At 37.1% G+C, this 72,089-nt stretch overlaps 2 protein-coding genes and 2 long non-coding RNA genes across 4 annotated transcripts in view; all 4 read left to right on the top strand.

The window, feature by feature from the left end:
* The first annotated feature begins 10,364 nt into the window (after window positions 1-10,364).
* LOC110905639 lies at window positions 10,365-11,736 on the top strand. The gene is made up of 3 exons (XR_002573304.2): window positions 10,365-10,502; window positions 10,969-11,022; window positions 11,492-11,736. It is a non-coding gene; the product is annotated as an uncharacterized LOC110905639 (long non-coding RNA).
* A 4,567-nt stretch (window positions 11,737-16,303) lies between these two features.
* On the top strand, window positions 16,304-17,633 carry LOC110905630. Its single transcript, XR_002573295.2, has 3 exons — window positions 16,304-16,441; window positions 16,909-16,962; window positions 17,432-17,633. It is a non-coding gene; the product is annotated as an uncharacterized LOC110905630 (long non-coding RNA).
* A 5,356-nt stretch (window positions 17,634-22,989) lies between these two features.
* Window positions 22,990-24,029, top strand: LOC118487164. Its single transcript, XM_035983732.1, has 2 exons — window positions 22,990-23,371; window positions 23,958-24,029. The coding sequence occupies exons 1-2, from the start codon at window positions 23,024-23,026 to the stop codon at window positions 23,973-23,975; spliced, it is 366 nt and encodes a 121-aa protein (XP_035839625.1). The 5' UTR covers window positions 22,990-23,023; the 3' UTR covers window positions 23,976-24,029.
* Window positions 24,030-66,781: 42,752 nt separating this feature from the next.
* The window catches only part of LOC110895822 (valine N-monooxygenase 1), an 11,730-nt gene continuing 6,422 nt past the window's right edge, over window positions 66,782-72,089 (top strand). The window contains exons 1-2 of the mRNA XM_022143188.2: window positions 66,782-67,203; window positions 70,776-71,220. Coding sequence (XP_021998880.1) covers window positions 66,782-67,203; window positions 70,776-71,220 — 867 coding nt within the window. The remainder of the gene's footprint in view (window positions 67,204-70,775; window positions 71,221-72,089) is intronic.

Here is a 72,089-nt window from a genome sequence, read left to right on the forward strand (position 1 = left end):
GGACCGTTAGGATCGTTCCATGAAAACGAGCTTCGATCTCATCCGTACACATGTGCCCATGGTTTTGTGAAACCATGGGAGCCCCTAGTTTCATTAAAACCATGTGCAAATGAGGGGAACAGCTGGAACAAGCTGGAAATTATATTTTTCATTTTGGTCCCTTTCTAAGATAACTACGGCAGATTGTCAATTTTGGTCCCTGAATTTGCAAAACATGGTTTTTGATGCATTTTTGACACGTTTAAGCCCCGTTAATCACATTTCAAGGATCTAAAATGAAGTTGAAGTATAGGGAACATGAAACATGCTTAAAAATATCTCGGATGTCGGTTCGTTTGGTCGTACGGTTGCGTTGTTCGGCTAATTACGACGAAACACGAACGGACGCGAAAAACGATCCAAATTACGCGACGAATGGAATTTTATCAATCGAAACACTAAAATAAATTATTTTAGTGCTTACATAAATTTTTGGGTGTCCGGGTGTATTCAGAATGCGAGATATGCGCGAAAGTGCAAACTTGTGCACTTTTTGACACTGTTAGTCCTTGCATGACATAAAAGTTTATTTTTTCGCACCAAACACCTCTAAGCCTATATCTAAGCTATATAAAGGATAAATAGGGTATGATTAACTCATGATCATATTCCGGAAGGTCCGATACCTTATGAATTGACATACTTTTGTAGTTTGACGCGATTAGTCCTTTAATTGCGCAAAGTAGCGTGGAATGTCGTTTAATGACATCCAAGCCTTCCATGTCCCATAATAGGCATTCCCAAGCATACGTTTAAATATTACCACGCTCCCGTTCACTTAAATGGTCACCGAAAGGCGTAGATTCAAAAGTTGACGCTTTAGGTCCCTCTATTGCGCAAACTTGCGCATCTCATCATTGAATAGCATTGAAGCCTCATTAATCCATAATAGGCATTCTTGAAAGTATTATTAAACATCACGATGCTTCGGGTTTGCTAAAAGGTCATTCAGAGGTATAATTAAACATATTGACACTTTTAGCCCCTTTAACTTGCAAAGTTGCGCGTAACTTTACTTATAGGCATAAAAACCTTAGACGGCCATTATTTGGCATTCCCGAGAGTATAATTAAATATTATGAAGCTCCCGGGTTGTTAAAAGGTCACTAAGAGGTAAGAATTAACATGTTGACACTTTTAACCCTTTATTGCACAAACTTTTAATTAATTACGCAAACGGCTACCCTTATTCATCAAGTGGCACATTTGTGAATATAAACATCATAAGAGGTTATTTAGAAGCTTATTTTAAGTATGCTAACACTTCCAATCCTTTCATATACAAAGTTTTCGATTTTTCGAAAAATTAGTCCCTTAAATTCATGGTATGACTTTATTAGGGTTTATTACACGTGTCAATACATCATTGGTCGTGATTTTACGAGGTGTTACATCCTCACCCCCTTAATAGAAATCTCGACCTCAAGATTTGCTAAAATGATGGAAGTACTTTTTGTCGCATAATGGACTTAACTTCTATAGCATATCTGGAGCCTCTCCAAGCTCCCAAGTTGACCTCTATAATAGGTACATGTATCCTTTTTGGAGCTTCTTAACCTGTCGATCCTCAATCAATACAGGTTTCTCATCATATCATAAATTTGCATATCATTATGTGATAATGCTCCTCGACCTATTGGTGAAACACATCCTTAAATCATTAGTGTGTAATGCATCGCGAGCTCCGCTAAGCTCCTTAAATTGATTTTAGCTTATAAGCTATTTGATCTTGATACATTCGATTCCCTCAAATGATTCTATATATTCAGAGCTTAACTAGCCTGATCATTTAACAAATTGGCACACCCTTCCAGGGTAATATCCTTTGTTGAACCTTAATAGAACAACCCTAATGTAAACCGACACCCTTATAAATTTTTCAATACCCTAATATATCTTAAAATATCTCAATATGTCTTTATATGCACCCCGTATGTGAAAACCGAGCCCTAAAATAGAGTATAGTATATAAAAATAAATAAAAACAATAAAAATTAAGTTGAGGCGGGCCGCATGGGACCTCACCTCAACTTAACGTGGGTCGCGCAAGGATATAACCAGACTTCGCTTAAATCATAAGTTCATGCGGGCCGCGTATGATCTCGCTTAAGTTGATGCGGGCCGCGCGGACTCATGAAACGCGGATACATCCGGTGATGACACGTGTCATCATCGTGGCGGACCTACGTATCGAATCAGCTAAGCTATAGGTTGACCGCACATTGACGCGGGCCGCGTAAGGCCAGCCTTACCTTCACGCGGGCCGCGAGAAAACCCAGATCAGGCCCTATAAAGGGAAGCCTCGGGCTTTCACTTTCGGTCGTCCAAAATTTCTTTCTCTCTTAAGTTTCTGTAGTAGTATCACTATACCCGGGCGTTATACCCCCTAAAATAGCGAGGTTCTGCTCTGTTGTAAGTATTATAACCCCTGGATACGTATTAGATACTCTGCCCGATTGATCTAGGGTTCCGTAACGGCTGTCGTGGTTCTGCCCGACGTAGTCGTTGGAATGCCGTCTCGGGGAGGGTATTACTAATGTTAAAATGGGTTATTATACTAACACACGTGCATTTGTGTAATTTATATATTATCTCCAGGAAATCCTTACGAAAAACCTAAAACAACAATGTGAGTAATCTCCTTTTTGTTAACAGTTTTTACAAAACCTTAACCTTTTTACAATGCAATTTAGCAGTGATTGAGTCTTTGTAATTCTACAATTACTGCCGGTATGTTGGGGTTTTGTATACAAAATTTGAGTAATGTTACCATTGGACGACGAGTTAGCCAATGCGTAATATGACCCTCTAGTCAGACTTGACACTACTGAATGAGTAATTGGGTAGATATAAACATTGTAATCGTCCTCAATACTGTTTAAATTGAATTAATATTTCTTGATTAAACTGAGATTCATTCACCAGTATTTTCCACTGACAAAACCTTTTTAAAACGCGTTTCAGGTAACACAATGTGAAAGCCAATTAGAAGCCAGCTGGACAGCACTGAAGGCTTGGAAAAGTGGCTATAAAAGTTACCTAAATAAAAGAAAGCGTTTATTTCAATAAAGTGGGATTTATCCCTGTAATTCAGTTTGTAATGAAAACTTGGGATTTACCCATGTGTTTAATATTATAAAAATATGGTGGTTTACTCTGATTTCATATTTCCTAACTACGGTCCTGATGAAAATTTCCGCTGCCAAATAAGTAATAACGTGATACCACCGCAACTGGTTCGCGGCCGCCCGTTCCTGGGAAATAGGGATCGGGGGTTGTGACAGAAGGTGGTATCAGAGCTATGCCACTGATTCAGCCACAGAAGTGTTCTGCTGACATCAAAATTCAATTTGTTAGGAAATAAATTATGGGAAATACGTGCATAGTTGTATTTTCTTGTTATGTGTTATCTGACTATCTGTTAGTTTACAGTATGAGCGACCAAGGACCCTCTGACGCGTATCGTCAATTGTCTGGTTCGCCTAGAAGCGAAGGCACCTCCTCTTCTCAGCCTGCCCTCTCAGGGTACTCTGCTGATACGGAAGAAGGAATCTTTGTGTTTAAGGCTCAGTCTGAAGAGCCATTTGCTCAGAAAAAGAGGGGATGGTTCAGTAGGGGAGCACACGAGCGTAGGAAACGTATGAAAAAGTTACAGGATCAGCGAGTGTTAGCTGCAGCTAAAAGAGAAACTGATGCTTATGCCCAGGATATGCTCAATAGAGGTATAGCCAATATCCACATTTTAGCAACCACTGCAGCTGACCCAAACCTAGAACAAATGCTTGCACCCCAACCACAATTACCAAATCCTGAACAACCCATGGAAGTAGAAAATCCTGAAAATCAACCAGAAATGCATAATTTCAATCCAGAAGAGATACCTAGGGTACCTGCACCCAATCCCCTAGACCCAAACAATTATGATCCCTGGTGGAACGAGGTTAGGGACTATGTGCAACAAAACCCGATTCAGGAAAACGTGCCAATGCCCAATCTAGGAGCCTACCCAGGGTTAGATCCTCAAGATCCCTATCACATTAATGATGCATACATTAGGGAGATCTTAGAAAATCCTTACCCTTACCAGGCCCCGTACCAGGAACCCGCACCTCAGATTCCGAACCCAGTCCTAGAACCTGCACCCCCAATGAGTGCAGAAAATGTCCAAGAACTTAGGACTTTTGGGGAGGAAATTCTAGAAAGTAGTGAAAGAATGCGACAGGTGGGAGAGCGCCTCGTCTGGAAGTACGACGAGCGCAATATGGATTTCTGGATGAATCCATATCCCTGAACAGAATGGTGGAGACGGTAGTAATAATAATATATTATAATATAATAATATATGTGTGTATGTGTTAGAAAAAAAACTACGGATGCATACTATAAGTATTGTAGCTTTACATTTCAGTCAGTATTGTAATTTTAATTTCAGTACTGGTGTGTATTGATGCATACTATATGAATAGAGTAAAAGTCGCAATGCTCGACGCTTTTGACCAAAAAAGTGCGTGTCATGTGATTAGCTATATTCAAATATTATTTGTGACATTAATATTTGGTAAATGTTTAAAATTCAGATGGCCGACGAGGGAAATCAAGAAAATCTGAATAACGATAACCAGAGTAACAATAACGTGGTTAACGAGAATCCGAACAACAATAACAACGGAAACCAAATGGATAATAGTGCTGTTCAACATATTGTGGCACAGGGAATTATAGATGCAATGCCATTTATTATTCAAACGGTTCAAGAAGCGAATAATAAAAGTAAGCATAGCAGTAAGCGATCAACTGAACCAGAACACAGCGTGAACAATGGACTCATACTTCAAGCGCCCATTCCCAAAAGAAGAAGAACCATGCCACATGGTTGTTCTTACAAAGAATTCTGGTCCTGCAAACCAATAGAATTCTCGGGCAATGAAGGACCCATTGCAGCTTTACGCTGGATAGAGAAAACTGAGGCAATTCTGAAAAAGCAAGTGTGCGGAGGAAGATAAAATAATGTTTGCTTCAAATCTGTTTAAGAATGCAGCTCTAGAATGGTGGAACACTATCCTCCAGTCAAGAGGGAGTGATAGGGTTTATAGCATGGAATGGGAAGAATTTAAGAACATGGTAGAAATGAAATTCTGCCCTCCCAATGAAAAAGAACAGATAGCAAATAAATTTTTGAATCTTAGAATGACAGGGGTAGACAGTAAAGGTTACACTACCACATTCTTTGAATGTGTTAGGATAGTACCAAATCTTGCGTCACCTGAACCAGTATTAATCTCTCGTTACATCTGGGGATTAATTGGAGAGATTAGGCATGTAGTCAAGGCAGCTAGACCTCAAACCATAGAAGAAGCTGTAGAACTAGCCAATACCTTGACAGACAAGCTAATCCGTACTAGGGAAGAAGATCAAAGGAGAAACTTATCCCAAAGGCTTACCCAAGAATTCCGTTCTGGGAATTCCAACCGTAGAAATGTCGGTTCTACATCAGCATCTTATTGCAAGCATTGCAAAAGGAAGCATTCTGGAAAATACTCCATATACTGCAATTTCTGCAAAATATCAGGTCACAAGGAAGAAGATTGCAGGAAGAAAGCCAATAGCAGGGTATGCTTCAACTGTGGGGAACCAGGACACATCAAGCCAAACTGCCCAAAATTGACTCCAGTTGTGAACAACAAGAACCCTAAAAATGCTAGAGCATTCGTCTTGACTGCAGACGAAGCCAAGATGATTCCAGATGTCATTGCTGGTACGTTTTTAGTTAATGATAGTTTTGCTAAAGTATTATTTGACTCTGGTGCAAACCAAAGTTTTATAAATACTTCGTTTTGCAAACTCCTAAATAAATCATTAACTAAACTACCACAAGAATGTCTAGTAGAAACCGCAAATGGAGAAACCATTAGAATTTCTGAAATCTTGCAGGGGGCAAGAATAGAAATTTTTAATCAAAAGTTTATTGCAAATCTTTACCCAATGAATTTGGCTGGATTTGATGTTGTGTTAGGTATGGATTGGTTAATAGCCAATAAAGCCAGTATTTTATGTGATCAAAAGACAATTCAGTTAAAATCACCAAGAGGTGAAAAGATCACAATTAAAGGAGATAAACTCTTTAGATCCACTAAATTCATTTCTGTAATGAAAACTGCAAGTTATATAAGAAAAGGATCTATAGTGTATTTGATTTCCATAATCACTAGCACTAAAGAAAAAGAATTAAAAGACATTCCAGTAGTGTCCCAGTTTTCAGATGTCTTTCCAGAGGAATTACCAGGATTACCACCAGACAGGGAAGTCGAATTTAGGATCCATCTTTTACCAGGGACAACACCAATTGCCAAAGCACCTTACCGTTTGGCACCTGTTGAAATGCAAGAACTGAAGAAACAATTAGACGAATTATTGGAAAAAGGATTTATACAGCCAAGTTCATCGCCATGGGGAGCACCGATATTGTTTGTCAAAAAGAAGGACGGATCAATGCGTATGTGCATTGACTACCGTGAATTAAACAAAGTCACGATGAAGAATCGGTACCCATTACCAAGGATCGATGATTTGTTTGATCAACTTCAAGGAGCTCGATTTTTCTCTAAAATCGACTTAAATCAGGATATCATCAATTAAAGGTACAGGAAGAGGATATTCCTAAAACCGCATTCAGAACAAGGTATGGTCATTATGAATTTACTGTCATGCCATTTGGTTTAACCAATGCCCCAGCCGCATTTATGGACATGATGAACCGAATATGTAAGCCATATTTGGATAAATTCATAATTGTCTTCATAGATGATATTCTAATTTACTCTAAAAGTAAAGAGGAGCATGCAAAGCACTTGCACTTACTTTTAAGTTTATTGGGAAAAGAAAAGCTTTATGCTAAGTTTTCAAAGTGCGAGTTTTGGTTAGAACAGGTACAATTTCTCGGGCATTTAGTGAATCATGAAGGAATTCATGTAGATCCAACAAAGATCGAGGCAATTACTAAATGGAAAACCCCTGAATCACCAACCGAGGTTAGCAGTTTCTTAGGATTGGCCGGTTATTATAGAAGATTTATTCGAGATTTTTCTAGAATAGCCATTCCTTTAACTAAGTTAACTTGTAAATCTATTAAGTTTGAGTGGGGACCAAAACAAGAAGAAGCTTTTAGAATCCTTAAGCAAAGATTAACGCATGCACCTATATTAGCATTATCAGAAGGAACTGAAGACTTTGTAATTTATTGTGATGCTTCTAAATTAGGTTATGGATGTGTGTTGATGCAACGCCAAAAGGTTATAGCTTACGCCTCTAGACAGCTTAAGAGTCATGAAGAGAATTATTCAACCCATGATTTGGAATTAGGAGCTATAATTTTTGCCCTTAAGATTTGGAGACATTATCTTTATGGTAGTAAGTTTACCATATTCACAGATCATAAAAGTTTAAGATATGTTTTCGGGCAAAAAGAGTTGAATATGAGACAAAGACGTTGGATGGAATTGCTTAGCGATTATGACTGTGATATCCAGTATCATGCAGGAAAAGCCAATGTAGTGGCAGATGCTTTAAGTCGGAAATATCACGAAAAATCAAAGAGGGTACGTTCTCTTAAATTAAATCTACAAGTAGATTTAAACGATCAGATTAGAAAAGCACAAGAATCAGTAATCAGGGAAGATACTGAAAAATTAAAAGGAATGATTAAGGAATTAGAACAAGGAACGGATGGAATTTGGAGGTTCCATTAAAAGAGAATGTGGATACCTAATTTACGAAACCTACGTCACCGTATATTAGAAGAAGCTCATAATTCTAAATATACGATGCACCCAGGAAGTGATAAAATGTACCAGGATTTAAGGAAAAATTTCTGGTGGATAGGAATGAAAAAGGATATAGCAGCTTATGTTTCTAAATGTTTAACTTGCTCACAAGTTAAAGCTGAACATCAGAAACCCTCAGGTTTATTACAGCAATTAGAAATGCCAGTTTGGAAATGGGAATTAATAACAATGGATTTTGTTACTAAATTACCCAAAACAAGAAAAGGAAATGATACAATCTGGGTGATTGTAGATAGGCTGACCAAATCAGCTCATTTCTTACCAATGAAGGAAACCTTTAGCATGGAACAATTAGCTAAATTGTATGTAAATGAAATCGTTTCATTGCACGGAATACCTTTATCAATTGTTTCTGATAGAGATAGCCGTTTTACCTCTCATTTTTGGTCAAGTTTCCAAAAAGCAATGGGAACAAAACTGAATCTAAGCACCGCGTATCATCCTCAAACGGACGGGCAAAGTGAAAGAACAATTCAGACAATGGAAGACATGCTTAGAGCTTGTGTAATTGATTTCGGAGGTAATTGGGACGAACACTTACCTTTGATAGAATTTTCTTATAATAACAGTTATCACACAAGTATTAATGCTGCACCATTCGAAGCACTTTATGGACGAAAGTGCAGAACACCAGTCTGTTGGGCAGAACTTGGGGAAAAGCAACTATCTGGACCCGAAATAGTACAAGAAACAACTGACAAAATTATTCAAGTCAAGGAACGACTGAAAGCAGCACGTGATCGACAGAAGAGTTACGCTGACAACAGGCGAAAACCGTTAGAATTTCAGGTAGGAGACAAAGTATTGTTAAAAGTTTCACCCTGGAAAGGAGTGGTAAGATTCATCAAAAGAGGAAAGCTAAGTCCCAGGTATATTGGACCCTTTGAAATTATTAAAAGAATAAGACCTGTAGCCTATCAGCTACAACTGCCAGGGGAAATGGCAGGAATACATGACGCATTTCATGTATCTAATCTCAAAAAGTGTCTAGCTGACGAATCACTCATAGTACCTCTTAAGGATATAGAGGTTAATGAACAACTCAAGTTTGTGGAGAGGCCTCTACAGATTGAAGATAGGAAAATCAAGAATCTCAAGCATAAGAGACTAGTTTTGGTCAAAGTGAAGTGGGACTCCAAAAGAGGACCCGAGTACACATGGGAGCTTGAATCAGAAATGCAAAAGAAATATCCACACTTGTTCCAGTAGATCTCGAGGACGAGCTCTAAAACAAGGTGGGGAGGATATAACAACCCTAATGTAAACCGACACCCTTATAAATTTTTCAATACCCTAATATATCTTAAAATATCTCAATATGTCTTTATATGCACCCCGTATGTGAAAACCGAGCCCCAAAATAGAGTATAGTATATAAAAATAAATAAAAACAATAAAAATTAAGTTGAGGCGGGCCGCATGGGATCTCACCTCAACTTAACGCGGGCTGCGCAAGGATAAAACCATACTTCGCTTAAATCATAAGTTCATGCGGGCCGCGTATGATCTCGCTTAAGTTGATGCGGGCCGCGCGGACTCATGAAACGCGGATACATCCGGTGATGACACGTGTCATCATCGTGGTGGACCTACGTATCGAATCAGCTAAGCTATAGGTTGACCGCACATTGACGCGGGCCGCGTAAGGCCTCTTACCTTCACACGGGCCACGAGAAAACCCAGATCAGGCCCTATAAAGGGAAGCCTCGGGCTTTCACTTTCGATCGTCCAAAATTTCTTTCTCTCTTAAATTTCTGTAGTAGTATCACTCTACCCGGGCGTTATACCCCCTAAAATAGCGAGGTTCTGCTCTGTTGTAAGTATTATAACCCCTGGATACGTATTAGATACTCTGCCCGATTGATCTAGGGTTCTGTAACGGCTGTCATGGTTCTGCCCGACGTAGTCGTTGGAATACCGTCTCGGGGAGGGTATTACTAATGTTAAAATGGGTTATTATAGTAACACACGTGAATTTGTGTAATTTATAGATTATCTCTAGGAAATCCTTACGAAAAACCTAAAACAGCAATGTGAGTAATCTCCTTTTTGTTAACAGTTTTTACAAAACCTTAACCTGTAACACCCCAAATTTCGTATGATATAAAATAATATTATATTTGTTTTTGTGATGATAAATAACATAAAAACGGTAACTATTAAATGGTACCGTAAGAAAATGATAGTAAGTTTAAATTATATGTATGTAACTAAGTTAACCAAAGGAAAGGTAACCTAGTTAATGTGAAAAGAAAGAATGTAACATGTATTAAAAGACAAGGGACTAAAAGTGTAAAGGTGTAATGAAAAATTTGTAACACCCCAAAAATATTTATTTCAATTAGGATAAAATGTAGAAATAAAAAAAGGGTAGTATTTAAATTTAATAAGTGATTGAAATCAAGGGACTAAAGATGTAAATGCCCAAATGTTAGTTTACTAAAATGATATATGACAAAAACCCACACACAGTACGTGTGTGGGGTTCTGGTCGATCAACAGAAGGGAGCAAAGGGGATTGAACCCTAGTTTATCAAAAATCCACAAGAATCAAGTGAAATCTTGAGAAAATCGAAAATATAAACAACGAATTCTCAGCTCCTACATCTGTTCTTCGAAGTGGTAAGTTCAATTTTATGATTTAGCAAATTGTAGGAAATGGGTCTTGATCAAATCTGATTTGCATGATATGAAATTTATGAAATTTAGTTAAGATTATGATATAGGATCAGAATGTTGTCTGATTTCTAGCAATTTTGTTGTTTATAGCCAAGACCCAAATTGATGAAAAGTTACTAGGGTTGGAATGATCAAGTTTTGATATATGTGTGTGTGTTGATGAGGAATAACCTTGTCTATGATGTAAAATCATTAGATAATCTGATATAGAGTAAAGCTTAATTGATTGATGTTGAATGATTAAAGTAACTAGCTTAGAAATATATGTTAGTTAGATGGGTAAATGTCCTGAAAATGCGAAACCCGCCATGTGTTCGATGAAATGCTTGAATGAACAACTATGTGTAATTTAGAAAATAACAGAACGAAAGTTCGGGTACTAAACGATTGAACGGATGTGTTAATATAGGCGTAAAGGAAGAGGGCTCAAGTACTAAGAAGTCGGAAGGCTCGCAGGATCGAGGTATGTTTCGTTGCATACAAACCTTATTTATAATTTTGTTTATAATATGATAAACAATCCTTGTTAAAATGTTATGGTGATTAGTAAGTAATTAGCAAATCCCTTGCGGATTTGGTTATGATGAAAGTTATAATAAGCTATGCAAGTCGACCGGTTCTAGTTGAACAAGTCGAGTAAGAATAAGCTACCAACCGTTTTGAACGGGTGGTTTTGAATGCTATGATGAATGCTAAAAGCTTAATCCGTTATGCGGATAGAAAGAAGGATTTATGTTGAAAGCAATTAACCCAATTAAACGGGTCGAAATTGTATGCTTAACTCTCATTAAGAGTGTTTATGCCAAACCCAAGTACTTGGGTAGTCGAATGTGTAAGAAAGATGAAAGCTCATATACGAATGGAACTAAAACGAAGGAATTATGATTTAACAAGTGTGATGACTAACTTTTAAGCCTTGTTGTTGAATGTAGGTAAATCCTCACTTTTGGCGATTTGGAGATTTGGAGCGAGCATGTGTCCATGTCTTGTTATACCAAACGCTTCCGCTAGCTTATTCGCATCTTTTTGGTCCATGACTTGTTATTTTGTCCAACTTTGTTAGTAGTCGTACATTTGTAAAACTTGTTGTCTTCGTTTGTGGTGGTTTTATGTCAAACGGATCGTAGAATATTATTTAGTGGATCAAGTTAAAAACAGGGGGCATGTTCGTTTTTCAAACGGGTCATGCCCAATTTTTGTAAAAATTTTAATTATGTATCAAAGTTGGTACTTTTGATGTCTATTAAATTACTCTAGTAAGTAATTTTATAATTACGGAAAAGCGGACCTTACAAGTTGGTATCAGAGCCAAGGTTTGAGGGATTCAAGCATATGAGGTGATGCTTGAACTCAAACCGACGGCTCGTTCAAAAGTGTGCTCGCTCCAAGGTCGCCAATGAGGTAAAATTTTAAGTTTTTGTTTAGTACAAGTATGTTTAGTGTGTTTATGATAAATATTTAAGTTAAAGTATGTGGAATAGTAATAATGGAAGTTAAACATTAGGTTATATCAGATCTGGCGCACCACACAGTTGTGTCGTTAAGTGACACAGTTGTGTGGACCATTGATGCTTATTGCTGAGATCAGGGTGTGTGGCAAGGCTGACACAGCTGTGTGACATTGTACTCAGATAATCAACACAGCTGTGTCTGGGCGAAATTTCCACAAACTTCATATTTTTCTTGAAGGGCCGTCGCCGACGGGCTGTGAGCCGTCGCCGACGCCCTCATGCTAGCCGACGGCCTATCTTTCTGTCTACGGTCATTGTGGGCAACGCCCATTTACAAAGCCTGTCGCCGACGGGGTATGATGTCGTCGCCGACGGCTAGTGGAAACCGAGTCCGCTGGGGGTTTTTGTTTTGTTTTGCTTTTCGTATTTTGAGTTTCCAAACCGTCCGAAGGTCTATTAAATGTTCGTTTAGGGTCTATATAAGGCCTAAAAGATATATGTAACCACGACTAGTGGTTACGATAGAAGGAAATGTATAAAAGTCGAAAGTAATATGTCGAAAGGCACGAATGAATGATGAAAGTTTAAGAGATGAGTAAAGCTTAAAATGTAAGAATGCGAATGAAGTAAATACGGACTAATGAATTATGAAGTATTGAAAGCTTGTGAAATATAATTTAAGCTTCCATACTTCTCAGAAATGCCCGTCTTATGTTCCTGCCAAGTTATTAGAAGATATAATAAGTTATTTAAAGTTATGTAGATCGTTGGCGATAAAGTAAAATTTATAAAAGTCGAATGTAACGTATGGGATGGCATGAAATGAATGACGAACGTATAAAGTGGAATTGGAAACGTATGATAATGAATAATAAAGGAAGTAAATATAGACTGAAGTACTTAGATATGCGAAGGAACCGGAATTGTTAATAAATGAATGTAAAAAAAAATGATGATGAGAATAGTGGTGAAAATAATTTGAAGAATGTGAGTTAGATGGAATTCGTATAAAAATTCGGATGAAAATTCGGATGAATGTATGCTTTGATAGAATTATGCACTAGAGGCTTCTACCTTGTACATGAATGGTGTGATGCTTATGTGTATTTAATGATTTGCCTTGTTATGATTAAGAGGCGAATATGACCCAAATGCAAATCATACTAGCTTATTAGTAAAGAATGTGTTAGAATTATGTTATATAGTTAACTTGAATGATATTTATTATTTGTAGAATCGTGAAGCACTAGCATGAGAAGGTACGCGAAGGTGAATGTATACATGTGTATTGTTTGGAGGATTACGTAAATTGTATGTATAAGATTCGTAGAGCATTAATATTATGGTCTATCATATTTAAATGACCACATGTTCAAAAGTTTGAAGTGTGTAAGCAAAACAGTGACTAACTAAAAGTCAACAATATAGGAATATCATGGAATGACCCTTTAGACGCAAATGTTAAAGTAAAAAGTTAATGTGTTATGTATTAAGTAATATACGTATTATGCTTGACGATAAGTTTAGTGGTATGGATTGGAAATGAGATAACTGATAATAAATGTCTCGTTTATACAAGTCAAATTTGTATAAACAAAAAGAAAATGAATAATAGTATGTATGCTCACATAAGCTAACAATATTATGAATGTAATAATAATATATGAAAGGTATGGAAAGAATATTAGTTGGGATGTTAGCTAAAGACATTATGTAATATGTTCGAATTGAAAGTAAGTACAACGCGTACAACAATAAGTACTAAGTGTGATTAACTTTAAAAGGTCAAATCGTAGAAGTCAGTAAATAATAATTATTTACAAATTTTTGGAAACATTACGTAAGAATGCAACGTGTAATGTAGGATACTCATTTGTAAGAGACATGTTAGAGAACGTAGGTGAATTAACACCAAATACGTTGAACGAACAAATGGAAATGGTATGTAAGGGATGGTCATATATTGACCGAAGCTCGAGAAAAACACGAGAATCATCTCACTTATGTCCAGTCAAGCTAGTAATAAGGGGTCTAACGATTCTTAAAGGATCAGATCAATAAAAGAAAGAAAGATAAGAATGAAAAGTATAAGCCTGCGATTGAATGTAAAACAAACTTAAGAAAGAAGGGTGAGAACACCACTAGAAATAGGATGTAGAGTGTCGCGTTGAAACGCGCTACATGAATTAGGATATGGAATTAAGTGTTAGGACCCAACACTTGAAGTTGAATGTAGAAGATTAATACGGGAACGATTCATAAGAAATTACATGGTAAATGATATGGCAGAAGAAAGAAAGGTTCGGAGGAAAATGTTTGAATCTGAGAAATTGATTCAACCATGTAAGAATGAAAGATAATAAATTAAAAGTTCAAATCCGTAAGTGAAGACGGATTAAACAAGTAAGAATAAAAAAAAATTAATTAAGCACCAAACTCAAATAAGTTATACGGGTTAAACGGCGATCGCCATTTGAACCCGGTATATAATGTTCGGTTTGTCAAAGTTTATTACTAATAGGTGAGGGGGTGTTAGTCTAACCTTGAAAGGTCAAACTGCGAAAGTTGGAGAAATAACCAATAAAAAGAAAGGATTGTATGTAAGAAATGGAATGTATGATATATTTTAGCATGTACGTAAGAAAATTGTGAAAGAGGCAATGGGCGAACAAACACCCCGCAGTACGCAGTTATGAAGGGTTATGTGCTAACTGTTCATTTATAGACAAATATGATGGAATTCTTAGTGAGATGTTAGTAATGAAGCTAGTGGAAGGATGCCCACGAGTGGGAGCATATTTCATGAATGAATGAGACCAAGTCTGGTACGGAGGGTACATATAAAGAAGCGGATCAATCCGGCGCACAGATAACCGACTTATGCATTAAAGGCGAGGTTAGTAAAATGTTCAATTCTTGATTAATGATAAGAATCCGTAGATTTATTTGTATGTGTGAACAAAATGAATGGTAGAATAATTATGGTATGGTATACAATGATCGACCTGTAACGGTCAGCGTTAGAAGGTATGAATGTCATTAAGAGGGAGATCTAAAGGCCTTAAATGAAAGTTTGAGCTGAATTAGTTAGATGATCATATGGTGCTCGTACACAACATACCTAGTTGTTATCATAAAGTAGTTCATGCAAGGAACTAATAATAAAGTGTGCGAAGGATTAAAATTAAGGCTAAACTCAAAACTTGTGATTAGTTCAAGTGACAGTAGTAACCGTAGAATGATACCTCATACTCGTATTAAGTATGAAAAAGTAATTAGGAAGTGGGTAGCTTTGTATTAGTACCACAAAATCATTAAATGCTTATAGTATACGTATAATGCTATGCTAAGCCCTCATATGAACAAGAAAATAATTAAGAAGAATGTTAGTAATGGGATGGTAGGGTTTTCTCATGGTTACAATAAGGAATTATATTGTGTATGATACGTGAGTGGAATGAAATAAATCGATTTATTTTTAATTAGCAAATGTATGAATATGTTATGCTTGACTAGAAAGATAGAAACAAGCCGTAAACGTAGGCTTGTACGACCAATAGTATACATTTGGAATAAAATTTCAATGAACGAACCGCTAGTGATAATGTATGCTAGGAACTAGCATTATAAAGTAAAAATGACACTAATAAGAGCTCTGGATCAGATTCTGACTTATATGTGATTATGAAAGTAATTTACTTAATTTAAGAACGAAGGGACAATGTGTACAAATATGTTTATGCATGAATGAAACTTTTGCTAAGATCCCGATTGCATCTATGTGTAGTAGGCATCGTGAATGAATAGATGAAAAAGTAAGGGTAAAATTGGTCTAGTTGGAATAAGAAAGGTTTCGGGGACGAAACCTCTTTTAAGGGGGGTAGACTTGTAACACCCTAAATTTCGTATGATATAAAATAATATTATATTTGTTTTTGTGATGATAAATAACAGAAAAACGGTAACTATTAAATGGTACCGTAAGAAAATGATAGTAAGTTTAAATTATATGTATGTAACTAAGTTAACCAAAGGAAAGGTAACCTAGTTAATGTGAAAAGAAAGAATGTAACATGTATTAAAAGACAAGGGACTAAAAGTGTAAAGGTGTAATGAAAAATTTGTAACACCCCAAAAATATTTATTTCAATTAGGATATAATGTAGAAATAAAAAAAGGGCAGTATTTAAATTTAATAAGTGATTGAAATCAAGGGACTAAAGATGTAAATGCCCAAAAGTTAGTTTACTAAAATGATATATGACAAAAACCCACACACAGTACGTGTGTGGGGTTCTGGTCGATCAACAGAAGGGAGCAAAGGGGATTGAACCCTAGTTTATCAAAAATCCACAAGAATCAAGTGAAATCTTGAGAAAATCGAAAATATAAACAACGAATTCTCAGCTCCTACATCTGTTCTTCGAAGTGGTAAGTTCAATTTTATGATTTAGCAAATTGTAGGAAATGGGTCTTGATCAAATCTGATTTGCATGATATGAAATTTATGAAATTTAGTTAAGATTATGATATAGGATCAGAATCTTGTCTGATTTTTAGCAATTTTGTTGTTTATAGCCAAGACCCAAATTGATGAAAAGTTACTAGGGTTGGAATGATCAAGTTTTGATATATGTGTGTGTGTTGATGAGGAATAACCTTGTCTATGATGTAAAATTATTAGATAATCTGATATAGAGTAAAACTTAATTGATTGATGTTGAATGATTAAAGTAACTAGCTTAGAAATATATGTTAGTTAGATGGGTAAATGTCCTGAAAATGCGAAACCCGCCATGTGTTCAATGAAATGCTTGAATGAACAACTATGTGTAATTTAGAAAATAACGGAACGAAAGTTCAGGGTACTAAACGAATGAACGGATGTGTTAATATAGGCGTAAAGGAAGAGGGCTCAAGTACTAAGAAGTCGGAAGGCTCGCAGGATCGAGGTATGTTTCGTTGCATACAAACCTTATTTATAATTTTGTTTATAATATGATAAACAATCCTTGTTAAAATGTTATGGTGATTAGTAAGTAATTAGCAAATCCCTTGCGGATTTGGTTATGATGAAAGTTATAATAAGCTACGCAAGTCGACCGGTTCTAGTAGAACAAGTCGAGTAAGAATAAGCTACCAACCGTTTTGAACGGGTGGTTTTGAATGCTATGATGAATGCTAAAAGCTTAATCCGTTATGCAGATAGAAAGAAGGATTTATGTTGAAAGCAATTAACCCAATTAAACGGGTCGAAATTGTATGCTTAACTCTCATTAAGAGTGTTTATGCCAAACCCAAGTACTTGGGTAGTCGAATGTGTAAGAAAGATGAAAGCTCATATACGAATGGAACTAAAACGAAGGAATTATGATTTAACAAGTGTGATGACTAACTTTTAAGCCTTGTTGTTGAATGTAGGTAAATCCTCACTTTTGGCGATTTGGAGATTTGGAGCGAGCATGTGTCCATGTCTTGTTATACCAAACGCTTCCGCTAGCTTATTCGCATCTTTTTGGTCCATGACTTGTTATTTTGTCCAACTTTGTTAGTAGTCGTACATTTGTAAAACTTGTTGTCTTCGTTTGTGGTGGTTTTATGTCAAACGGATCGTAGAATGTTATTTAGTGGATCAAGTTAAAAACAGGGGGCATGTTCGTTTTTCGACCGGTCATGCCCAATTTTTGTAAAAATTTTAATTATGTATCAAAGTTGGTACTTTTGATGTCTATTAAATTACTCTAGTAAGTAATTTTATAATTACGGAAAAGCGGACCTTACATAACCTTTTTACAATGCAATTTAGCAGTGATTGAGTCTTTGTAATTCTACAATTACTGCCGGTATGTTGGGGTTTTGTATACAAAATTTGAGTAACGTTAACATTGGACGACGAGTTAGCCAATGCGTAATATGACCCTCTAGTCAGACTTGACACTACTGAATGAGTAATTGGGTAGATATAAACATTGTAATCGCCCTCAATACTGTTTAAATTGAATTAATATTTCTTGATTAAACTGAGATTCATTCACCAGTATTTTCCACTGACAAAACCTTTTTAAAACGCGTTTCAGGTAACACAATGTGAAAGCCAATTAGAAGCCAGCTGGACAGCACTGAAGGCTTGGAAAAGTGGCTATAAAAGTTACCTAAATAAAAGAAAGCATTTATTTCAATAAAGTGGGATTTATCCCTGTAATTCAGTTTGTAATGAAAACTTGGGATTTACCCATGTGTTTAATATTATAAAAATATGGTGGTTTACTCTGATTTCATATTTCCTAACTACGGTCCTGATGAAAATTTCCGCTGCCAAATAAGTAATAACGTGATACCACCGCAACTGGTTCGCGGCCGCCCGTTCCTGGGCAATAGGGATCGGGGGTTGTGACACTTAATCCTTAACAAGATCTTAGGAGGGTTGCTACTTTCATTAATCCTTGATTTTCTGCCGAATACTGACAACTTAAAGATGATTATGGATTTGTATGATCTTATTATATTTAATTTTGGAATAATTTGTCTAACAATATTTCGTAACAATACTTCTCGAGTATTTAACTTCGTATTTCCTTCCCAAGGATGTGGGTATTTTATACATGTACTTTTCGTATTCTCGAAATAATATATTTTCAAGTCTTACTTTAGAATATATATATATATATATATATATATATATATATATATAGAGAGAGAGAGAGAGAGAAAGGTTAACATACTTCACGGATTATCATACTTCACGTAGGAGACAATGGTAAACGTTGGATAAGGGGTATAATGAACATATAATCACGCATGGGACCACATAATCACGCATGGGACCACATAATCACGCACGTTATTTTGGTCAAAAAAATAATTACGCATGTTATATATTTCGTGAAATACGTTAATGTACGTTAAGGCGTGAAGTACATTATTCTTTCTCTCTCTCTCTCTCTCTCTATATATATATATATATATACACTTATTTGTCAAAAATAGTGTATTCCAAGAAAATATATATTTTTCCCAAAAATCATATATCTTCTAAATACTAGGAAAATATATTTTTATCTCCCAAAAATAATATATTTTCTTTTGTCGAAAATATGATATAACTTGGTAATATGTACAAAAATCATATTTTCACTTCTTTCTTTTCCAAAATAATATTTACCAAAAATGTATTTGTAACGGTATTCTTCGGAATATTTCGTAAGTTACGTCTTTGCGTTCTATTCCACAATATTAAGTGTGTAACTTATATATTTATTCCTTGTAATCTTTGGTATTATTTTGGAGTTGTAAGTTCTTGGTATTTGTAAGTTATATTATTTTACCCTAAAATAATACGACTATTCCACAAAGTATACACATATTCACACAATTGTCTTTAATACAAAATATATATTCTAAATATATATTTATCCATTTTTATTTACAAAAACCAACCTCCAATACTTGTATTCTTGTAAGAAAATTTATGGAAAAGTTTACATTGAAAAACATAGTTTAAAACATTCTTGTAAATACTTGTTTAGAAAATATTTTCTAAGTGTTTGTATTTTTAGAAAATTTTGCCATAGTTTCCTTTGAAAATAGAGGTGTCCATGCTATTTAGCATATCATTTTCTTTTCAAAATCAACACACAATAATCAACAATCAGCCCTAAACAATATTATACTTACCAAGTGCGAAAACTAGCTATCTACATAAAGATCATGAACTTGAGTTTTCGTAAAAACTTGTAGTAACTTGGTGGTATGTCTAGTAGCCTTAGTTACCCTCCAAAATATATTTGCTTCTTGATAAACTTCATTCTTGAAAGTTTTAGATGTTTATAACTTGTAAACATATTTTACAAAAATGTTTATTTATTAGATCTTCTTGTTTCGTAAGTGTTTCTACACCTATTTTATCACTAAAAATAGTGTAAGTTTAAGTAAAAACCATGATCTTTCAAAAATCATCTTTTGAACTTGGTTCTTTTAGAGAAATTATTCATAAGTCTTGGATCTATAAGTTTACTAGCTTACTTTGTTTATTATTTTTCAAGAAATCTCTTTATTCATCAAGTTCATGTTCATGCAAGAAGATGATCATCTTATGTTGTCTCATAATCATCCTCTCACTTGCTAGATTATGTGTTTAATCACCATCTAGCAAGCTTCATGTGATGATTAACATCATCATCTCAAGAAATCAACAAGCAAGCATTATCCATACACTAAACAACCCTATTTCATAAAGATTTCATCATATTTAAGCTTTTTGTTCAAGATTCATGTATGTGTCTTTTAGTGATCTTGTGATATACAACATGTTACATCTTTTAACCAACTAAGATGGAAGTAAACAAGGGTTATGAGAGATCTTACTACTAGCTCTAAGCTAGGGAAGAAAAAAGATGAATATGGAGTGAATAAAAGCTTGTGATGGAGGTCCTTCAAGTTCCGTGAGCACCTTCTGTCACGACCCCCGACCCCATCCTAGCCGAAATCGGAAGCCGCGAGTAGTCCAGTGGTACCGGTGATTATTTTGAAAAACATTGCAGCGGAAATTTCATCAGGACCGTGAGTTAGGAAAATATCAGAGTTTAGAAACACCGGATTTTATTTAAATAGATGGAATAAATTTCATGTTTTACAAAGGTAGCTTTTAGTAAAAACAATATTTCTTAATTTGATTTAATTAATAAAATAAGCCACTTTGTTGGAACCTGAAGGTTTATTCATGTAGGTTAACAGTGTTTAGGGGTTGATTTTGTAATTAGTTTGTTTATGTTTTGGGTTAAACACTTGTGGGTTGGGCTAGAATGATAGTGACATGGGCCTAGGTTTCGGCTTGCATGTTTAGTATTTAAACACCCTTAATCTATTGATTAAGGGTTGTTGATCAATAGTAGAAGGCAGGCGACATCAATCAAGTGGAACCGAGTTCCATCCGATCTTGTATCAGTCATCGTTCAGTTGAATGCAAGTTTCGGTTTGATTCATCTTTATTATTTATTATTTGATCTTTATATTGTTTCTTGAATCACCTTGTGTTTGGTTTCCGCACTCTCACAAGGTTAGATTGATATCATTGTGATCCTCACGGGTTTTACAATTGGTATCAGAGCCATTGAAGCCATTCAAGGGCTCGGTTTTGATATCAATCGGATTCAAGAAGTTTCATATATTACTGATCCGGTTTGTTGAAGTGTGTTTGCAGATCTGTTCATCGACTGTTCTTAAAGTTTCATTGAAAAATCACTGATTTTGGTTCTGTTGATTTCAGCATTGGTGTTTGCTGATTTTTCGGGATTTCGGTGCAACAGATTCAAAGATTACAATATCTTTGAATTTTGGAATTTGCTGAAAAGTCGGGATTGCGAGTAAACAGTTCTTATCACTTTTGTTTTGCAGGTTACGACTCGCAATCTCTTAGTTGCGGTTCATCACGTTTCAGTTACGACTCGCAATCAATCTCGATTTCGGTTCATCTTGCCCAGTTACGACTCGCAATCAGCTGTTTGACCTTCACTCGCAACCGTGGTTTCGGCTCATCCTGTTTTGTTACGACTCGCAACCACTTCGGTTACGACTCGCATCCACAGTTTGACTTGACTCGCAACCATTGTCATTACGACTCGCAATCAACAGAAGTTTTTGACTCGCAACCTCGTTTCGACTCGCAACGACACATTGTGACGGACATTTGGACTGTTGACTTTGGACTAAATAAAATTAATTAATTAATTAATTGATTAATTAGCAATGTCAACCACCAACAGTGAATTGTCTACCCTAACTCAGCAACAAGAACTTGATTCAAAGCTTGGGACCACATCACGCATTCCTAGGCTAACTGATGCCAACGACTTTCCCGAGTGGAAGTGGCGTTTTGAACAGCATCTTAAGGTTAAAGATTACAAGCTATGGCGCAGCATCTTGAGGGGACCTAGGGAAATTATGATGGAAAGTCCTACAGAACCTGATGTTAAAATAAAGAAGCCGCGAGAACAATACACTGAAGATGATTTGCTTATTGTTGAAGAAGATGATCGAGCTTTCTCTTACTTGACCATGGGTTTGGGTCCTAATATTGCCATGGGTTTTCGCACCTGCAAATCTGCCAAGGAATTGTGGGACTCTCTGGTAGAAGTGTATGAAGGTAATGAAGACATGAAAGAAAGTCGAAGGAACTTGCTGCAACAAAACTTCAACAACTTCAACCATATCTATGGTGAGACGGTGGATAATCAGATTCAAAGGTTTGTTAAACTGGTAACTCAAATGCAAATGGAAGAAATTCATACCACAAACGCCTCCACCAACAGACAACTTCTCAATGCTTTGCCCAAGAGTTGGGATCATCATGTTGCTATGATCAAGAAGACCAAAGATCTTGCAAGATGCACCCTGTCTGAGATGATCTCGCATATCAAAGCTTGTGAATTGGATGACAAGCAGAGAGAGACTAACTACAAGAACAGCATGCTGGCTGCCGGTTTCTCAATAGCTCCAACCACGTCTAGCGACAGCAACACAGCTCTTCTATCACAAGGAGGATTTCAGATGTTTCGCAATAATTCCTCTGTCTCTCAATCTGGATCCTCAAATCAAATCGTCTCTACAGCTTCTCCAGCTTCAGTTCAAAATGCTGGAAAGGCATCTGCTGCTGCCTCTGCTTCTGCTCACTCTACGAACAATGAGATGATGGCATTCTTCGCAAGTCAGACAAAGGAAAAGCTAGACATAGCAGCTTCTGTAATCAACTGTTTGAATGCTTTTCTTGCAGGGAAGCTTGATCCACCAAAGTGGAGTCAAGATGATTTGTCGCAGATTCATCCAGATGATGTTGAAGAAATGGATATCACCTGGCAAATGGCAATGGCGGCATTCAGAGCTCAAAAGTTTGTGAAGAGAACGGGTAAAAACAGGTGGGGTAACGCTTGGAATGGAGCTTCCAAGGTGCCCTTCAATCTTCGCTGTTTCAACTGTCATGAGGAAGGACACTATGCTAGGAACTGCCCGAAGCCACCCATGAACAGAGATCAGAATCCTACAACTCCTGCACAACCAGCTACTCCTAATCGAGAAAGGGCTCTTGTGTCCACTACAAGTATAGCAGATGCAGCTGCCTCTGGAAGTCCACAGCCGCAGGGATTAGCACAAGCGCTGGTGGTGCAGCCAAATGTCAACTTTGACTGGTCTTCTGAGATTGAGCGTCTGAACATATCAGCTCCAGATAATCAAGCTGCAACTTCTAACATTGCTTTCATGACCTCAAACGAGCATGACCCTGAGCCACAGGAAGAGACTGCTGCTGACGATTTCGCTTTCATGACTCAAATCCTGTCAGCACCTGTCAAAGGTCTCACCAAAGAAGAGGTAATTTCAGTTTTCTGCACTCCTGAATGTAGGGAACGTGTTGAGGCTTATAGAATACACAACGCTGAGCTAATCGAAGATTACAATGAAATTAAAAGAAAAAATTTCACTTTAACGAAAAATGAAAAACTTTTCAAAGAGAAAGTCGAAGCTCAGCGTAAGGACATCGTTCAACTAAAGGACGATGTCAGTGTAGCTAAAGCCCAACTCATGATAGTCAAAGAAAAATTATGTGAAGTAACTAAGGAACTGGAGAATGTAAGAGACAAATATCAAATCAATCAATTAAACATCAAGAAATTTGATTCCTCCAGTAAGTTAGTAAAAAATCTGTGTGAGGAACAATTGGCTTACTCTAAAAAGAAAGGGTCGGGTTTGGGTTACAATCAGACTCCTCCTCCATACAATAACAATTACACTTATTTGCCAATGTCTGAGGAGGAGATCTTAAATGAAAGCAAAATGACTTATGGCTCATCTAGCAAATCGTCTGTTCACAACAAACCTGTTGAGCCACAAAAGTCCTCGCCTTTAAAGTTTATTCCTAAAGGCACAATTGATCCTAACATCTCGTTGTCATGTGCAGATGATAGCTCAGAAGTAAGATGTGATGATGTTCATGGGAGTGAACCAGTTATTGTTTCAAACGTTTCTGAACCTTATTTTGAACATTATTCTGAACCAACAGAGTCTGACATTGCTTTTACTAATTCTTTGTTTGCGTCGTTTTCTGCGTTTGTTTCGTCTTGTGAGCCTGCTGTTTTGGGCAAAACTGATAATGTTTGTGTGGATGATTTGAACAATATTTGTGGTGATGATTGTTTTTCAGCTAATGTTTGTGATGATAACATATCAAATGTTTCAGCTTGTGATAATGTTACAGGTGCGGTCCCCAAGGATGCATTCAGTGAAACCACTGAAACTATTTCTCAAGAAAATCAAGTGTATCCTGATTCTTCTTCTGAACCTGTCTCAGTGGGTGTCCCTAATGTTGAATCTAGTGGGACCCCATTGGAAACCGAATTACCAAATGAATCAGAACCTGTGTCAAAAAGTAAATGCTCTGAGGAAATGCATGTTGATGAAACTTCTTCAGGATCAGAAAGTGAACCTGAATCAGTTTCACTCGAGAAATGCATTAAGGAAGTGCATGTTGATGAAACTTCTTCAGGATCAGAAAGTGAACCTGAATCAGTTTCACTCGAGAAATGCATTAAGGAAGAGCATACTGTTGAAACTTCTTCTTGTTCGGAAAGTGAACCTGAATCAGTTTCAGATGATAAATGTGTTGATAAAACACATTTGGATGAAGCTCATACATGTTCAAATTCGGAATCAAGAGTAAGTGAAAAGGAAAAGGGGGTTGGTAAAAGGGTGAAATCATCAGCAGAAAAGTTGATTAAAGAAAAACCACAAATCAAACATGGTCAGAAAACTAAAACGTTGAATCACATGAAATCGAACAAGCAGAGACCTAATGTCAAAAATGTTCAAAATGTGAAGCGTCAAACTTGTTTTAACTGTGGCATTGCCGGCCACATTGCCAGAAATTGTGGTAAACTCCCAAGGACACCAGACAAGAAACCATCAGGGCGAAATCAGAAAGTTACGTCTAATCGATCTAAATGTTCGGAGTCTATGAAGTCTGCTCGGACTAAGACGATGAAGAGCAAAGATCATCATAGGACTAGACCTTCTGATCAGGATTGGAATGCAGCCAAACGCCATAATCAGAACCGACAAACAAATTTTCAGCGTAATCAGAGAAATTATTTTGGTAACGGTTTTGAAAGTTTAAATTCTAACTGGTCAAGACAGTTTTGGAAACCTAAGGTCAATGGCATGCAATCCAATCAAATGAAGTCATATCATCAAAAGGCCGCACACAGAAATGTTTCAAAATTTCTAAACAAAGAGAATTTAGTGTGGCAAAGAGTAACGTATTTCGATGCTCAAGGGAAACCCAGATCCACTATGGGCTGGGTTCCTAAATCTAACTAATCCCGCTACTCGTGCAGGAACAGCTGTGGAGGACTACCGTGCGCCTCTGGTACATGGATAGTGGCTGTTCCAGGCACATGACAGGAGACTTATCCCAACTTGTGAATGTCAAAGAATTTAATGGTGGATATGTCTCATTTGCGGGAGGTGAATCTGGCAGAATCACTTTGAAAGGAACTGTTCAAAACGGTGTTCTCAGCTTTGAAAATGTCAATTATGTTCCAGAACTGAAACACAATCTGTTGAGCATTTCGCAGATTTGTGATAGAGGGAATTCAGTTCATTTTACGAAGAAGGGATGTCATGTTCTGAAGCCTGGGATCGTTATTCCAGAAGACTGGTTCTTGATGACTGCTGAAAGAAAAGGAAACGCTTACGTCATTGATATGAACAAGAAGCCGTGTGAAGAGATCACCTGCTTATTCTCGAAGATTTCAGAGCATGATGGTTTATTGTGGCACCGTCGACTCGGACACGTGAATATGAAAAATCTGAATCGTCTAGCTAAAGGTCAATTGGTACGAGATCTTCCGATCAAGGATTTCATGTTGGTGGAGAAGTGTGTTGCTTGTGCGAAAGGGAAGGCTCATCGAAAACCTCACAAGTCTAAACCAGTACCCTCGACAAAAGCTGTACTCGAACTACTTCACATGGATCTTTTTGGTCCAGTGAATGTGCTGAGTATCGGGAAGAAAGCCTACTGTCTAGTAATCGTCGATGATTACTCTCGCTACACTTGGGTGTATTTTCTCAGTCACAAAAATGAAACTGCTGCACTGGTGAAACAATTCATTACATTGGCTGAAAATCAAGTGAGTACTAAGGTGAAGGTTATTCGATCAGACAATGGGACAGAATTCAAGAATGTTACTTTGGATACGTTCTGCAGTGAAAAGGGAATTGATCGACAGTTCAGTGCGCCTCGCACTCCACAACAGAATGGAGTGGCTGAAAGAAGGAATCGTACTCTAATTGAGGCAGCACGTACCATGCTGGCTGATTCAAAGCTTCCTAGCTTCTTTTGGGCCGAAGCTGTTAGCACGGCTTGTTATATCCAGAATCATGCTTTAGTTAATAAACGTCACATGAAAACCCCTTATGAGATTCTGGAAGGACATAAACCTTCGGTTTCACACTTTCGTATTTTTGGTTGTCCATGTGTATTATTACTAATGGACTCAAATGGAAAGTTTGAAGTCAAAGGTGACGAATGTTACTTTGTTGGATATGCTAAAGGCTCTGCTTATAGGGTATACAACAAAGTAACTAGGAAAGTCGTTGAGTCGTGCAACATCGAATGGCTTGAAGAGAATGCTACGGACGCTAGAGTCGGTCCAGATTGGTTATATGATTATTCTGCTCTGTTTAAATCATTTAACATTTTGTCAAGTGATGTTTCAGTTGCAGGTGAATCAGTTCCAAAACAACCATTGTCGTTTGAAGATACAGAGGACGAAGTACAGATGGAAGAAATTGTGAAGCATCATACTGTTGATCCACCGGGAATGGTGTTCACGCAACATCCTACACCGACACCGATGGTCAATCAATCCCCTGAAGGTGCATCAACCAGTGACTCTGCAATGTTTCCTGATCCAATCCCTGAGGATTGTACAGTCACTTCTCCTGTAATTCACACTACAAGTGCACCTGATGAGGGGGAGTGTAGCAACACCACCACTGAAGAGGAGACGGTACCAGATTTGGCCATACCGACGAGCGTTCAACGAAATCACCCAATCGAAAATGTGATTGGTCCTGTAAATGCAGGAATTTTGACCAGGAGTCAATCAGGGACCATTAACACTTGCTTATATTCTAGTTATCTTTCTCAAATCGAACCTAAAACCATTGATATAGCTTTGCAGGAACCTGGCTGGGTAGATGCTATGCACGAAGAGCTGAACCAGTTTGAAAAACTTGGAGTATGGAAGCTTGTCAAGTTGCCAGCAGGAAAGCGTAAGCTTGGAACTAGATGGGTATTTCGAAACAAGCAGGATTCTGCAGGAGTCATCGTTCGAAACAAAGCAAGACTGGTGGTTCAGGGATTTAGGCAAATCGAAGGACTGGATTATGATGAAGTATATGCACCGGTTGCACGACTTGAAGCCATCCGGATCTTTTTGGCGTACGCGTCATACATGGGATTCACTGTTTATCAGATGGATGTCAAGACCGCGTTTCTCTATGGAGATGTGAAGGAAGAAATTTTCGTCGAGCAACCGCCAGGATTCGTGCATCCAGATCATCCTGATTATGCCTACAAGTTAGACAAGGCACTGTATGGGTTACACCAGGCTCCTCGTGCTTGGTATGCCACCCTAACAGAACATCTGTTGGCTCATGGATATACACGTGGCACTATTGACCAGACTCTGTTCATCAAGAGGGTAGGCAGTGATCAAATCTTGGTTCAAATCTACGTTGATGATATTATTTTCGGATCAACAAGCGAGGATCTATGCAAGGAATTCGAGAAAGTTATGAAGAAAAAGTTTGAAATGAGTGCTCTGGGGGAGATGACTCTGTTTTTGGGCCTTCAAGTCAAGCAGAGTTCGCAAGGAATTCTGATTCATCAAGGGAAGTATGTGGATGATGTGCTGGCAAAGTTCAAGTTCACGGATGCAAAGCCTGCTGAGACACCTATGGCTGAGAGACCATTGTTGACTGAAGATGAAGAAGGAGAGTCTGTAAATCAACGTCAATATAGGTCAATGATTGGGTCATTGATGTATCTCACAGCTAGCCGTCCGGACATCATGTTCGCTGTTTGCAACTGTGCACGCTATCAGGCTAATCCTAAAACTTCTCATCTTATTGCTGTTAAACGGATCTTTCGGTATCTAAAAGGCCGACCTCGGTTTGGTCTGTGGTATCCGAGAGATTCCAATTTTGACTTGTTTGCTTTCTCTGACAGCAATTTTGGAGGTACTGACAGTGACAGGAAATCCACTTCTGCGGGATGTCAATTTTTGGGTGATCGGCTCATTTCTTGGCAGTGCAAGAAACAACAAACGGTGGCGATATCCACAGCTGAAGCTGAGTATGTTGCTGCTTCTGCTTCTTGTTCTCAAGTGGTGTGGATGCAACATCAATTGCAGGATTATGGTTTGACATATCTTAACACTACTATTTACTGCGATAATGATGCTGCAATACAAATTGTTAGAAATCCTGTTTTTCACTCCAAAACCAAGCACATTGATATTAAAGTTCATTTCATTCGAGACTGTTTTGACAGAGGTCTGATTACGCTTGAACAAATCGACACAGATGCAAATGCTGCCGATTTGTTCACTAAACCTGTCAGCAGCTCGAAATTCAGAGTGCTTGTGGATTTTCTGAAAATGATCCGTTTTACTGATTGAGCATATTTTGTTTTGTTTTGTTTTTCGTAGGTAAATTTGTTTATAAAGTTTTCTATTCTTAGGTAGTTTTTATTTATGCACAAATTTAGGGGGAGGAAAATCGAAAAATACAAAAACATTAAAAAAAAATCGAAAAAAAAATCGAAAAATACAAAAACATTGAAAAAATCGAAAAATACAAAAAGAGTTTCAAAAGGAAGTATGGCTGGACTGGGAAATGAAATGAATTTTCACTTTATGGTCAAGGGCTGACTCATGTAAGACCAGTATCGAAATTGTTTGACTCTAGTATGATGTGTTGGTAGGCTCTATCCTTAAGATTGGAAACAATAGCTGTTTCTGTTCAGAACTAAACCAGTACATGACCTCAGAAAAGAAAATCACTTGGAATTAGCTCATGTCTATTTGAATGTTTGTATGCTTTTCCCGATACACACAATTTTGGTCTGATTCTGAAATCTTATCTGAAAAAGTCGTGTACCTCCTCTGCTGCATCCAGATACATGCTGACCTGGAGGTGCTAGGCAACGTCAGCTTCTGCTGCATCCAGATACATGCTGACCTAGCTGTACGTTGTCGATCTGTAGATCAATTAACACCCGAAAGAGGCCCTCTAGTGCCCAAAAGAAACCCAATAAACCTATATCAAATTGAGAAAACTCATTTGATCTGTATATTATATCTTCTCATTCTAAGATCTATTCTGTTCTTTTCTCAACCTATTCCCAGTTAAGATTTCAGAAATTTGGATTGGGCTTGTGAAATATGTGGTAGGGAAACTGCTTGCATGATAGAGTGAGCTGTGCATAATTCCGGGATTTGATTAGTATTTGCTTGGGTGCTCATTATTAAAAATATCAAAACATGATAAAAGGAGATACAGGCAGTTATATGGAAAAGATCTAGGGAGATGAGTTTAAGAGGACAAATATACTGGCAATCGTCTAGATCATTCTCTAGTAGATCAGTGTTGATAAGTGAAGTCATGCCCGAGACCCTGTGATTTGATCCCTGAGCATCTATGCAAATTTCCTGATTTATTTTTGTAAATAATATTTTATTATTTATTTTTGTTTTAGGTTTTGTTTTGCAAAATAATGCTCAATGGGTTTGATGGGTTATTATTTAAAAATCAGTTTCTTAATTGGGTTGTTTAAATCAGTTTGTTGAAAATATTTATTGAGCACAAGTCCATCAGGCCCAAGCCCAATAGACTTGGCCCATGGGAAACAGTGGTCATATAAAAGGCTGATTACGAGTCATAACCTCATTATTCACTCGCAATCTACTCTGAATTCTCTCTCAACAATTCCAGCCGTAATCAGATTCCGACTCAAATTCCGGTTGCGACTCGCAATCAAGTTAGATCATCAACAGGTAAATGTGACGTCATTCTTCAAGATTTTGCAGGATTGTTGAAGATTCCGGCGAATCTATGAAGATTCCGATGAAGATTTGATGTTTCCGATGAATTTTCCGATGACATGTTGAAGTTTCCGATGAAGTTTCCAGTCGCAATCAAGAACAACAGGACTCGAAACCAATGATTACGACTCGCAATCTCGAGATTGCGACTCATGGTTGCGACTCATTTTGGCCTGTTGCGACTCATGGTTGCGACTCGCAATCTCATGGTTGCGACTCAGTTATCCTGGTTGCGACTCATGGTTTCGACTCGAAACCTTGGGTTGCGACTCATGATTACGAGTGAACAGTAACAGTGTTTGTTTTATTTTTAATTTTTATCACTGTGCTATTGGAAACTTATACGTTTTGTGTGATGTGCAGAAAATGGACCTAAAGTTTATTGCTTCTCACAATCAAGTTGCGTATTTGGCACCTCCACCTGTAAAGCACAAGCAGTTGTACACGTCTTTGATTAAAGGCTTAAATACTTGCCGTATTGTTCACGCTCTTCGAGACAATCCGGTTGTGTATGAAAGTCTTATACGAGATTTCTGGAAGACTGCAAAGGTGGAAATTGTTGAAGGAAAGGGAGCGATAACTGCTGAGATCGACGGAACGAAGATTGTTGTGACAGAGCAGGTTATCAGGGAAGTGTTGCAGTTTAATGATCAAGAAACGGATCCAATCGAGCTTGCTGCTGGAGCGATTGAAGCTATCTTGCCACGTCTAAGCTATGAAGGAAGATTTCCTCCCCTGGTCAAAAAGTTTGTTCATCCATACTGGCGTTTGTTATTGCACATGTTCCTATTGTGCATGACAGAGAACCGAGGGGGAATTGATCAACTAAACTCAACGCAGACGGCTGCATTGATTTGCGTGATTACAAATGAGCCGTTCAACTATTCACGATACATTCTAGAAGCAATGAAAAGGAATGCTATTGGGCTACGAAAGGATAAGTTTTTGATGTATCCTAGATTTGTGCAGATGATTCTGAATGCTCGTTATCCTGAATTGAGGAGATCGGGTAACACGCTGGAGTTAAAGCCCATGGGTCCTTCCTGTTTTGGTACCCTTACAACAAAGAAAGGAACAGAGAAGAAGTTTGAGGGTTTGATTGAGTTAGAGAAGTTCGGTCAGTTTGCAGAGACTGAAAATGTTGTTGAGAATCCAGTCAGGGCACAAGCCGTACCTGCACGTGCCATAGTTGCTGAAGAACATGACATTCAAAGGAGTACTGAAAATGAGCCAGAGCCAGAGCGTATCACTATTAACTCTGACGATGAAGGTGTTGAGATTGCATGTGATTCTGATGATGATGACTTTGAACTTCCTCCTGAAGTCAATGCTGATGCTGTTTCTACTGTTAATCCGGTGATTTCTGCAGAGAACTTGGCTCTGTTGTTAAAGAAAGTGGCTGACACGATGGGTAATCCTCCTACCAATCTGTCAGTGTCTACTGAAGAGCCTGAAGAAAGCCCAAGGGATTCCGATGATATTCCGCTAAAAAGGAAAAGACGGGATCCGAGACCCGGAATGTTTATTGAACAAAGCAAAGATCAATCCGTAACTGTTGCTGATGATGCTGAAGGTTTATATAAGTTTGATTTCGAAACAAATGTTGATGACACCACCACTACTACAGATAGTTTCTTTGAGTCTGATGCTGGAATTCAAGGTGATGATACAGTTATGGCAAATGTTGAAGCTCAAAATGAAGCTGTGCCTCATGTTGAAGTTCAAACTGAAGCTGTACCTAATGTTGAAGCTCACACTGAAGCTGGGCCTTCTGAAACTGTTAGTGCTGGACCTTCTGGTACTATTCATGAAGAACCGGGCAGTTCAAGTGGTAAACGGCCTATTGAACCACTCAGAATGCCTTTCGACAGTGATTCCAGTGATGATGATGAGTTTATAAGTATGAGAGAAATGAAGAAACGCTTGGTTGTGCTTGAACAAGATTCTATTCATAAAGATGCGAAGATCATACAACTTGAAGATACCATTGTGAAGAAAGATCAACAGATTGAGCAACTGCAGGGAGATGTTGGTCTATTGTTCAATATTGTTTATGATCTGCGAGGCAAGCTTGAAAAGAAATTTGGTCAAGAGTTTTCTGATCCCACTGATGTAGAGAACAGAAAGAAAGCTTTTGAGAAAGATAATGCTGAAAAGGCTGCTGCTATGGAAAAGTACTTTGAAAGGGTTACTGATCCAGAAGCAGAGAAAGCGAAAGCAGAGAGGTTGAAGAAGAAGAGAGAGTTTGTAATTCTGAAGAACAAAAATGCAAATCCTGATGATGAAGATGCACGTGCTACACATCATTTGATGGATGTTGGTGAAACTCTCTACGACAAGAAAGGGAATCGATCTGGTGTTGTTAGCTGGGGTTATGATCATGATCGTAACAGGTGGTGGATTAAGAGAAAAGTTGGACCGGTTGAATGGTACAAGCGTTCAGGGCAATTTCAGTCATTCACTAAGGTAGATTTAACAGATTTGGTCAATAAACCTTATGTGGATGATAAGCTTAATGGACCTGGTCATATGTTCTTCGAGAGATTGAAAAGGGAAGTTGCAAAAGGTTTTCCCTCGATGCGTACAGCAGATACCACTGTTAAACCAGCGAAAGGAATCAGGGATCCATATACAAACAAGCGGATGAAGATAGTGCACTGGCCCGCTACTGACAAAGAAAAGACAATTCCTTTGGTAAGAAAGATTCCGAAAGGGGCGCTGAAGACAATGCACTTTTGGGCGTATAATGAACGTCTTGGTCAAGCTGTGATTGTTTGTGATGGAGATGAAAGCTACTGTTTGGTCGATCAGATTGATTTATTGAATCTTGCAGTTGAAGATATTGAAGTACTGGCAAGCAACCAAATCAGAGCCACTGAAAAGTATGAAGAAATTGCTAAGGGGTGGACGTCTGCAGTAGCCTCTGTTATGCATATTCATAAGCGGGGATTTGGTGGATACAAGGATAATATGAGTGGTGGTCATCAAGGCAGCTGAAGACAGAAGAACCTGCATGCATAAACCTAGGGGGAGATTGTTGGAACCTGAAGGTTTATTCATGTAGGTTAACAGTGTTTAGGGGTTGATTTTGTAATTAGTTTGTTTATGTTTTGGGTTAAACACTTGTGGGTTGGGCTAGAATGATAGTGACATGGGCCTAGGTTTCGGCTTGCATGTTTAGTATTTAAACACCCTTAATCTATTGATTAAGGGTTGTTGATCAATAGTAGAAGGCAGGCGACATCAATCAAGTGGAACCGAGTTCCATCCGATCTTGTATCAGTCATCGTTCAGTTGAATGCAAGTTTCGGTTTGATTCATCTTTATTATTTATTATTTGATCTTTATATTGTTTCTTGAATCACCTTGTGTTTGGTTTCCGCACTCTCACAAGGTTAGATTGATATCATTGTGATCCTCACGGGTTTTACACACTTCTTGAAGTCTTTCAGTGTTGGTTCCACTCCTTACTCCCATCTACTGTAATTACCTGAAACGCGTTTTAAAAAGGTTTTGTCAGCGGGAAATACTGAGTGAATCATTCTATTTACGGAAAACGACATTTGTTATAATTCACAGTATTAAGAGTTTTTACATATGTTTATTATCAACCAACTACCCACAGTATTTGTCACTCGACCGGATCTGTGACTGTGGTCATATCACTATTGGCTGCCCCAATGAATGACGTATATCACTTAATTTTAGGTTCGCCCACCTAACGTGATTAAAACTGTAGTAATGAGCACAATACCCCACATACTGGCTGTAATTTGGTGATTACATAAACTTAATCACTGTAATTATAACTTCTGGAAAATAATTTGGAGTATTGTAGAACAGTTGATAAAAAGAGAATGACTCACAAATCAGCATGCAGGATTGAGTTAACAAACTTCTTGATTCTATTTCTTCCGATAATTAAGCATGCACTTTATTATTCTGGATCTTCTGATGATTTAATTGTTTGTTTGATTGTAAGGGTGTAGTTGGGAGTATTCTTGGTAATTAAATACATAGTTTAACAGAATGGAATACGTATTGGTGTAAAACCCAAATCAAACCTTAACGGTAGTCATGAGATTCGAACCTTAACGAATTTCACAAAAACCGGGTTAATGATCAATACAGCTTTTACGATAACTCACGAGATCAAATTCTCACAACGAACGACAAAGTGCGATACTTAAACATTCATCGAATTAACGACGAACGACAAAGTATAACCCTAATATGGGCGGCACTTAAACATCCATTGGATATATTGATCGGTCGGAAAATGAATCGTAATAGTGATTGAGTGATTATTGGTTAGAACACCAACGTATAGAGAGAAGAAGAAAAGAAATGAGGAAAAAAAAATGAATCCTAAGCTTCTTATTTATAGCAAGCAAGCAAGCACCTCAAACATATTTCTGGTCGATGTGGGATAGGTTGACGTGCCTACCTACCTGCTTGACATGCTAGCTAACTTGCTTATATATATTAATTCAACTGCTTCACTCGTTTTTCTTGTATAACTTTTAAAATATGATGTTTTATAAAACGACGAATATGTCTTTAGAACGAGCATATTTTTATCTACTTTTTAACCTAAGTTTCATTAAAAACGGAGTAAGGAAAAAAAATAATATATTTAATTATTAATATTAAACGTTCTTATACGACCCCATATATATCTATTTTTAATAAACCTTACTTAGCTTAATTAATCTTGTTAGCTTAATTAATATTGATTAACTGATTAATTAATCATACTAAACTTAATTAGGGTTTCCTTATTGCATAATTATCATACTAAATATTAATTTTAGTGAGAGTCGTTACAACCGAGCTTCCTAAAACACGGTGTAACACCTTGAGATGACCTTGGATTGCATGCACTTGGAATGAAAATAATGGTGGTGGTGGGGGTTACTGTAACAACTCTCACTAAAATTAATACTTAGTATGATAATTATCCAATAAGGAAACCCTAAGTAAGACACCCAAGTGATTCTGCATAAACCCTAAAATTTCCAGAATGATCGGAATCAGGATCAGGGCCCCTAAAACTCAAGGGGGGTTTAAACCTAATGGACGATTATCCTAAAAACGCGTTGCCTAAATCTGATTGGTCGAATCTGTTGATTCAACATAGCTAGTCCCATGCGTGGCAACCCTATAGTCGGTTCCAACCCTTTACGGACCGTAAAGGGTTAGGCTTACGGTCCGTAAGCAGGAGCAAATTCGTGTATAAATAGCAGGCTTCGGGACTTGCTTCTGGGCACAAAAACGACGCTCAAATTCCAAATTGACGTCGAGTTATACTTCTTCTACTACTCAAACACACACCTCGAAACGCTGCCGCAATCAGGGTATTAACTCAATCGCTGTTCAATTCTTTTCTTTCCGTCAAGCTTTTATAGCTCGGGATTTTACCCTCTAAATCCCTAAACTCTGCCCGTTATTAGGGTAATAACTCTAATCACTGGTACGATACTTTATCCGATCGAATATAACTATCCAACATTGTCTGAGTGCTGCTCAAATTGAGTTATACTTTGTTATTCATTGAGATTTCGACTTGAATGTTTGAGTGCTGTCCAAACTCGGGCTATACTCTGTCATTCGTTGTGAATCCGCTGAATTATTAAGTATTGCACTTGTAAATCGTTGTGAGGGTTTTATCTCGTGATTATCGTTAAAGTTGAATTGAGTTAATACACTAATACGAGTTCTTGTGTCTAGAAATTAGAACTCATAATCAGTAAGCTGTTAAACTAGTATATCAAACTTAGCAGTTAAGTTAGCTGAGTAGATTAATTAATTTAGAGTTAACTGCCATTTTCGTCCCTGTTGTTTGGTCACTTTGGCCATTTCAGTCCATTTTTCAAAAATGCGCCATTTTCCTCCCCGACGTTCTAGAAAGGTGCCATTTCAGTCCAAAAATCATAACCCAGTTAAGTCAGTTTGTAAATAAGGACTGATTGTGTAAATTTGTTAACATAAAGGACCATTTAAGTAAAATGTATAAATATTTATATAATTATAAAATCTATAATATATAAACACACAAATCACTGCTCTCTCTCTACTCTCTCTCTAAACCACCACCACCATCACCTTCACCTCCACCGCCGGTCAACCACCGCTACAGAACACCACCGCTGTCATCATCCTCCGCCGTCATCCATCAACCACCATCCCAAAAACACCACCACCGTCATCATCCTCCTCTCCTCATCATCAACCACCATCCTAAAACACCATCGCCGTCATCATCCTCCGCCATCATCATCAACCACCATCCCAAAAACACCACCGCCGTCATCATCGCCACTCTCTCTCTCTTTCTACTCCCCCTCTCTCTAAACCGCCACACCAGACCTCCGCCGCCACCAACTGAATCGACAACGCCGATGACGGAGAAGGTTACGACGGCAGATGATGACCAGCAGCAGAAGCCCTAACGTTCGCCTCTGTTTCAGGTAGTTGAACTCTCCGATCACCGTTCTGCTCAGATCCGTATGATTGAACAAGCCCTAACGTTCGCCTCTGTTTCAGTTAGTTATCAGTTGATTTATTCTATGTTTGTTATCGGTTGTTATAAGACTTGTAATTGTTAATTAGGTTTTTGAGAATTAAGTTTGACTTATAGCTGATCACCTCTGCAAGTCTCGCCGGAAAAACCATCGCTGGAGCTTAGTCGAGCCGCCATTCCAAACGATACCGAATCGGTTTTACTTGTTAAATCAGTATGTTATTACTTATATTATGTTTCTGCAAGTTTAATTACATTATAATCATGTTTTGAATCGAAATCGGATCGGGTTTGCTTTCGTTGACTGTTTTGGGGAAGACGATGAACAGTAACATGTTCAAATATTTGAATTTTCATTGACTGTTTTGATGGTGGTGGTGATTGCAGACCATTCATTTTCATCTCCGTATTCTCCGATTCACTCCCACCGGCGACCAAACCTGCAACTATCAACATCTTCCATTAATCTTCTTCATCATCGTTGAACCACCCTGTTCACCATGACATCCTCTTCTCCGATCAAACTACATCTCCAGCATAGAGAGAGAGTAGAGGGGGAGTGGTGGCAGTGGCGGTGGTGGCTGTGGTGGCTGTGGTGGCAGTGGCTCTGGTGGCGGTGGTGGCTGTGGTGGCGGTGGTGGTGGTGGTGGCAGCGGAGTGGTGGTGGTGGCAGGGCTAGTGGTGGTGGTGTTACAAATTTACACAATCAGTCCTTTATGTTACAAATTTTCCTTATCAGTCCTTATTTACAAACCGACTTAACTGGGTTATGATTTTTGGACTGAAATGGCACCTTTCCAAAACGTCGGGGAGGAAAATGGCGCATTTTTGAAAAATGGACTGAAATGGCCAAAGTGACCAAACCACAGGGACGAAAATGGCAGTTAACTCATTAATTTATTAATTAAGTTTAGTATGAGTAATTAATCAGTTAATCAATATTAATTAAGCTAACAAGATTAATTAAGCTAAGTAAGGTTTATTAAAAATAGATATATATGAGGTCGTATGAGAACGTTTAATATTAATAATTAAATATATTATTTTTTTACCTTACTCCGTTTTTAATGAAACTTAGGTTAAAACGTAGATAAAAATATGCTCGTTCTAAAGACATATTCGTCGTTTTATAAAACGTCATATTTTAAAAGTTATACGAGAAAAACGAGTGAAGCAGCTGAATTAATATATATAAGCAAGCTAGCTAGCATGTCAAACAGGTAGGTAGGCACGTCAAAATCTATCCCACATCGATTAGAAGATTATTTGAGGTGCTTGCTGGCTTGCTATAAATAAGAAGCTTAGGATTCATTTTTCTTTGCTCATTTCTTTTCTTCTTCTCTCTATACGTTGGTGTTCTAACCAATAATCACTCAATCGCTATTAATCGCTATTACGATTCATTTTCCGACTGATCAATATATCCAATGGATGTTTAAGTGCCGCCCATATTAGGGTTATACTTTGTCGTTCGTCGTTAATTCGATGAATGTTTAAGTATCGCACTTTGTCGTTCGTTGTGAGAATTTGATCTCGTGAGTTATCGTAAAAGCTGTATTGATCATTAACCCGGTTTTTGTGAAATTCGTTAAGGTTCGAATCTCATGACTACCGTTAAGGTTTGATTTGGGTTTTACACCAATACGTATTCCATTCTGTTAAACTATGTATTTAATTACCAAGAATACTCCCAACTACACCCTTACAATCAAACAAACTATTAAATCATCAGAAGATCCAGAATAATAAAGTGCATGCTTAATTATCGGAAGAAATAGAATCAAGAAGTTTGTTAACTCAATCCTGCATGCTGATTTGTGAGTCATTCTCTTTTTATCAAATGTTTTACAATACTCCAAATTATTTTCAGAATTATAACTTACAGTGATTAAGTTTATGTAATCACCAAATTTCAGCCAGTATGTGGGGTATTGTGCACATTACTACAGTTTTTATCACGATTAGGTGGGCGAACCTAAAATTAAGTGATATGTCATTCATTGGGCAGCCAATGGTGATATGACCACTGTCACAGATCCGGTGGAGTGACAAATACTGTGGCTAGTTGGTTGATATCAGAAACATGTGTAAAAGATCTTAACACTGTGAATTATAACAAACGAGTCGTTTTAGTAAACTGAATGATTCACTCAGTATTTCCCGCTGACAAAACCGTTTTAAAACGCGTTTCAGGTAATTACAGTAGATTGGAGTAAGGATTGGATCCGACACTAAAGGACTTCTAGAAGTGGCTTATTTTATTAATTAAATCAAATTAAGAAATATTGTTTTTATTAAAAGCTACCTTTGTAAAACATGTAATTTATTCCATCTATTTAAATAAAATCCGGTGTTTCTAAACTCTGATATTTTCCTAACTCACGGTCCTGATGAAATTTCCTCTGCAATGTTTTTCAAAATAATCACCGGTACCACTGGACTGCTCGCGGCTTCCGATTCCGGCTAGGATGGGGTCGGGGGTCGTGACAGTTACCTACGGCCGAAGTGAGGGAGAGGGAGAAGGAGAGTGGGTGTGGTGTGTTGAAATGTTGATGAAGATGGTTACTTATAACCACTAATCTTATTGTCCATTGGGTAGAATGTTCCCTAAGTACACAACCTATCTAAATGAATCTTCCCAAATCCAAGCAAAATCAAAATAAATCTTGTAAGATTTGGAGGTGGGGCCATACTTGTGGCCGATTACAACAAGGGGGAGGGGGTTAAATGTAAGTTGTAATAATAAGTAGGTAATTAGTTAGGGTGTTAAGTGTAAAGTCTAGTGTTTATCTGTATTTTGCATTATGTAGTGTGTTAGGGTGTTTGGGAACCATAACTAGCCAAGAAATAATAAAACAATGCTTCTAGCAATATTTTGGTGTTCCGGGTAATGTCCGGTTGTTCGGTTAGATACTGGTTCGTTAAAGTGTCAAGTTATTTCGTTTAGTGTTCTTTAAGTACCCTTTTGTGACACTTTTAATTCCCGACACTTAGGAAAGCATTCAGAACCATTTTCCATATTTTTTGCATGTTACTAGCTTGTTAAAAAGCTGAATTTTGCTGAAATATGCAGAATTCTGCATTTTTAGTGGGTTTTAGGCACTTTCCGGCACTTAAACTATCACCGAGTGACGTTGTTTTATGGTTCTTACTTCCCTACACACCATATTAGTGTAGTGCCTTGTCTCTGGCCCTTCGGGGTCTCAAAACATTGTCTGTCTATGTACTAACAATGTCAGCATATTTCTGAGCTATCCGCTAACGGTGCTAACTGTGCTTTGTGCATCGTTTATGTCACTAAAGTTTGTATGCAATAAGTGATGTGACAATATGGAATGTGATGCACATGTTTGTATGATAAAAATTCAGAAAGCAGTTTAAGTCAACAGTTGTAATTAAGCACAAATCAATATTCATTAATTGTGCGGATACCTGTAATTATGAGGGTTGTCACAAAAGGGCAACCAAAATCCTTTCAGAAATCAAACAAGTACATCTACATCCAACTCAAATCAAACTGATGAAGGGTGTGATTGGTCAGTACAATGTGGAGGTGGAGATCAAGGAGGAACTGCGTTTTATGCTGAAATTGTCAAGAATTTCAATGATGGTGAATCCTCAGGAAATGGTGACAGTTCAGGATATAGTGGCAGTACTGATGAACATGGCTCAGGTGTGAGTGATTACAGTTCAGAATCAGACGTGAATGAGGGAATGGATTCTGAAGGTGATAGTTTGTCGAATGATGCCAAGGAGATGAAATGTCAAAAATCTGACTTGATCAAGAAAGCTGTTGCTGCATCGAATGAAATGGAGAAGTTCTTATTTGAAGATGTATCTTTCTCTTTCCTGAATGACACTACAGATAATGTCGTAGCTTCTACAAGTCAGGTAAAATCTGAAACTCCTAGCATATGTAGTGATTGTGCTGATATGAAACATGAATGTGCTAAATTAAAACATGAATCTGAAACGATCCATAGTCACAATCAAAGTTTAGTTATTGGACTGTCAAAATGCAAAGAGGCAAACATGGCCTTAGCTGGTAATGAAAAAGATTTCAAATCAGTAATTGAAACTTTTAAAGAAAAGCGTTTCCGAATTAACAAAAACTGTTTTTAATAAACAAATTGGTATTAATAACTACATTAATATCATTGAGGAAACAAAGAAGGAGCTAGCCGTGGCAAAGTGTGAGCATGATGCGATCAAACTCAAATTGGAAAGTTACTCAAACTCCCGATATGTGCTTGATCACATCATAGATGTTCAAAAGCTAAAAGGGAACATGAAGGCGTTGGGTATAAGTCGTGTCCACTTCCTTTGAGACACAAGTATACCAAAATGCCCGATGAGGAGGAAATGCCTCGGTTTGAACCAAGTGTACCTCTTGATTATGAGGAAGTAACTACAGGATTAGGGTTCAAATCGGACAGTTCCTTAGTGGGCTCATCTGAAACAAAAGAAAATTCAACATCTATGGAACAAAGTGCTCTAACTGTTGAGGACTATGACTCTTCGGATGATGAATCAGATGTTAGTGATGAGGATACATCTCTTGATGATAGAAAAGGAGTAGAAATTCCTATTGAGAATCATATTCTGTGTGATCCTCCTACTCCTACTGTGCAATCGGTTGCTAAACAAGTGATAGATCCTATCAAGGAATCTGTGTCTGCCGTTAAAAGTGATAAGGTGTTGTATACTTTAGTCGGTGTCACACCCCGATTTCCACACGTTTCACCGGTGGGCCCGGTGGGGGACTATCGTGACGTAGTTGGTAACAATATAGTCAAACAACACAATATGTAAATGCACAGCGGAAGCAAAAAATAGATATATTTCAACTGAATATTATTATAATGTCAAGTATCACAACAATTGAAAATGATCCACATGGGATCCAAAAATAAATAGGAAATATTGTTCAAAAGGTTGACGTCCAAGCTTGCGAGACTTATTGTGGGCACTAGGAGGAAGCCAGCCTATTTCGTTTAGTACCTGCAGTTAACCTTTTTGGGAAAATACGTCAGTTTACACTGGTAAATACATTCAACCGTCACTTTTGTAAAAGGTTTAATAAAATTGATTTGAATGCACAGGGCACAAACTTTTATAACTTGGGATAATTATTTTAATATAATACTTGTAAACGAATTACATGTTTCTTTGCGTTCAGTAGCACGTTCCGTAGACCGGGTTAAAGACTAATAGACACACCACAGGTATAATGCCCCCAAGGTTAATCCTTAAGTGAGACACCATTTTTCATATGCAGCTGTCAGGTGTACGCCTACACCCCGTGCTTAGGTCGTGGCCATCTCGTAAGATGATGCCAGGGATATCCGGGACATGGTCATTAACACCCCAAAGGCTTTAAGTAAACAAGTCAAATTTTTAACGGGTGATAATTGATAATACTTAACCACCAAACGATTAAGGTCAATTGCCCGACCAAGCGGTATTTTATATACCGTACCCCAAGCCCGTATAGGGAAATAAGTTAAAAGTATTTACCTTTGCAAGTATAATTCACAAACAGCTAATGCAAGTAGCTTTTACCTGGTCTCCTATTCTGGAACGAAGGTTTATAATAACCTATTAGAATCCTAACGGGTCTTTGATTAAGCTTAGGCTTAGACCGGTTAGTTTTTAACGAAAGATACAGTTCGTATGCACAATTAAGCGAAGACCGGAATAAAATGTGATTTAGACCCGACAAGTTTGAAGACTTGTTTAATATGGGTAATCCAATCACATTCTAGATTTTGAGATAAAAACGACAAGGTTTGACCCATTTCGGCTAATTTATGTAAACTAGTTACATAAACCGTACCGAACGTGTAAATAGCGTAACGGGCAACCATAAGAGTCTTACATAGGTTTCCTAAGTCAATATGCTCTAAAGAGGTTGTGATATCAGTAGGATACCTCCCATTATGCCCATAACGAGTTTAATCCCTTAATACGCCCCGTAGGGATATTTCGGTCATTTTAAAGATTATAAAAGAGATTATTTATACTTCTGATGTTCGGGTCTGAAGTAATCAGTAAAACCACTTATTTTTAACAAGTTATATCAGTAGGCAATAAGCCTTTATGTCAAAAATGGTTTTAAACCCAAACTATGCGTTTAATACGCGTATAACGTCGTTTTAAGCGATTTCCGGGTTATACAGGAAATCTTAGTTTTCTGAATAAGTTATAAAGTTTCAAATACTTTATTTATTATTTAAAATCAGTAGCAATTGGATTCGGGTCAAAATACCATGTAGAACTCATTTTATGTCCGAAAAGGGTATGTTCGGTATTTACCGAATCAAGGCCATAACCGTAGGTTATGAACAGGTTAAAAATAATTAAAAATCTTTAAAAATCTAAAAATAATATTTTACATCAGTGTGTAAAAGGTTTGGTGTCGAAATTTGGGTTTAGGTAGGCTTTATGCTAATTGCGCCGTTTAATTACAAAAGTTTTTCTTAATTGCGCTATTTAGCATAACTCCTATTCTAGACCTCGGATTGACATGAAATTTTAGGGACATGCTTAGAAATCAGTAACTAAGGTTATTTTCCTTTCACATTTTCAAAATTCTCGTTTTAAGGTCAAAAGGGCATTATGGTCAACTTTTAAGCATATTACGGAAATGTGCAAAAAAACTCGGACAAACAACGAACCGGCTACAGAGGGTTATACTATCATGTAACCTGGTCCTAAGAGAGTCCTAAGGCATATCTAAATCATGCCAAATCGGGTCAGAACTGAAGTCAAAGCAAAAGTCAAAGTTTTGCGACTTTCGGTTCCGAACCAGGTCAAAATAGCAAATGGTCGGATCAAACAAGTTTAGACCAGTTATAATACTTATTATCAAGTTATATGAGTGATAAAACAGGTTACATGCTATCTACATTGTTAATTATGCATTAAATCGAAAATTAGCATTCTGTTGACTTTTTCTAAGCAACTTTGACCCGACATTTGGACTAGTTAGAGTGGGAATCAGAGGGTGCACTTTTAAGGGTTTAATGCCCACATAATTACAATATATAACTACCTTTGATTCGGCTAATCACTGGACCATTTGTGATTAATCGTTAAGTCAACCTTTAATTACGACGGTTTGACTTTTAAGCTAAAACTAAGCAAAAACTTAACTAAGAAAGGTTAAGGGTGCTTACGAAAGTCCTATGCATAACTAAGGATGGCTTGGTTCTGCTTTGGAGCTCCAGAAGTCTTCACAAATGCAGATAGGAGTTGTGAACACAATGTTGCACATGAGGGCCTTTTATAGTGCTTATAAATCACTAGATTGTTGACAACCAAGGCTACAACTGATCATTGATCATCAACAAGTGTCCCTAAGGGCTCTAAAGCATGTACGGGGCGCCCATGCTGCATCATTTATGGTTCTAAGTCGGTTTGAATGAGAGAGGCAGACATGAAGCAAAGTTTTCGGATCAGACAGGCCCTCGCGGCACGCGAAGCCCCCCCCCCCCAGGGACCGTCGCGTCGCGCGATGCCCCTTCTGATCAAATCTTCAACTTTTGACTTATAAGCTTTGGTCCTTGCCCTTTCACAACATTGTTTTAATCTTATTTCTTGCATTTTGAACCTTCCAAGTTGACTTATAAGGGTTTCAAGATATATACCTATTTCGTTAAGTCCTCGGTTAACTGTATTGTCATCCGAAAGTCACGAACTTCATCGTTGACGCTTTCAACCTATTGGAACCTGAAGGTTTATACATGTAGGTTTGCATAGTATAGGGGTTGTTTATGTATTTCTCTAGTATTTGTATATGGGCCGATGTATGTGTTTTGGGTCAAGTCGCAACCGGGTTAGTCTATGGGCTTAGGTTTCGGCCTAAGTAGTTAGTATTTAAACAAACCTCAACCTTAGGGTTGAGGTTGTTGGTCAATAGGAGGTTGCGAGTTCAAGGGAATTGAGTTCTTGTATCAGTCTTCGTTAATTGTTGAATGCAAGATGTCTTTGGTTTGTGTTTAATTCATACTAGTTCATATTATTGCTTCTTTATTATTGTTTGTTCTTGAATCATCTTGTGATTGTTTTCCGCACCTTCACAAGACGATATTGATATCATTGATAGATCCTGCAAGGGTTTTACAATTGGTATCAGAGCCAAGAAACCATTCTTGGTTCGGTTTTGATATCAATCAGATTCAAGATCAAACTTTTATTACTAATCTGTTTTTTGGTGGTTGTTTTGCAGTGGAAGACTTAATTTTACCGATCTGTTCTTGGTGATATTATTAAAATTGTTACTGATTTTGGATCGTGTGTTTTCAGAAATCTGTTTGCTGATTTCTCGGAGCTGATTGAAGAAAATTCAAAGATCTCAAAATCTTTGAATTTTGGAAGTGCTGGAAATCCGGGATTACGAGTCAACCGTTCTTATCTCTTATCTGTTTTGCAGGTCTCGACTCGCAATCTTGTGCTGTCTCGACTTGTTCTGCTTTGGTCTCGACTCGCAACGGCTGTGGTCTCGACTTGTCTTGTTCTGGTTTCGACTCGCAACGGCTGTCGGTCTCGAGTCAAGTCTCGGGTTGTGCTGTTTTTGCCTCGACTCGCAATCAGCTGGTCTCGACAAGTGGTGATTTGACTCGCAACAAGTCAAGTCTCGAGTTGTTTGTCTTGGTCTCGACTCGCATTCGTGGTCTCGACTCGCAACGTCAAACTACAACGTGTTTTGTGATTTGGACCTGGGCTGTTGAACTGATTAAAACTTTTGGACCCTTAAAAATTTAATCGATTAATTAAATATGGCAACAAACAACGCTGAATTGGCAGCTCTAAACCAACAACAAGAACTGGACTCAAAAATTGGAACCACAACACGCATTCCGAGATTAACTGATGCAAATGATTTTCCCGAATGGAAATGGCGTTTTGAGCAGCATTTGAAGGTTAAAGATTACAAAGTGTGGCGAAGTATTGTGAGGGGTCCTAAAGAGATTATGATGGAAAGTTCCACCGAACCGGGTGTTAAAGTGAAGAAACCTAGGGATCAATATACTGAAGATGATGTTCTTATAGCTGAGGAAGATGACCGTGCTCGTTCATACTTGACTATGGGATTGGGCCCTGATATTGCTATCGGATTTCACTCCTGCAAATCAGCGAAAGAACTGTGGGATTCTCTGGTCGAAGTGTATGAAGGAAATGAAGATATGAAAGAGAGTCGAAGAAATCTGCTGCAACAAAATTTCAACAATTTCAACCATATTTATGGTGAAACGGTAGACAATCAGATTCAGAGATTTGTGAAGCTGGTAACCCAAATGCAAATGGAAGAAATTCATACAACTAATGCATCCACAAACCGACAACTTCTTAATGCATTACCAAAGAGTTGGGATCATCATGTTGCCATGATCAAGAAAACTAAAGACCTCGCTAGACGCACCTTGTCAGAGATGATCTCTCATATTAAAGCATGCGAACTAGATGATAAGCAAAGAGAAACAAATTACAAGTGGTATCAGAGCCTTTAGAATCTATCTCTAGGCTCGGTGTGATATCAAAGATTCAAGATTTTCGTAATTTTTTGGTCTGGTGTTCTTCGAGTTCTTCGTGTTCTTCGTAGTATTCATCGGATTTTTATAAAAATTCGGTATATTTTGGTGCTTTGATTTTGAAAAGGTTGTTAAAGGATTAAATAAAATCTTTTTATTCTTTTTCGGAAAATACTTTAATATCAATCATAATCCTTTAATTTTGAAAATTATCTTGAATTAAAAGTTTCCAAATATCTCGGAACAAAATTGTCAATCTCATTCAAATTTAATTTCAAAAGGTCTCGAGTGGGATTTCATCTAGTCGACGGTTTCGAGCTTTTAAAACATTTGATTTGGAGTCAACATCTTCACCGGTCTCGAGTCAAGGAGGTCCCTTCACAGTCTCGACTCCTACTCAGCAGTGGTCTCGAGTCACCTCCACAGTCGCAATCAAGATCTCGATTCATCACGGTTTCGGTCTCGACTTCGCATCTGCTACATTTGGTCTCGAGTTATCATCTTTTGTCTCGAGTCGCGATCATCGGTTTCGAGTTTCACTTAATCTGTGTCGCAACCAACGTCTCGAGTTATTAAGGTCTCGACTCATCATCCTCTACGGTCTCGAGTCATTACGGTTTCGAGTCGGAGTCGCAACCATCTCCACTGTCTCGAGTCTTTAAGGTACCAAGTAAAGATTTCGAATTTTCGGTTTCAAGTTCGTTTACTGACTTTCATCTCCGTCCACCTGTTTGCTTATTCCGATCACCGTTCCGAATTAACCGTCATCGTTCATCATCTTCATCGCCGATCAACTTCTTCACCTCCGGTCATCGTTCATCATCATCTTCGTCGACTTCCGTCCTTCTCCGAGCAACACCTGCAACAACTTCATTATCACTCATCTCCATTTATCTTGTATGTCGTTAATCACCACCATTAACCACCTCCGGTTCTCCGTTCATCGTCATCATCGACCGCTGTGAATCTTGATCTCATTTGCGTCTCCGTCACATCCATTGCCTCTGCTTATATTCATTTCTTCCGTTTTCATTGTAGGTGATGGCGCATGAAAATTATAATTAGGGTTTGTGGGTATAGTGTTATGAAGAAGAAGACGATGACAGGACGTTTAGCTTAGGTTTTTAATCATAATAATAATTTGACTAATCATTGTTTCATAATTACATAATCATTTATTATAATAATAATATAATAATAATAATCATTATAAGGTAATCATTAGTTCAATCATTAGGTTATAATAATAATAATAAATAAAAATTAATAATAACAATTATTTTCTAATTAAATAGGGGTTAGGATTATTAAAACTTAAAATAAAAAAAATAAATAAATAAAAAAATTTAAAATTAAATAAATTAAAAAAAAAGCAAAAAAAAAAAAAGGAGTTTGTTTGGTGGTGAATTCGGTTTGACTGGTTTTGAGGCGCGACTCAGACAGCGGATTCATTCGTGTGCAAAGAGTTTGAGTTAGCGAGTACACAGGTTCTCGCTTTGAGCTTGTGTTGAGGAAATTGTTAAAAAGGATCACATTTTTGGGGGATCAAATTTTAAAATGTCTTCAAAAAGGGAGATGCTTGAGCAGAAATTCGAAGGATTCAGTTACTCATACGGTGAATCTGTAGATGCACTTGCAGGTCGGTTTGCTGAACTGCTCTCTGAAATGGAAAAGGCAGGAATGGTGCTGCCTACTCGCATGAGCAACAGAAAACTTTTGGAGGCTATAAAAGGGATTCCAGATCAGGCGAACTGTAGTTGGTTTATGAATATTAATCAGATAATAGTGACAACCGACGGCAACTGTTACAAAATGAAGTCAGATGAGCTGATCTCTCTCATCAAATCCTATGGCAATGCCGACTCATCACAAAATTCAGCATTTATGTTTAACAAACCCATGGCTCAAGAAGTTACTCGTGATCGTGAAGAGATACTTTCTGTATTTTGCACTCCTGAGTGTAGAAAAAGAAATAAGGCATATCGATTACACAACGCTGAGTTGATTCAAGACTACAACGACATAAAAAATAAAAATTTTACTTTATCAAAGAATGAAAAGCTTTATAAAGATAAAATTGAAGCTCAGCGAAAAGACATCATCAAATTTAAGGATGATGTTAGTGTAAAAACAGCCCATTTCTTGGAGGCACAGGAGAAAGTATGTATCTTGACCAAAGAATTGGAAGATATCAGAGAAAGATACCAGATTAACGAACTTAACATTAAGAAATTTGATTCTTCCAGCAAACTGGTCAAGAACTTGTGTGATCAGCAACTTGCATACAAGGAAAATAAAGGGCGTGGTTTGGGTTTTAATCAAGTTCCTCCTCCTTACAATGACAATTACACATACTTACCCATGACTGAGGAGGAATTGATGAATGAGAACAAGATGGCTTACGGTCCTAAAACTGATAAGTCATGAATCAACAGCAGACCTGTTGATAAACGAGCGACTCCTCCAATAAATTTTGTTGCTAAAGGTACAATTGATCATAATGCTTCTTCTACATGTGCAGATGAAGTAGTTGAAGTAACGGTTGAAAAGGTAGCTGGGGAGGAACAAGCATCAGAGTCTAATGCTTCTGAAAATGTAATAAATGAAGCTAATCTAGACTCTATTATGGCGTGTGATATTTTTAACTCAGTTTTTCGCTCTGTGATTAATCTCAGGCCTGATGGTTTGGGCGAAAATGTTGATGCTTGTGTTAGAGAGACTGAATCGGCAAATGAAACGAATGAGCCGGCTGAACCATCTCATTCCAAACGCGAATCACCTGAAGCAGCTGATTCTGAGAAATTGGAATCAGTTGATTCTAGTGAATTCAGCTCAAGGATGTCATGTGCAGAACCGACTTATGCTGAAGATTCGTCAAATGTTTCACCTGAAGTTTCTGCTAAAGTTTCTGGTATTTCATCCAACAAACCAGAAGTCTCGGATCCTACCAAAGTAAATGAAGTGGAAACTAATGTGCACAAGGCTCCAAGTGCACAAGCTGAACAATCTGAACCTTCGATTAGTGATGAAAAGGTTCCTATCAAGCAACAAGAGCCGAAGCGAGCAGGTAAAGGACACGGAAAGAAGAAGCCTAAACATCAAAGACAAGCAGGCTCTCCACAGTCCTCAACGGGCAGCAATAATCCTCAAAAGGCCCGTGATGTGAAAAATGCCTTTGTTAAACCAGTCAGTAATGGCAAATGTGAAAAATATGCATTTGACTGTGCTAACAAAGCTTTCGGAAAGACTGGTGAGATTTCTGAACAAGACCCGCAGTCTAATCAAAACAAGAAGAATCAAAAGAAATCTCAACCACAGAAGGCCCCGGCAAACGATAAGTATAGACATCCAAATTCATCTTCGTCTGCTGGAAATGTGCAACAAAAACAAGCACAGAAAGGACCGGTTCATCCTTCAGGGCCTGCAAGAGCTACACGAGCTGATTAGAATGCCTTTTACGTGAAGAGACAAACATGCTTCAATTGCGGCATTGCTGGTCACATTGCAAGAAATTGCACACATCGTCCCTACGTGCCATATTATATGCAAAATCGGAGCGTTACACCAAAGGATAACTACCATTCTAAGCCGATGAAGGGATCTTCACCTAAGGCAATGAAGAATGTGAATCCCAAGGTTAAACCTTCTGATGGGGATTGGAACGCTGCCAAAAACAAACGTCTGTTCATGCTTTAGTAAACACACGTCATATGAAAACTGATGTCTGTTCCCGTGTGTCCAAAACCTAATATAAACTAACAGGATGACATCAGTTTACTCACCTGCTACGATGAATCGTTGTGCTTACCTTGATCGTGGGGGTATGCCTTGGAATGGGACACACGGGTATAATAGAATTCCAAAAGAAACGCAAAGCTGTTCAGGAACAAAAACAAAAATCTGTTTCCAAAACTCATAAACCTGAAACAGCTAAAGTTGCTGAACCGAAGGCAACAAATGCGTTTGCTAAGCCGAAACAAATTTGGAAACCCAAATTCAAAGCAGCAACGTCTCCAATCCTTGAAACGAAAGGGGACTTATGTTTGAAAGAAGTGTCTTACTTTGATGCTTCAGGTAAACCCAGGACCACGATGGCCTGGGTACCCATGTCTTACTAACCTCCTTACTTTTCAGGAACAACCAAGGAGGAGCTGTTGACAATCTCTGGAATGTTGATAGCGGTTGTTCCAGAGATAAAAACGGGTAACATTTCACTGTTGCAAAAAGTTCAATTTTTTTTACAGATGATATGTTTCCTTTGGAGGAGATACAAGAAGTAAGAAATGATCAGCAAAAGGTACCGTTTAAATTCAGTACTTTGATTTGAATTTGATTAGTCTTCAATCTGATGACAGAATGGTTAAGCAAAAATATTTTTCTCTCTTTTTCTTAGTCTATAACTTTGTATATAAAGTGTCCTTTCTCTTGTAAATGGTAAATTTGCGCAAAAATCCAAGATTTATGCACAAATTTAGGGGGAGAGAGAGACATATATAGAGTTTAGGGGGAGAAAACTCAGAAAAGAAAAATACAAAAAGAGTTTGCTGTATATATATGTATTGCTTCAGGGGGAGAAAACGAGAAAAACACAAAAACATTAGAAAAATGAAAAAGTCAAAAAGAAAAATTGCATGATATGGGAAGTGAAATAAATGTTTGTGTCAAAGGGTTTGACTAACACATGTAAGGTGCCATAGCTGAAAAGACTAGGATCTACTGCGATATGTCGATAGGCTTGACGCTCAACATGATAAAAGATACTAAGTGATATAAACATAACGAACTATGTATCATGTGGGTAACATACCAACGACGTATGATCTTATGGTCTTAAATCTTGCGTTGATTGATAGCCAACATCTGAGGTTTCGGGTTTTTATATTGTTGAATCATCCGGGGATATCTTGGTTGTCCTTCTGTTTAGAACTAAAATTGTACATGACCCCAGGAAAGAAAGTCACTTGGAATTAGCTCATTTCTATTTGAATGTCTGTATGTTTTCCCGATACACACAATTTTGATCTGATTCTGAAATCTTATCTGAAAAAAGTCGTGTACCTCCTCTACTGCATCCAGATACATGCTGACCTGGAGGTGCTAGGCAACGTCAGCTTCTGCTGCATCCAGATACATGCTGACCTAGCTGTACGTTGTCGCGCTGTAAATCTAAACACCCGAAAGAGGCCCTCTAGTGCCCAAAAGAAACCCCAATAAACCTATATCAAATTGAGAAAAACTCATTTGATCTGTATATTATATCATCTCTGCAAAAGATCTATTCTGTTCTCTTCTCAACCTACTCCCAGTTAAGATTTCAGAAATCTGGATTGGACTTGTGAAATATGTGGTAGGGAAGATACTTGCATGATAGAGTGTGCTGTTTATGTTTCCAGGATTTGATTAGTATTTATTTGGGTGTTCATTGTTAAGAAATTAAAACATGATAAAACAGATTATATGCAGACTGCACAGTGAGGATATCTTACAGGATGACATCAGTTTACTCACCTGCTACGATGAATCGTTGTGCTTACCTTGATCGTGGGGGTATGCCTTGGAATGGGACACACAGGTATAATAGTATAATATTACCTTAAGCATATCACGAAGTTGAAAATTGAAAGTTGTGTTGTTAAAGTTTAAGTGGACAAACATATTGGCAATCGCATAGACCAGTTTGATTAGGCTCGTACTGAAAAGTGTTCCTCAGTCTGCCTGAGAACGAATTTTGATCCCATTTGCAATTGCAATTGTATATTATGGTAGTTGTTTATATTTTGAGTTTTTATTTGTTTTAGTTCTTAAAAGTTAAAAATTAAAAAAAATAGAAAAATTCAAAAATCCAAAAATAGTGTGTTTATTTGTTTCTCTTAAAAATAAAAAATGTAACCGTTCTTGAAGATTTGACTGATCATCAAAAGTTGAAAGAGTTTAAATTGTGAAATCCGAGTACAAGTACTTGGATGTACCTAGTGTTCATGTGGTACTATCCCTGTTGCATAAGAAATGTTTGCTTATGAGTTTGTGAGCATGTGCAGAACTTGATTTCAATCAAGAACAGGGGTTGATGAAGACTGAGATGCTGTTAGTTGCTGAAGAAGCCCAAAGCATCACAACAACAAGATGTACCTGAGTCAGAAGAACCGGATACGAGACGTCGTCTGACAATGAAAGTGCATTTGAAGAAGTACCGTGAACCTGCTTGAAAGACAAAGACTAAAGAAGAAAAGAGTTGCTGAGAATCCTCCTCTCACATTCTTTTGACAAGATTTTCAAGCAAATGCTGATCGTGTTCCTGATATGAAGCTAACCACCAGAGCTGAAGAAAGAGACCCAGTGCTGAGAGTTCAGAAGTCAAGAACTTCCACAACATCTGCAGCTTAGAGACAACCATAGATTTCGTTGAAGACGTTGCTGAATTCAAGTTATGAAGACAATTTGATGGCATCAGTCTAGGGGGAGATTTTTAGGCCCTAAAGTGTGAGACTGACGCATCAAATTAATACAACGGACTATGGTTACGAACTGGGCTTTACCGGGTTAGTTTATATTAGGTTTTGGACCTTTATAGGTCACTTGGGCCAAGCTTTAGGACGACATCAGTTTACTCACCTGCTACGATGAATCATGTGGGTATAAACATAACGAACTATGTATCATGTGGGTAACATACCAACGGCGTATGATCTTATGGTCTTAAATCTTGCGTTGATTGATAGCCAACATCTGAGGTTTCGGGTTTTTATATTGTTGAATCATACGTGGATATCTTGGTTGTCCTTCTGTTTAGAACTAAAACTGTACATGACCCCAGGAAAGAAAGTCACTTGGAATTAGCTCATTTCTATTTGAATGTCTGTATGTTTTCCCGATACACACAATTTTGATCTGACTCTGAAATCTTCTCTGAAAAAAGTCGTGTACCTCCTCTGCTGCATCCAGATACATGCTGACCTGGAGGTGCTAGGCAACGTCAGCTTCTGCTGCATCCAGATACATGCTGACCTAGCTGTACTTTGTCGCGCTGTAGATCTAAACACCCGAAAGAGGCCCTCTAGTGCCCAAAAGAAACCCAAATAAACCTATATCAAATTGAGAAAACTCATTTGATCTGTATATTATATCATCTCTGCAAAAGATCTATTCTGTTCTTTTCTCAACCTACTCCCAGTTAAGCTTTCAGAGATCTGGATTGGACTTGTGAAATATGTGGTAGGGAAGATACTTGCATGATAGTGTGTACTGTTTATGTTTCCGGGATTTGACCAGTATTTGCCTGAGTGTTCATTGTTAAGTAATCAAAACATGATAAAATATGTTACAGGCAGTTGTATGGAATAGGTCTGGGAAGATGAGTTTAGGTGGAAAAATATACCGGCAATCGCCTAGATCATTCGGTAGTAGATCAGTGTTGATAAATGGTGTCAGGCCCGAAACCTCGTGATTTGATCCCTGAGTAATCAACGTTGTTTTCCTGTTTTATTTTTGTAAATATTAATTTTTGTTATTATTTATTTTTGTTAGGTTTTTACAAATTATGCTCAGAAGGTGTTATGGGTCAAATTTGATTAATTGCTTGATAAATGGATTTGATTAAAAAGGCTTATTAAATCATTTAATCATTTGATTAAAAGGCTTAACAAATCAGTCCGGCCCAAACAGTTTTCTTGTCCGGCCCAAGCCCATTTGTTGGGTTTTGAGTATAAGAACAAGGTCTCGAGTCGAGACCTCATAACTCACTCAAGACTTCAAAAATCTCTCTCAAGAATTCCGGCGACATTCATCTGATCTCCGGTTTCGAGTCATATTTGTTGTGTTTTCCGCTCTCGACTCATAAGTTTTGAAGGTATATTGATGATTTATTTGAAGATTTGCAGGTGATATGATGATCTGATGATCATCTGATGAAGATTTGAAGAACATGAAGAACCCTTAGTTGAACATAATGTGGTCTTCAAACATTCTTAATGATGTTTTGGGATTTGATCCAAATTGGTTAAACAACAAAATGTTTGTGTGGTTTCGACTCAGGAAGTGGATAAGGACTCGAGACCAGTTGTTGCGAGTCGCAACCTTATAGTAACGACTCGAGATTTCTCGTTTCGACTCAAGGTCTCGACTCAAGGTCTCGACTCGAGATCTCGATTGTAACTTTTGGTTGCGACTCAAGACTCCTTGTTGCGACTCATGATTTCGAGTTAACAGTGTCTGGTTTCGAGTTGACCTTTGACATTTTTGAGTTGTTGACTATATATATATGTTTGTGACACACTTTTGGTTTGTGCAGATCATGGATTTGAAGTTTATAGCAACTCACAATCAGGCAGGATATTTGGCACCTCCTCCAGAGAAACATCGGAGATTGTATACCTCACTCATGAAAGGCCTAAACAGCTGCCGTATTGTTCACGCATTACGAGATAATCCAGTCATTTATGAAAGTCTCATTCAAGATTTCTGGAAGAACGCGAAGATCGAGGTGGTTGAAGGAAAGGGAGTTATTGTTTCTGAGATTCAGAAGATGACAATTACTGTGACAGAACAGATGATTCGAGAAGTGTTGCAGTTTAATGATCAAGAATCAGATTTGATAGAGGTTCCAGCTGGTACGGTTGAGGCTATTCTTCCTAGACTGAGTTATGAAGGGAGATACCCACCCTTGGTTAAGAAATTCGTTCATCCGTATTGGAGTCTTTTATTGCACATGTTTCTCATGTGCATATCCGAGAATCGGGGGGGGGGGGTACTGATCAGCTGAATAGTACACAGACTGCTGCTCTGGTTTGTGTGATAACTAATGAACCGTTCAACTACTCGAAATATGTTTTGGAGGCGATGAAAAGGAATGTGCTGGGAGTCAGGAAGGATAAATTTCTTATGTATCCAAGGTTTCTACAGATGATTTTCAATGCACGTTATCCTCAGTTGGTGAAATCTGGAAACACATTGGAGTTGAAACCGTTGGGTCCTGCTTGTTTTGGTGCTCTTACTCCAAAGAAAGGCACTGAAAAGAAGTTTGAAGGACTGATTCCGCTGGAGAAGTTTGGTCAATTCGCTGAGACTGAAGATGTTGCTGCTGAACCGATCATATTCAACCTGTTCAAGCTAATGTTGGGCCTGCTGTTGCTATTGTTGCTGAAGAGCATGATGTTCAGAGAGGTGTTGAAGAAGAACCTGAGAATGAGTTTGTTACAATTGATTCTGATGAGGAAGGTGTTGAGATTTCATATGATTCTGATGTGGATATGGAACTTCCACCTGAAGCTGGAGTTACTGATGCCGTTTCAACTGCTCCACCTATGATTTCTGCTGAAAGTTTGGCTCAGTTATTAAAGTCAGTGACTGAAAAGATGGGAAATCCTCCTTCTGGTCTTTCAGTTCCAAATGAAGAGTCTAGTGAACACCCAAAGGATCTTGATTCCCTACCCTTGAAGCGGAAAAGGAGGGATCGTCGGCTCGGTATGTATGTTGAGAAAAACAAAGATCAACCCTTGATTACTGATGAAGATGATGAAGGTCTTTACGATTTTGATTTTGAGAAGAATGTTACTGATGCTACCACCCCCTCCGCAGACATCTTTGAGTTTGATGTTGACGCTCAAAGAATTGATATGGATACCAGAGATGTTACTGTTGAAGCTCAAGCTGCAAGTGTTGTTACTGAGCCTGTTGGTGCTGTATCACTTGGTGTTTCTGATTCTACTGGTCCTTCCAATGTTGTTCATGATATGCCTGGTAGTTCAAGTGGTAAAAGGCCTGAGGAACCAGTGAGAATGCCTTTTGACGAAGACTCAAGTGATGAAGATGAGTTTATCAGTATGAGAGAGATGAAGAGAAGGTTGGTTGTTGTTGAGCAAGACTCGATTCACAAAGAAGCCAAGATTATCCAACTTGAAGACATTATAGTGCAGAAGAATCAACAGATTGAACAACTTCAAGGAGATGTTAGTCTGTTATTTTCTATGGTCTATGATCTACGTGGTAGACTTGAAAAGAAGTTCGGGCAGGAATTTTCTGACCCTACAGACATGGAGAACAGAAGGAAAGCCTTTGAGAAGGATAATGCTGAAAAGAATGCTGCAATGGAGAAATACTTTGAGAGAGTTACAGATCCAGAAGCAGACAAAGCAAAGGCAGAAAGAATTAAGAAGAAAAGAGAGTTGGTGATTTTAAAGAACAAGAATCTGAACCCAGATGATGTTGATGCTCAGGCTACTCATCATCTGATGGATGTTGCTGAAACTCTTTATGATCAAGTTGGGAATCGCTCAGGAGTGGCAAGCTGGGGTTATGACCCTGATAGAAAAAGATGGTGGATCAAGAGGAAAGTTGGTCCTGTGGAATGGTATAAACATCCTGGTCAGTTTCAATCATTTACAAAGGTTGATCTGACTGAATTGTCAAATGCACCTTATGTTGATGATAACCCTGGAGGTCCTGGACACATATTTTTCGAAAGACTGAAGAGGGAAGTTCAGCATAACTTTCCATCGATGCGTACAGCTGAATCTTTCGTTAAACCTCTTAAAGGTGTTAGGGATCCATTTACCAAGAAGCGAATGAAAGTGGTGCACTGGCCTGTAACGGACAAAGAGAAGGTGATTCCATTGGTAAAGAAGATTCCTAAAGGTGCTTTGAAGTCTCTACATTTTTGGGCTTATGATGAGCGTCTTGGTCATGCAGTGTTCGTATGCGATGGTGATGTCAGTTTTCGTTTAGTAGATCAAGTAGATGTGCTCAACATTGCTCTTGAAGATTTAGAGGTGCTAGCTCAAAATCAGATTCGAGCAACTGAGAAGTATGAAGACATCGCGAAGGGTTGGACTGCAGCTGTTGCTTCCGCTATTCACATTCGCAAAGTAGGATTTGGTGGTCTTCGAGACCGGTTAGGAGGTGGTAGTGACACTTGAAGCATCAAGAACCTGCATGCATAAACCTAGGGGGAGATTGTTGGAACCTGAAGGTTTATACATGTAGGTTTGCACAGTATAGGGGTTGTTTATGTATTTCTCTAGTATTTGTATATGGGCCGATGTATGTGTTTTGGGTCAAGTCGCAACCGGGTTAGTCTATGGGCTTAGGTTTCGGCCTAAGTAGTTAGTATTTAAACAAACCTCAACCTTAGGGTTGAGGTTGTTGGTCAATAGGAGGTTGCGAGTTCAAGGGAATTGAGTTCTTGTATCAGTCTTCGTTAATCGTTGAATGCAAGATCTCTTTGGTTTGTGTTTAATTCATACTAGTTCATATTATTGCTTCTTTATTATTGTTTGTTCTTGAATCATCTTGTGATTGTTTTCCGCACCTTCACAAGACGATATTGATATCATTGATAGATCCTGCAAGGGTTTTACACAAACCCTCGTATACGAATTTGATCATAACTTTCTCATACGATAACGAAACCTTATGAAATTTTTGTCAAGTATTATAGTGAGCATAATTTATCGTTACAAAGCCTCAGGTTTGCTAAAATGTCACTCAGAGGTATAACTTAAACATGTTGACACATTTAACCCCTGTAGTTTGTAATCTCTCACTTTCTTCCACTTTTAGTTCCGTATGATCCATGATTCATTCGTTTGAAGGTACGAGCATCACGTAGGGTTACTGTAAAGTATATTTATCCCTTGTTGACATTTTGAATCCTCGAATTCACATACTTTCTATGTTTGTCAACCTTAGTCCCTCTATGGTATTTGTTACCACGTTCACACTTATGACACGTGTCAATACATTATAGGACGCAAATTTTCGAGGTGTTACAGTCGGTGATGTTAAAATCTATTCAAACAAAGTTTTTCCAATTAAAAACGTCAATCCATCCTTGATTGATAAAGTGTTTGAAGATACTACCAGTAAGTTTTTGGGAAAGACGATCCTGGGAGTTTTCTGTAACTCAGTGTGATCGTATTCCAAAAGCTGAAGTTAGAAGACAATTTGGAAATCAAAGATTACCGATAAAGCAACAACCTATTGCTTTTAAAGGTAAACAAAAAAGAACAACGAGCTCAAAAGCCCAAGGTTTCACAACCGAAGGTGGAAGCAAAGGGAGCTCGTTATAAGAAAAAGGTTCAGAAGGTGAACTTCGTGAAATCCCGAAGGACTGATAAAATTGAAACTTTCGAAAACAAATCCAACACGAATTTTGTTAAACAAGTTAAAATTTTGAAACGAAACAGTCAAAACAACTACACACAACACACAAACGGCTGTGATGTAGGACCAAGTACCTCAAGATCACGAAGTTCATCATCAAGCTCTTACAGTTATGATACTCCGAGGTTTGTTGAGCAGAGATCATGCTTTGAATACTGTGAGTATGGACACACTGTCAAGAACTGTCCATATCTCACCATGGGAAAGGCAAAAGTTCATGTCCCACGTGGTAACAGTTACCATAAAAGATCTGTTTCACCAAAATAGGACCCTCGTCTTGTCAAACAACGAGAAGTGAAACAGAAAAAGAAACAAAGAAAAGAAATTGAAAAGGGTTTAAAACCAGAGGTTGTCCAAACACAGTCTATTAAATCAGATGTTAAAAATGAAAAACATAAACAAATTTGGAAACCAAAAAAAGGTAACTGTTTTAGGGGGAGCTCATTCAATTCCAAATCATCAGGAAATCGAAGTCACAATCCTCGATGATGACGGACGACCCAAGTCTGTGAAGGCTTGGGTCCCCTTCTCCAACTAATCTCTGAATGAGTGTGCAGGATGTTCCAGGAGGAACTATTGATAGTCTTAGGATTGTTGATAGTGGAGCGTCCATGCACAAGATAGGCGACATGCGGCTCCGAAACATTGTTACATCTACGAGTTGTTGCCTTTGATGGAGAGAAGAAAAAAAAAGAAGGGAAAGAATGTCTGATGAAAGAAATTGAAAGCTTTGACAAAATGGAAATCATTACAAAGTTTGATTGTTAAAGGATTTGATCGGGTCCCCAGGATAGATTCAATCAAAATGTATGCACCTGCAGCACGTCTGAAGTTCAAAATTCACAAGATGACCGTGTAATGTACATTTCTCCACGGTGTGATTGAAGAAAATGTTTTTGTTGAACAAACCAACTGGGTGTGCGGATGCCTTGGCGTGGATTGAACAACCGCACACTACTTCTTAAAGACAAAGACAAAGACCTTCCCTGGTGCAATGTTGAAGACCAGCCGGACCCGGAGGTTTCTGATCTTGTTGCTGTGAAGAGATTTCTCGGATTAATTGAAGTAGCTAAAAAATCAACCTTGAAATCCACACTGGGTGGATATGCAGTTTGGGAGAGCACTCAGATTCCTTGCAATGCATGAAGCAGTTGCAGGATACGGGTTTGAATTTCTAATATCTCTTATACTTGTCGATATTTAAGTTGCTTTATGAATTATGATCATCTCGTACAGCACTCTTCGGCCAGACACGTTGATCTCGAATATCACCTCCCACGTGATTGTTTCAATATGAAACTCGTCAACATTGTTATGGTCCACACCGATTACCGACATGCCAACTGATTTTTCCAAAATTCGATAAATCATTTCTGATTAAAATTAGTTTTGGTAAACGACATCGAGGTAAAACATGAGTTAATCCAACATTAGAAAATCATTTTTGTAAATATTTGTTTGTGTTTTCTTAATTTCTCATACTTTTTGCATTTTAGGGGGAGTAAAAACGAAAATACAAAAACATTGAAAAATTTTAAAAATAAAAAAACATCGAAAAATTTCAAAAACACAAAAACTATAGAAAATCAAAAATGAGTTTCCTGGCGAGAAAAAGAGAAAATGGTAGTATATCAGTGGTCTGTTGAAACCTCTTCAAACTGAACTTAAAATGAAAATCAATAAGCAGCTCTATATTCGATGTATCGGTAGGCTCACATTCATGTTAAAGTGTGCAGGGTGATATAAACTTTAATCGACTGAAGACTGTGTGGGAACCACTCATCGGCATATGGTCTTAGTACTGAAATTTTGTTTGATTGATTGCCGAGTTTCTGAGATATACGGTCATTATGCTGTCTTATCATCTGGGTATCATGGTTGTATCTTTTATCGAAAAATAACGGAGACGAAGTCTAGATCTTCCATGATACTATACATACGTGTACATATTGCATTCGACCTCAATAAGTAATCAACAATCACATGTCTAATCAAAATAAGTGATAATATATCACAACTTTCTTGCGGGAGTCAAGTTCCTCTCTTTGCTGTACGTTAGTACTGACCTGTTCACGGACTTGCTCCTGTGCCCTCATGCATTTGAAAATCAAGTTTCTCATCAATAAGTGATTCTATCACATAGGGCTTGTTTTCAATAAAAAATAAGTGAGTCTCTCACATCTCTTTATACGTTGAAACAAATGAGAAGCGGTATACTCACCGGTAAGATGAACTCTCGTGCATACCTTGATACGGGAATGTGTCGTGTGTGGATGATCACCGGTTGGTAAGTACAAATCATACCTTAACATATTCCCTAACCATGATTACATCTGATAAGTTGAGCTTATGTGGAAAACAATACCGATAATCGTAATAGGATGCTTATTTAAATGTTAACTAATTGAACAACAAGAGCGTTTTGGTGTGACCATACACTGATATGATTCTCTTACCCTCGAAACTCGCAAAAAGATTGTTTGTAAATATTTATTTACATTTCTTAGTTTCTGCATCATTGTATATATTTATTTATTGCTTTCCGTCTTTAAATTTGAAAAATGAAAAATACCAAAAAGATTTTAGGCGTGTTTTAATATAAACTTTATAAAAGCCAAAAACATTTTGCTTCTAGTTTATTTTTGATTGACCGATGTTGGAACTCGAGTCTATCCTACCGAAAATCCTGATTGTAAGCCGGAAAACAGTTGCATCTTCATAAATGGTCGAAGTTAACAAGTTTTGAAAGTTAAAATCTAAAATTGATCAAATTTTTAAACTTTCAACTGTTGTCGGTCGGTGTTTGATTGAGAGTTGATCTCATATGTGTTGTTTGTTTAATTTGTCTATATTCCAAGCGGTTGTTCTCACTACGAGTTTAGCTCTGTTGTACGTGCAGATGGTGCATTCAAACCAGTTAAAAACAAAGAGAACGTGTCAGATGACAAGCCGTAAAGTGAAGACACGTCATTGATGCAATCAGAAGATCATGATGATCGAGTTGCAACTGATTACTCATCAACACCAAAAGGATCTGAAGTATTGAAGATCAAAAGATTCGCGAGCATCATTCAAGGGGAAGTTTGTTGATACACTCCCTGCTTGTGAACACGTGAAGACTCTGAAGATCCAACAATGTGAAGAACGAACCATCACGAGTAGCGTCCAAGGGGGAGTTTGTTGATATACTTTTTGTGGACGCGACTCGGTTAGGTTCGGCTCAATGCTGACGTCACGACATTCCTTCATCGTGCGCCCCAGAGTTCGACACGCGAAGCACGGAGAGCGGCGAACCAATTCCTGCCGACACATCACCATGACATCACCATGATGATGTCATGTGATACTTATCAATGCATGAAGTCTATGTGAATTCTACCATGAGTGGTTGAAATTACATGAATTGTTAAATTGTTTAGTAATCCACTAAACATATGTTTGTTTCATAAACTTGGAATCCACAAAGATTGATCCATGTGACGTTGACTCTATGCATGACGAAGATTAAAGTTGACGAGGTTGACGAAGAACTTAGCCAGTAATTGACGAAGAACCTCATTGAAAGACATGTTTCGTCACAAATGGAGGTCGACGAAGAACCAACTAACCAACTAGTTTTTCGTCGTATGCCTCCTGTCCTTCATCGATCTGTAGAGGCACCAGGCTATATAAACAAAATAGAACACAGAAACAAGAGAGAGCTTGAATGAGCTTAGAGAGAGAGTAGTGAGAGAAAGTTCCGGTGTGCTTTGTATTTTGTCGAATCTTGTACCGAAACTTTGTCTAAATCAATATACATCGTGTTAAACGTTGAATCCTTTTATTGTGTTTACTCTCTCGCTCGGTTTGTGTCGTAACGGGGATTCCGCACTCGTTTCGGCACCCGAAACAAGAAATCATCGTGGTTCGACGATCCGTATCGGGACCTACAAGGGTCCAAGGGGCGGCAGCCCCTGGCTGGGGTCGAAAATTTAATTTTCCAGAAATTTGCACATTTCGAAGACAGTAATTCGTAGACAATTCAGACAATTTTTGATTTGCTACTCTCTGGTTCAGACAATTCACAGACAGTTCACAGACAGTTTTATGTGTCCATTGCGTTTTAGAAATAAGAGAGTTTTATGTGTTTTCTGACCATTGCGTTTTAGAAAAAACATATTTTTAAGTGTTTTTAGACATTGCGTTTTAGGTTAAAAAACACATTTTTTGAAGTGTTTTTAGTCATTGCGTTTTAGGTAAAACATATTTTTAGGTGTTTTCAGTCCATTGCGTTTTAGAGATAACACTTTCTTTTGTTTTTTTAGACCATTGTGTTTTAGAAATGAGACATTTTTAAGTGTTTTCTGGCAATTTCGTTTTATAAATAAGACATTTCTTTGTGTTTTTTGTGCATTGCGTTTTAGGTAAAACACTTTTTATGTGTTTTCAGTCAATTGCGTTTTAGAAAACAGACATTTTATGTGTTTTTGGCCATTGCGTTTTAGAAATAAGATATTTTTTGTGTTTTTGGTGCATTGCGTTTTAGGTAAAACACATTTTATGTGTTTTCAGTCCATTGCGTTTTAGAAAGTAAATTTTCTTTTGTGTTTTTAGACTATTGCATTTTAGAAATAAGACATTTTTTTGTGATTTTTGGCCATTGCGTTTTACAAATAAGACATTTCTTTGTGTTTTTTGTGCATTGCGTTTTAGAAAAATGTTATTTTTTAGGTTTTTTTTTCCATTGCGTTTTACGCAACTGAGTTTTCGAAATTTTTTTTCGAAAATATAACAATAATATACTCGTTTTAAAGATAAAAAAACGCTCGTTTTTTTGTGCAATTTTTATAAAAAAATAATGTCGTATGAAAGAGTTATTAACGTTTAAAAAATGGGGAGGGGGGAAGTGGAGAAGAGAGAAACTATTGCCTTGGATTGACTAGAATGCCTCTAAACAAACTCACGCGCCCTTTTCTTTCTTTCAATTTCCCTCATTTAATCTTAGCCCTTGATTAAATAAATGGATGGTCAAGATTACTTCTTAGCCTTCTTAACTAAATAAACTTTCTATTATATCCTAACCCATATAAACAAATAGATTTAATAATGAATATTATAACCATGTCAAACTTTAATACACTTATTTTAATAATCAGCACCCCATAGATCTAGAATCGAACATATACATAAGACTCATACAAACACATTATAAACGTATAGTCAACACATCATAAAAAATATATGTTTCACCACTAGGCAAGGGATGCAAATTATCTTTTCGTGACAAACAACTTCGACATGATTGTCTGACAATCAATCAATTCCGACCACGACATCGAAGCTACCCAATTGAACAGGTAGGAGACCTATATTAAAATTTTGTTCGCCTAATTCCAATGTGCATTCTCTAATAATTTCTGCAAATTCAAAAAATTTTCCATTAGCTATATTTGTGGAATATGGTATGTCTAGTTTACTTGACTCCAAACCAAGTATATTTTTAAATTTCTTATATATAAAACTAAGATCGGCACCGGTATAAAAAGTATGGATGAATAACGGTTATTAACAAGAAACGTACCGGTGACCACATTCGGGTCTTTGCGAGCATCCTTTACTCTAATCACAAAAGCTCTTCTATGATATGGGTCTGCCTGCTAAAATAAAGATATAGCCCAAAGTGGATTTCTTGTCATCTTTACATTTGGCAAAGTCAAAATAAGAATAGCCTACCACTTTTAACTAATCACGCAAACTGCACTTTACTCTAATATTTATATTTACATGTCAGACAAAAGTAGACAAACGCAAATTGCACTTTACTCTAATATTTATATTTACATGTCCGAAAAAAGTAGATAAAACTAAACTGTTTGTTTAAAATTCTTTCTAAAACTGTTTAATTTTAGTGAAAATTAAGGTATGCCTATTGGCACACTAATGTGCATATTGGCACACCAAACCCTAGCAAAACTAGGGTTTATATACGCATCGTATAAGTCAATACGCAGCGTATAGGGTTACCCCTCTACGCTGCGTATTGACCTATACGCTGCGTATATAAACCATGGATCTCAGTGCCTAATAACCAACCATTGCACAGAAAACAAGGTTTATATACGCTGCGTATAGGTCTCAAAGCAGTGTATATAAACCATCTAAAAATTTGGGGTCATTTTGGTAGGTTTGAAGCATCAGTTTTTCACAAGGTTTATATACGCTGCGTAGAGACCTATACGCAGCGTATATAAAGGTCTGAAAATGTCCTTTATACCCTTGTGTTGAGGCTATACGAAGAAAATACAAGGGTAGTTGTGTCATTTTTGTCTCTTACGCTGCGTAGGGTTCTATACGCAGCGTATGTAAAGCACCAATTTTTGTATTTTTTGTGTATTTCTTTGTTTATTTATAAAAAAAGAAAATTATTTATAAAAAAACAATATTATTGGTAATACAAATATAAATTATAAATATTAAAAATAATACAAATATTATGAATTATAAAAATTAAAAATAATACAAATACTATGAATTATAGAAATTAAAAATAATAAAAATATTATGAATTATAAAAATAAAAAATAATACAAATATTATGAATTACAAGACCCAACCTATACGAGACTTACACTATATACTATACGATACGATACGATATAACACCCGTATAGGCCTATAAGCGTGGTTTAGGTCCCGTATTGACCTCGTATAAGCCTATAAGTGTGATATCGTATCGTATAACAAAGTATCGGTCACGTGTTAACCTCGTATAAGCCTATAAGTGTGATATCGTATCGTATAGCATCGTATAGGTCACATATTGACCTCGTATAAGCATATAAGTGTGATATCGTATCGTATAGAGGTGTATAGGTCCCGTATTGACCTCGTATAAGCTTATAAGTGTGATATCGTATCGTATAGGTGTGGTTTAGGTCCTGTATTGACCTCGTATAAGCCTATAGATGTGATATCGTATCGAATAGCGTTGTATAGGTCCCGTATAATCCTATATGCATATACAAGACCTATAGGAAACCTATACGAGACATATATACACCTATAGACCTATACGGGTGATGTATATACACCTATAGACCTATACGGGTGTTATATCATATCGTATATTATCGTATCGTATAGTGTATAGTATAAGTCTCGTATAGGTTCCATGTAGGTCTTGTATATGCCTATAGGCCTACACGGGACCTAAACCACACCTATAGGCCTATACGGGACATATATACACCTATAGACCTGTACGGGTGTTATATCGTATCGTATAGTAGCGTATCGTATTGCATCGTATCGTATAGTGTATAGTATAAGTCTCATATAGGTGATGTATATACACGTATAGTGTATAGTATAAGTCTCGTATAGGTTCCATATAGGTTTTGTATACACCTATAGACCTATACACTTATAGGCTTATACGAGGTCAATACATGACATATACTACGATATACGAGACGATATCACACTTATAGGCTTATACAAGGCCGATTCGTGACCTATACTACACCTATACGATTCGATATAACCTTTATAAAAAAACCTTCATATACGCTACGTATAGGTCTATACGCAGCGTATATAAAGGGTCAAAAGACCATTTAGCCCTTTATTTAGGGCTATACGAAGCCAAATGCAAGGGTAAAAATGCCTTTTGACCCATTATATACGCTGCGTATGGGTCTATACGCAACGTATAGTGGGAAAGACCATTTTACCCCTGCATTTGGGGCTATTTGTATTATTTACCAATAATATTGTTTTTTTCTAAATAATTTTCTTTTTTAATTTTTATAATCATAATAGTTGTATTATTTTTAATTTTTATAATTCGTAATTGTATTATTTACCAATAATATTGTTTTTTATAAATAATTTTCTTTTTTTATAAATAAACAAAGATATACATAAAAAGAATACAAAAATTAAGCTTTATATACGCTGCGTATATAAACCTTTGTTTTTTTGTGCAATGATTGCTGATAAGGCTCTGAAATCCATGGTTTATATACGCTGAATATAGGTCTATACGCAGCGTATAGGGTTAAACCTTATACGCTGCGTATAGACCTATACGCAGCGTAGGTAAACCCTAAGTGTACAGATAGGCAAACTGAGTGTGCAGATAGTTAGGGCCAAATTTAAATAAATTAGGTTAGAGTTAAATGACAAATTAAAAGAAAAAACAATTATCTTTAGAATTCGCTTACCTCATGCAAGTTCAATTATTCCATAAAAAAGAAAATAAAAACTCGATATCGAACCCACTGGACATCCTTATAAATACCACAAAAACACCTGAAAACAAACACAAGTTTATTTAAGTTTGTTATAAAAAATTCTGCTTCCAAATCTCACCATGATTACACTCTTTCTGCTTCTCGTGTCAATCTTTTACTTGGTCTACATCATGCTTAACAAGTTCTTGAGTTCCAACCAACCACCTCTTCCCCCTGGCCCAACACCCTTGCCATACATTGGCAGCATAATCAGCATGCTTCGAAACAAGCCCACATTTCGTTGGATTCATAGGATGATGGACGAAATGAACACCAACATCCTATGCATTCGTGTCGGGAAAGTCCATGTCATAGCCGTGAGTGATCCAGAGATCGCTCTTGAGTTTTTGAAGGACACAAATGGGATCTTCTCATCTAGGCCTGACACCATGTCGGCCTATCTCACGAGTGATGGCTACTTGAACACCGCTCTAGCTCCAATGGGTGATCATTGGAAGAAGATGAAAAAACTCTTGTTCAATGAAATTCTTTCGGGGGCTAGGCATAAGTGGCTTTTGAACAAGCGAAGCGAAGAATACGACAATATAGTGAGGTATTTTATGTGCACATTTGCATATGGTTGTTCATGTGTTCGTATGTCCATAGAATGCAAAATGTCATCAGAACAGATGACCAGAGTTTGATCGTTTTACAAATAAAGGCAGAGTACATATTATTAATCAAACTAATGATAATGATTAACATGACATAGCTGTATTCATGTTTTATAGTAATCATTAGTTTGATTAATAATATGTACTCTGCCTTTATTTGTAAAACTATCAAACTAATTTTGACATTTTGTTAATGAAAATAATGATAACCATAAAACATGAGAGGTTGTGTTTCTCCCAAGGCTCCAACCTTGACCTAAAAGGGGAGCTACAGTTAACTCCAAAGACTTTAAATACTATTACTAGTAAACTTGTTTAACATGCACCCTTCAGTGGACGTTACGAGGAACTTGTAGTTTGAAATGAACTGTAGCAATGGAGCATACTACAAACATTGGTCAAAGTAATAAAGTTTAGGGTCCGTACATGATTAATTAAAAGAAAAATTATTAAAACAAAATATGATTTGGTCTTCGTGAGCAATAATACTAAAAAGCAATGATATATATCATGATATACTTGTATGGAGGATTTTCATTAGTTGAATGATATATAATCACCCCCCCCCCTCTCTCTATATAGAGAGAGAAAGTGTAGTGTACAATTAACCTTAACGTATGAGCGTACGCGATGAGTATTCCGCATGTTATATTTTTTTGAGTTTGTGAAGCCGCATGTTATAGTCTGTCCGGGTTTGTGAAGCCGCATGCTATATTTTCTAGGTTTGGAAGTCCGCATGTTATATTTTCAAAGTTTTGTGTAGTCTGCATGTTATATTTTCCGAGGTTGTGAAGTCCGCATGGTGAATCTTCCGGGTTTGGGAGACTTCCGAGTTTGTACGTCAAATTCCGCATGTTACAACCTCAATTCCGCATGTGATATTATCGTACGTTAATTATATGGCATGTGGAAGATTTAATTCGCATCAGATCGGACGGCTCAGATGATCGCTTACGTATCGTATGATAAGCCCTATTGTAGGTTACACTTTTTCAATATATATATATATATATATATATATATAGGATAGGAGTTGGCCAGAAAGTCAAAATTTCCTAAAAAGTGTAAAAAGTCATAAAACACCATAATGTCAACCATAAAACACACCAAACCCCACAAATAATATGATGAAGATTACTAAAACATCATGTATGTGGGTTTTGTGTTGTGTTTTAGATGTTAAGGCTCTGATTGTGGAATGACAAATATTATTGTGTTTTATATTGTTTAGCATTGTGTGTTTTATATTCATAGTTCTACGATGGTGTGTTTGAAGTTTTTATGAACTATTAGAGTTTGAATATGGTGTTTTAGTAATATTCATTATATTATTTGTGAGTTTTAGATGTGTTTTATGTCTGAAATTATTGTGTTTTATGACTTTTTACATTTTTTAGGAAAAACACGCTTTTCGTAGGATCCCCACTCTATATATATATATATATATATAGGGGAAGGTTCAAATGAAAACCACTTTTTATTGTGAAAACTCGAAAACTAATTAAAAAAAGCCAAAAAACATACAATTTTTTTTTTTTTTTTGCAAACCAAAATTCGCGGTTTTTTTATATAAAAAAAATTCAATTTTTTTTTTGTGTAGTGCACATGTGTAATACTACACATGTGTATTATTACACATGTGCACTACACAATTTTTTTTTTGAAATTTTTTTTATATATAAAAACCAGCGATTTTTATAAAAAAATTGAAATTTTTTTTTGTGTGTTTTTAGGCTTTTTTAATTAGTTTTCGAGTTTTCACAATAAAAGTGTTTTTTCATTTGAACCATCCCCTATATAGTTTTCGAGTTTTCACAATAAAAGTGTTTTTTCATTTGAACCATCCCCATATATATATATATATATATATATATATATATATATATATATATATATATATATATATATATATATATATATATATATAGGAGAAGGATCCGTTCGGAACCACCCTTTATTGCGAGAACCGTAAGAACCAGTGTGAACGCAAACAGTAATACCTAAAAAATATAAAAAACACCCAAAAAGATTTTTTTTACCATTTTTTTTTGTAAAAATCGATATATTTTGTTTACAATAAAAAAAATTTCAAAAAAAAAAAAAAAAATCGAGTCAAAGTTATCCATGCACATATGCAGTTGTATCATTTCTTTGACAAATTCCGTAATTTATTACAAATATTAGACAATTGCAATTTCTTTTACACTACCACGTGTAATACACTACTTTGTACGTTAACAATATTAGAAATGCACATGTGTATCTATATGTATCAACATGAAATAAGGTGTGTTGGTACACTACTTTCTCTTTCATCTATCATTACATCCATAATACACAATCATGCACATGTGCATTTTTTCACTTCTTTGACAAATTCCGTAATTTATTACAACTATTTGACAATTGCACTTTCATTTACACTACCATGTGTAATACAAAATACTTTTTACATTACCAATATTAGAAATGCACATGTGCATCTATATGTATCAACATGAAATAAGGTGTTTTGGTACACTACTTTGAATGCACTTTCCCTTTCATCTATCATACCATCCATAATACACTACCATTACCTCCTACCATCCATAATACAATACCATTACCCCCTACCATCCATAATACAATACCATTACCAATATTTTCACTTTATTACATGTATGTAAACACCATTTATACCATCCAATCAACATATTACATCATAAATTGACAACTATAACCAAACCATCAATTACTAGATATAAATAACCAAAAAGCATGTATATGGGTCTACTTCTCAATTCAAAATCACAAACTTTTTGTATCAAAACACGTTATATCATGGTTATACCTAATGATGCACATGTGCATTTTGAATATTGGTAATGTAAAAAGTAGTGTATTATGAATGGTATTGTAAATTAAAGTGCAATTGTCTATTCCTGATAACGTATTACCGAATTTGTCGAAGTAATGATACATATGCACATGTGCATGAATAACTGTTACTCGAAAAAAAAAGTTTTTTTTATGGTATCGAAATATAGCGATTTTTTTAAGAAAAAAAAAATCTAAGTGTTTTTTTTGATTTTTTTAGATTTTATTTTGTGTTCACATTGGTTCTTGCGGTTCTCGCAATAAGGGTGGTTCTCGCATGGACCTTACCCTATATATATATATGTGTATATATATATATATATATATATATATATATATATATATATATATATATATATATATATATATATATAGAGAGAGAGAGAGAGAGAGAGAGAGAGGGGCTGTAACAAAGATAGTCTGGTAGGATATAGATTCCTATCTAATACATTTGAATTTAAACAACAATTTATTAGATAATGATAACTATTATATAAAGTTATAATAACAATTTTACTGGCTAATGATTTTCACGTAAAAGAAAACCAATTTGACAGTCACTCGCTTTCACTTCAACTATGCACAGCCATATCCTTTTAGATACGTTAATGAATATATATATTTCTAGCATCTAAATTTTAACATCTGTTAGATACGTTAAAAATCAGTGTGAGATCCATCTGGGGGCCACCATGGGCTTGGTGAATGTGAGGATTATAGCTCAACAATACTCGAGCAACATGGCAAGGAAGCTCATGTTTGGTAGTAGGTATTTTGGTAAAGGGAGCCCAGATGGTGGACCTGGTGCTGAAGAGGTTGAGCATGCTGATTCACTCTCAATAATTCTTGCTTATGTTTACGCCTTTTGTGTCACGGATTACTTCCCATGGTTGCGATGGATAACTGATCTTGATGGGCATGAGAAGATCATAAGGAAGGCGATTTCTACTGCAAGAAAATATCAAGATTATTTAATTGATGAGAGGATTCAACAATGGAAAGATGGTGTTAAAACCAAGCAAGATGATTTGCTAGATGTCTTCATCAACCTTAAAAACCCTCGGCTAAATATTTATGAAATAAAATCCCAGATCCTTGTAAGATTAACAAAAGGGTGTGCCTATTGGCACACTAAAGTGCCTATTGGCACACCAAACCCTAGCAAATTTAGGGTTTATCTACGCAGCGTATTGGTCAATACGCAGCGTATAGGGTTAACCCTCTACGCTGCGTATTGACCAATACTCAGCGTATATAAACCATGGATTTCAGTGCCTAACAACCAATCATTGCACAGAAAACAAGGGTTATATACGCTGCGTATTGGTCAATACGCAGCGTATATAAACCATTAGATTTTTTGGGTCATTTTGGTAGGTTTGAGGGATATTTTTTCACAAAGTTTAAATACGCTGCGTATTAACCTCTAAGGAGCGTATATAAAGATCTGAAAATGTCTTTTATACCCTTGTTTTGAGGCTATACGAAGCCAAATACAAGGGTAGTTGTGTCATTTTGGTCTCATACGCTGCGTAGGGACCTCTAAGGAGCGTATATAAAGCTCCATTTTTGTATTTTTTTTATTATGTATTCCTTTGTTTATTTATAAAAAAAAGAAAATTATTTATAAAAACCAATATTATTGGTAAATAATACAAATATAAATTATAAAAATAAAAAATAATATAAATATTATGAATTATAAAAATTAAAAAAGAAAATTATTTATAAAAAAACAATATTATTGGTAAATAATACTAATATATTGTTTTGTTATCGTTTAAATTAAATTATCGTATTCCTTTGTTTATTTATTAAAAAGAAAATTATTTATAAAAAAAGAATATTATTCGTAAATAATACAAATATATTATATTGTTATCGTTTAAATTAAATTATCTTATCGTATTGCATCGTATCGTATCGTATCGTATTGCATCATATCGTATCGTATAGTGTATAGTAT

Source organism: Helianthus annuus, chromosome 2 (assembly GCF_002127325.2).
Source record: "Helianthus annuus cultivar XRQ/B chromosome 2, HanXRQr2.0-SUNRISE, whole genome shotgun sequence".
Taxonomy (NCBI): Eukaryota; Viridiplantae; Streptophyta; class Magnoliopsida; order Asterales; family Asteraceae; genus Helianthus; species Helianthus annuus.

Coding starts and splice junctions, on each gene's coding strand:
- LOC118487164 (XM_035983732.1), top strand. CDS start 23,024: ATGAACAGAGATCAGAATCCTACAACTCCTGCACAACCAGCTACTCCT.